Source organism: Neltuma alba, unplaced genomic scaffold (assembly GCF_004799145.2).
Source record: "Neltuma alba isolate B1F8T4 unplaced genomic scaffold, ASM479914v2 tig00010746_pilon, whole genome shotgun sequence".
NCBI lineage: Eukaryota > Viridiplantae > Streptophyta > Magnoliopsida > Fabales > Fabaceae > Neltuma > Neltuma alba.
This window is the reverse complement of record NW_021635573.1, coordinates 448,444-520,532: the sequence shown is the minus strand read 5'-3', so window position 1 is coordinate 520,532 and position 72,089 is coordinate 448,444. Positions and strand designations below refer to the sequence as shown.

At 32.2% G+C, this 72,089-nt stretch overlaps 1 protein-coding gene and 2 pseudogenes across 3 annotated transcripts; 2 read left to right on the top strand and 1 right to left on the bottom strand.

Moving 5' to 3' along the window:
* Positions 1–35,489: 35,489 nt before the first annotated feature.
* LOC114758763 (alpha-1,3-arabinosyltransferase XAT3-like) lies at positions 35,490–37,922 on the bottom strand (annotated as a pseudogene).
* Positions 35,725–61,027, top strand: LOC114758765 (uncharacterized). Of its 3 annotated transcripts, XM_028947852.1 has the most exons (9): positions 35,725–35,736; positions 49,212–49,217; positions 53,533–53,582; positions 56,362–56,413; positions 56,643–56,883; positions 57,192–57,989; positions 58,902–59,114; positions 59,727–59,903; positions 60,500–61,027. In XM_028947852.1, exons 4-8 carry the CDS (start codon positions 56,373–56,375, stop codon positions 59,859–59,861), a joined length of 1,428 nt encoding a protein of 475 aa, XP_028803685.1. In that variant the 5' UTR covers positions 35,725–35,736; positions 49,212–49,217; positions 53,533–53,582; positions 56,362–56,372; the 3' UTR covers positions 59,862–59,903; positions 60,500–61,027. The 3 variants fall into 3 exon arrangements, with proteins under 3 accessions (XP_028803685.1, XP_028803686.1, XP_028803684.1); XM_028947853.1 differs by lacking the exons at positions 35,725–35,736; positions 49,212–49,217; positions 53,533–53,582 and adding an exon at positions 53,261–53,421; XM_028947851.1 differs by lacking the exons at positions 35,725–35,736; positions 49,212–49,217 and having other exon boundaries at positions 53,261–53,582; positions 56,362–56,415; positions 56,645–56,883.
* On the top strand, positions 42,464–44,876 carry LOC114758744 (alpha-1,3-arabinosyltransferase XAT3-like; annotated as a pseudogene).
* Positions 61,028–72,089: the final 11,062 nt, after the last annotated feature.

Sequence of the window (72,089 nt, the reverse complement as noted above, 5' to 3'; positions counted from 1 at the left end):
TGCTTATTAGCACACAACCAAGTGAAGTTATAGATTCAGGATATCAAAGACTTGGCAGGAAGAGGCGCATAAGTTCTTCTGTTTTCCAGGATATTACTGATGTTCAAGCAAATCTATCAGCCCTGTTTGAAGGTAGAATATAGACACATACCAATCATTAATTAATTGTATCTATTACACTACTATAACTTATTCATAAAATGTTGAGCACATTTATTTATGGCTCACAAAAAAGCGAGTCAGGTTTGGAATGCTAAGTATTTTCTATCATGAATTGTAAGCCAAAAAAGCAAGAAGCTTTTTGCCTACCTGAAGGTTTTCGGGCATACTTGGAGTCTGCAGTGAAGTTAGGTTGCCACGCGTAGGTCCGATCACGGTGACGGAGTCGAATCTGGGAGACACAGCAAATGCACCGAGCGGGAAAATATTTTGAGGAACAGAGTTCAGAAGGAGTAGTCTGGAGAGGAGGAGAAAAACCGTAGTCCCTAACCAACTGATCGTGTATTCGGTTTTAGTTACTACATGTCCTTTTTTTAAAAAAAGAAAACTGCCTCCTCGTCTAATCGTTCCCGCTTTTAGACAAAAATACATGAAAAGGCAAAAATTACAATTAGATACCCATAATTTTTGCTATTCTCATCAGGACCCCAAATGATAATTGGGCTTGGGTCCAATCCACCAAGGGTGGACTGGCCCATTTTCTTACATCTCCCACTCACACTTGGTGGATTAGATGTCGCGGGTCTAGTCTCTTCACCTTCCCTCAATTTCATACTTAGTGCTTTGCCGTGACTGCGTGGGCATGACGTCTTTGCTTGGGTCCCTGTACTAGAAATCCCTTTTAAAGGATCGGCACAAGTCACCCTCTCCTTTGTGTAGCTTGAATTTTAAAATTATGCCTCAAATGTCCTAGATTTACTTATATACACTTTTTCATGGTAAATCTAATCCCTCTCGAGTCAATAGTTGGCTCAAATTACCTTTCTCTGATGTCTAGTATCCACACTTATGACCACAAAATGTCATAAGGGACATGTCACAGACACTAGCATAGGTGTGTATATCACAGTCAATCTTCCTTTCGCCCAAATATCACTTTGAAATGAATCAGTCGCTTTCTTAGCATACTACCTTAGATCGCATCAATCATGACCATATGACATATGCTAAAATAGCAGTCATTGAAACATATCTTCATGATATTGTCAAAGTCAAAGGACACCAATAGGAGGATAATTCCTCCCTGGGACTCACACAGCAATGAAGCAGGGATCTTTCACTTGCTTCCCTTTTGTGGTTCTCTCAGCACATATGGTATGAAACACATGCTACAGTGTTACTCTTTTACTATAAGAGCGTATGTCGATTTAGATTTATTATCAACACCGTACAGACTTAGGTCCAGACACACTCAGTATCTAAACCCAAATTCTTCCACTCTGCTCATTGTTATGACATCGACGTTGAAGAGTTTGTTGTCTGGCTACAGGTATTATGGAAGTGGGATTCCAAACTTCGATCCAGCTTTATCAACGTGGATCTCATCTTGACTTGCTACACTTTAGTCAAGGTGACATAAAGTTTGTGTTTCTTCTCTACCATATCAGCATTCATTGCTGCTTTACTGGTGAACACAAATGTCTCATCTTTGTTCACTCCACTTGAGTGTCAAAGGCGGTTGCCCATGTGAGAGAGCAAACCTTTTTAACCTGTACGACATACTAGACATTGTATACTTTCAGACAAACACATAAAGTGATAACGAAATATAATTTCATTAATGAAGCATTCATATTACACTTTATGTATGCCAAGGGCTTGTACATGTTCTTTAAAAACTCTTTCGCCTATTGGCTTTGTCAAAGGATCTGCTATCATACATTTGGTTGAAATGTATTGTACAGTAACAATCTTTTGTGCTATGTAATCTCTAACAAAATTATACTTGATGTCAATGTGCTTGGTTTTGCTGTGATACTTAGGATCTTTAGTATAGGCTATGGCTGTAGTATTGTCACAGTATATCATCACCGGATTGTTACTCTTGTTTCCAAATCCAAGGTGTTCTATAAATCTCTTCAGCCATAAAGCCTCTTGCACTGCTGCAGTGCAAGCCACAAACTCAGCTTCCATCGAATGCAAGGCAATGCACGTTTGCTTCTTGCTACTACTCCAACATATGGCGCCATTGTTGAGTAAGAAGGTATAACCTGAAGTTGACCTTCGTTCTTCTTCATCTCCGCCTACATCAGCATCGGAGTACCCAACAAGACGCAGGTCACCTCCTTCGTAGCATAGTGCATAATTGGAAGTGCCCTTTAAGTATCTCAAGATCCTGTTCACTGCTTTCCAATGCTTTTCACCGGGGTTAGATTGGAATCTGCTCACCGGTCCTACTGCATAACAGATGTCTGGTCTTGTACACATCATTGCGTACATCAAACTACCAATAGCACTGGCATATGGAACTCTTTCCATCTTCTTCTTATCAGATTCGGTTTTGGGACACATGTCAGAACTCAAAGCCACTCCAGTGGCAACGGGTGTACTCATGGGATTGCAGTCTTTCATGTTGAATCGCTCAAGAATCTTGTTGATATAATTCTCTTGTGAAAGAGAGAGGATTCGTTTTGAACGATTTCTTTGGATTTTAACTCCAAGTATGTATTCTGCTTCACCTATATCTTTCATCTTAAAATTCGATGAAAGCCATTCTTTAATAGCCACCACCGAATTTAGACTATTTCCGGCTAATAGTATATCGTCTACATATAAGGATAATATGACAAAATTACCCTCAAACCGCTTAATGTAGACGCAGTGGTCTTCCTCTATCATTTGGAAGTCATATGAGGTTATTGCTTTGTGAAACCTCAAATACCACTGTCTGGATGACTGTTTCAATCCATAAATAGACCTTTTGAGTTTACAAACTTTATTTTCTTTTCCTTTTTCAATGAAACCTAATGGTTGTTCCATATAGATTTCTTCATCCAGATCACCATTCAGAAATGTGGTTTTTACATCCATCTGATGTAATTCTAAATCTAAACTGTTTACTATTGCCAGAATAAGTCTAATAGAATTGAAACGCACAACAGGTGAGAATGTATCTTCATAATCTATTCCTTCCTGTTGTGTGTACCCCTTTGCCACTAATCGAGCCTTGTATTTGTCAATTGATCCATCCACTTTTCTTTTAATTTTGAGAACCCACTTGTTCCCAATGGCTTTGCGCCCTTTTGGAAGATCAACTAGCACCCAAACTTGGTTCTTTTTCATTGAGGCCATTTCTTCTTTCATAGCTTTCATCCATTCATCTTTCGCAGGACCTGATAAGGCTTCTCGTACAGAACGGGGCTCATCATCCCCTTCTGGAGTAACTAAGAGAGATTCGCCTTCTATTTGAAAGCGTCTTTTGGGAACACTTTCCCTGTTACTCCTTCTAGCGGGAGCTATTTGCTTTTCTTTCTTTCTTTGTTCAGGTCTTGGTGTTGACCTTTCTTAGCTCCCACTCAGATTGACACACCTAGACAATTCTGGTCTGTCAATTTGTTCTACACTGACTTGCTCCTGTGTCTCATAAAGAGATACAGTGCGGTCAACATCTCCTCTATTAGGAAATTCAGTCTCAATGAATGTGGCATCTCTTGATTCCATTTCAGTCACTGTTCCATCTTCGTTTTCACCTATGAAAACATATCCTTTAGATTATTCAGAGTACCTTATAAAGATACACTTCTTTCCTCTAGGACCCAATTTCCCATGCTTGTGGGAATCATCATGAACATATGCTGCTGACCCCTAGGGTCTTAAGACACTCAGATCCAGTTTGTGTTTTGTCCATAATTCATAGGGTGTGGAAGCGACTGATTTTGAGGGCACACGGTTAAGTATGAAGGTTGCCGTTAACAAAGCATCACCCCAATATGAAATTGGTAGGTTCGCTTGAGCCATCATAGACCTAACCATGTCTAGAAGAGTTCTATTCCTCCTCTCTGCCACTCCATTCTGTTGTGAAGTGCCAGGGATAGTCAGTTGTCTAATTATCCCTTTTTCCTCACAAAGCTGTTTGAATTGATCAGATAAATATTCACGACCTCGATCAGTACGTAATGCTTTAATTTTACTATCTATTTGATTCTCTACCTCATTTATGTATCGTCTAAAGCACTCAAGTGCTTCAGACTTATGCGAGATCAAATAGACATGACCATATCGTGAAAAATCGTCAATAAAGGTAATAAAATACCAAGCTCCATGTCTCGCCCTCACACTCATTGGACCACAGATATCAGAATGGATTAATTGCAATGGATTTTCAGCTCTTGTTCCCTTACCGAAAGGTTTTCTAGTTGCCTTACCAGCTAGACAATTTTCACATAAGGACATTTCCATGTTAGGGATTGTGCCCAACATTCCTTCTTTTGCTAGTTTAATCATTCTATTTTGATTAATATGTCCTAGTCTAGCATGCCAGATATTCATATCAGGATTGCTTGAAGAAATAGCAAAACAATCATGAGCATTAAAACCAAAAGCAAGATCCATAACAAAAAATTTCTGGAATATGAATGCTGAACCATAAAATTCAGAGTTGAAGGAAATTTCTGCAACTTTATCATGAAAATAAACATTAAACCCAAAGTCTACTAAGCAAATAACAGAAATTAAATTCCGTCGGATGTCGGGAGCATGAAGCACATCATGGAGTATCAAGGTCTTTCCACCACGCAAAGCAAGCTTGCAGGTGCCAATGCCTCGAACCTCGATTCTCGCATTGTTTCCAACGTAAAGCCACTTGCTTTGATACGGCAACTGACGGTATTCCACGAAGGATCCCCGATCCCTGCTTACGTGGTCTGTGGAGCCTGAGTCTATAATCCAAGAAGAAAAAACAGGTTCTGTTAGAAAAACAATACTAGAAACATATGAAACATGTGAATTCACATAATTCACTAATACCTTTTCGCTTTCAGCCTGTTTGGAACAGTCACGTGCGAAATGGCCCATTTTTGGCAGGCGAAGCATTTGACCTTCTTCAGGTCCAGCTTCTTCTTCCCACCTTTCTTTCCCTTCTTCTTGAATTGTTTCTTGCCCTTTTTAAATTGAGGACCGCCCTTCTTCCCTTTCTTTTGGGGCTTCTTGCCCTTTTTGAAATTGGGCTTAGATTGGGAAGTACCAGCATCCTCAGTCAAATAGGTCTGTCCAGAGCTCTTGTAAGCCTCTAGACGTTCATCTTCCAGCTCCAGATGCTTAGCTACATCATTAAAAGTGATGATGTTTTCATTGTGGGTTAGGTTGACTTTCATGTGCTCCCAACTTGCAAGGAGTGACCTGATGATAGCCTGCACTTGCTGTTCATCAGACAGATTATGTCCAGCTTCCTTCAGTTCCCGGATCATATTGGCCATCTCTCTCAGATGTTGCTTCATAGGATTGTTTGGCTTGAGCTTATAGGTATCGAACTTAATCGTCAACCTCCTAAGCTTGGTCGTAGAGACTCCGCCAAACTTATCCTTTAATGCTATCCACATGGCCTGTGCAATTTTATACAACTCAAACTCGTACATCAGGTCGTCAGCCATGGAGCTCAAAAGCGTGATTCTTGCTATGCTATTCTTCTTTTTCCAGGTTAGATATGCCTCTTGGTCTCTCCTGTGCTGGGCCGTGTTGCCAGCTTTAGGTTCAACCATAGCAGTGGTGAGAGGCTCTATCGCATCCTGTTCTTCTAGGATATACTGGACCTTTCGGTGCCAGATGTCCCAGTTGTCCCCGTTAAGCTTTTCTCCCTTGTTCAATTCAGCAATTATGTTCTTGGTTGCCATTCTTAGTTCTGTGACAAATCTATCCCACATTAATATATGTTCTCTTTAAAGAGAACCAAACCAAAGAACATTTCAGTTATATAGCACAATGAAGTATACAATGTAATGTGCCTATATTATCCTCGATCAATAAATAATGAAATTACTAGATCTATGATCAGGAGAATACGTTTGTACCTCCCATCACACAGATACTAGTAATTATCATTATATTCTATCAAGAATACTATATAAGCACTTTAAAAAATGTAACCTTTAGAAGTCTTATCTTCTAAAAGCTCCCACTTATAAAAGGCATACACATGATATTCACAAATAATCATACAACAATAATTCAAGTAATTTCATTAAATGAAATAACATACTTAGTCTGTTTACAATGCATGAAACCACAAACTTAAGACGAATACAAATATTACATCATTTGATATGAACATAAAGGTAATCAAGCATTGCTTTTCTTAGGCTTTTAAGTTTGCGCGTTTTGTTCATAAAGGAGGACACTAGCTCTATGGCCCAAATCCAGTAAGACTTTCTTATGGGTTTGCCTTTAGGTCCGCCTCTGACCCTTATTGCTCTTATGTACTCCATTATGACTCTAAGGTAGAATTCGGTATTCTTCTTATTGGTCATGTAATGGACGTAGCTAGCGAGCACACCATTGATTCCTTTTATATTTGTCAATTTTGCTGCATCTGTCTCAGCTATACTCATAGCTAATGTGGGGGTCAAAGGCTGGTTCACCTCTTCTCCCTCCTCAACTTCAATTTCATTGGGGAGATCCAGTGAATCTTTATAGACTAATCGAGGTGCAATTAGGAGGGGTTCAGTGGGGAACATAGTTTCTGACTCAGGTCCAGAATCCACTAACTCCTCTGGGTCTTCTTGAGGAACCTCTTCAGGGTCCTCCTCAGGATCCTCATCCTCAGGTTCATATTCTGGAATTCCATCACCTAAGAATGAATAGTCCAATGAACCATGATCAGTATTTTCAGTGCTACTAGAAGCCTCTTGCTCCATTTTCACCTAGAACAAAATAATATAAATTATTTTGAATATTCTGGAATTATTTCCACATGAAAATATCAGAAAATACACTGAAAATACTCACAAATAAACCCCTAATTGTCTCCAAAATTATCAAATTATATATCACAATGAAGATCTTGATTTTAGGGATTTTTAGAGACAAACCGCACCTCAAACGGACCTCACACGCGCCTACACGCGCCCCTAGAAGGAAAATTTTGAGAAAAATGAAAAAAAAATATGTATTCCCACTCGCCTTCTCGGCGTGTGTACGACATGCGCCACCATGAAGATTGCCAGCGGCGACACGCGCCGTTCCGGCGGCCTCTACGTGCCACCACCTGACAGGTGGTGGGCCCTACGTGTCCAGATGGCACGCCACGTGGCGGAACGCGCCACGTGGCAGTTTTGCCCCCTTTTTTTTTAAATTCGTTTTTTTTTTATAATTGGGCCGGATCATTTTCCAAGCCCAGATTCCTTCCCCGTTCTGTTTTTTTTTTGTTTTTTTTGGTGCTGGGCTGGACGTTGCAGTTTTTTTTTTTTTACAAAAGCAGGGGCCAAAACGACGACGTTTTGGCCCTGGACGTCACCTTTAACCTCCAGCCGGGTCGTCTTGACCCGGCTTCTACAACTGGGTCGGGTTCGACGGACCCGTCGGACCCGATTTCTTCTATTCTCCGTATTTTCATCGTCTGGTGTCTGTTTTTAGCGTACTATATATCATTTTCTTCGTTTTTTCGAGCTCTATGCAATGGGATAAATTTTGAAACCTAAAAACTTGATTTTAAGCAAACTCAAAAATGAGAACCGTACGGCCAAAAGAATATACAGTATAAAACGATCTTCACAGAGGCAAAGAAGCAACCCAGTATGTCTAAACATAAATATAAGACACAAAAACTATCATTCTGAAAGTAAAATGGAGGATTTGCATAATATATTGAAGCAAATCGCAAGTTACTCAGACCGAACAATCAGAAAAAAATACTGATATGAAAACGCAAGCCACAGAATCTATAGGAAATATCACACGCTCTGATACCAATGAAGGTTTTCGGGCATACCTGGAGTCTGTAGTAAAGTTAGGTTGCCACGCGTAGGTTCGATCACGGTGACGGAGTCAGATCTGGGAGACACAGCAAATGCACCGAGAGGGAAAATATTTTGAGGAACAGAGTTCAGAAGGAGTAGTCTGGAGAGGAGGAGAAAAACCGTAGTCCCTAACCAACTGATCGTGTATTCAGTTTTAGTTACTACATGTCCTTTTTAAAAAAAAGAAAACTGCCTCCTCGTCTAACCGTTCCCGCTTTTAGGCAAAAATACATGAAAAGGAAAAAATTACAGTTAGATACCCATAATTTTTGCTATTCTCATCAGGACCCCAAATGATAATTGGGCTTGGGTCCAATCCACCAAGGGTGGACTGACCCATTTTCTTACACTACCAAAGTGCTAGACAGAGAGGTATTCAGAGTATGGCTGAATCTGTAATGCCAAGACGGAGAAGTCGCAAGTCAGGTCACATTTACAGTTGTAATCCTTATAAAAATCTATAATTATTCTTCGTTAATAAAAACGTAATAACACATATATATTCGTTCGATGCATGCTGTATACTTTAACACACTAGGATATGCTGAAGTCAGTACAAACTCAGAAGCAGGAGAACCAAAGGCATATGTTAATGGTTTGGGAGATAATCTTCATGTGCAGGAACAAACATGTGAAAGTTTGGTTACCCTCACATCATGTAAGTACTTAAATCGATATATAATGGTTGTTGATTGGTAGTTTGAGCCATGACTTACCTGCCTCACATAAAATAGTTGTGAATGTTCTTTCTAAGTCACAATACCAGATATTACATATTAACGATTTCTACTTTCATTTAAATTTATTAGACTAGGTGACTCATCGCATATAAATATTGAAACAATACATGAATCAGTCAATATGAAAGACATAAATGCTGCAGCTTCTGAAGCAAATAAGCACATAATAAATTCAGGTCATTGTGCTATGATTACCTTATTTATGCAAGTCATTCCTAAGATGAGTTGAAGCTACCTATTAATATATGCCATATTAATAAATTAACTTATACCCTATGTTAACCTTTCTCACAATTCCTAATAAAGAAAGGTATAGGGAAATAGAGTTTTTTTCCGAACTCAATGAGTTTAACGACAACCGCATAGATGACCATAAGTATCCACCTACTAAAAGTAAAATACCCAATATAACTATTGGCATTCTTTCCTTGAATTAACGTTTAGTAAATTTTTTAGATTACCTAATATAATGAATTAATTCATGAAGTTATTGATAATTTTTATTTAATTTTGATCAGGCAATGTAGGAAAAATGGACCAATTATTTAGTAATGATGACCTTGCCGGAATATAATATGAAGGTATATGTATACTTTTGCTTACGAATTTTTTTAGTCATATTCAATATATTTATCTATCAGTATTTTTTCATTCATAAGGGACCTTGAGTAACTTTTATTTTCAAATGAGATATAGATGAAGGTGATCCAGTTTTCAGTGCAAATTCTGTGGGGCAACCTTTTGGTATAATGAACATGTAAAGAAAGATAAGAAGAAATGTATTGCTGACATATTCTCTATATGTTGCTTACAAGGAAAGGTTATGCTCCCTCTCATGAAAGATCCTCCACCAGTGTTTGAGCAATGTTCTTTGATAAGAGTTCACCCGAATTAAAGAACTTTCGTGCAAACATAAGGCAATACAATAACATGTTTTCATTCACTTCACTTGGAGGAAAGATTGATTATTCAAAGAACAACAGAGGAGATCTATATAGTTTGGTTATTCAGGGATGATTACCATAATATTGGTAGTTTATTACCCTTTGAAGGTTCATGACCAGTATACTCTCAATTAGAGGTGAGAATCAGGGCTAGCCCTTCAGGACAGGGGGCTTAAAAGGGCTAGCCCTCTAGGGCTGAAATTTCAAAAATACCTTAATTTGCTAGGCCCGGCCCTTAAGCTACAGGGCTCAAGGTCGGCCCGTGGGCTTTCAGCCCGTTTAAGAAAAAAAATGCTATTTTTTATATTTCTCATATTTTTTATTAAAAAAATATAAATAAACCAATGAAATTATTAATAAAAGACATAAATATGAATAAAATTAAGTCACAAATACAAAATATCATCATATATAAATATCCATCAACATCCAAGAACATCTAAAACATTTATTAACAAGATAACAACATCCAAAAGTTTTATCTATAGTGCAATTGTGCAATAAATAAACACTATCATTAATATTTTGAAACTTCATCATCATATTAATCAATTACTCTTCTTCATAAGTATGCTTTTCTTTTGTAATAGAAATATCAAGTTTATCATCCAAGGCCAGCCTTTTAAGCCCTCAGCCCTCCAAGGCTTATTTCCCATTTGAGGGGAAAAATTTCAAACTCAACCCTCATAATTTTAGGGCCTAAACGGGCCGGCCTGACGGGCTTGGCCTGTTTTCTCAGCTCTACTATCAGTTATAGATTTATGACACAAAAGATGAGGTTTCGAATAGGATTGTAGCTGTCAGATATGTGAATATGTTACTAATCATATTCTTACTTTTTATTTGATAATGTTATTGACTAATATATATTGGTGCCATATCTTCTATCCAACAAACACCAATCAGAGTGTAAGATTGACCCATCTACCAAATAAAGGTCTAACTAGATGAGACCAATCCTTTTGTTCAAATATATCAATGTGCATCTTCATTGATTTCGTCTACTGCACCAAATGCATTATTCAAATTGTGCTTGCTTAGCACAATACATCATGATGGAAGGAGTTTCAATGCTCCAACTGCATTAGAAGTAGCTGCATTAATTTTTGGTGACATTGATATAGATTTTGGTGTAAGGGATATCATTGTGGAAGAGAAATCAAGCAGACCTCAAAGAATTAATGAATTGCATGCAGTATACCTACCTCTACAATATCCTATCCTCTTTCCTTATGAAGAAGATGGTTATAGAGATGACATTGAACATAGAAAAGAGACATTGAGTGCCACAAAAACAAGAAAGTGTCTTAGCATGAGGGAGTTCTTTAGTTACAGATTAATGAATAGGATACAAGAGAAGTCTTTAATCCTCCATGCAACAAGATCATTGTAGCAATTTATTGTTGATGGATATACAATGATTAAGGCGCAGTGATTACTCTAGGTAAAAACTCATCAAAAGGAGCTCAGAGTTTACTTGTACCAAGGGTTATTGAATGCAGTTATAAATGATGAGAGAAATGCTACTTCCATTGGGAAAAGGATTATACTTCCATCCCCCTTCACAGGAGGTGCGAGGCATATGATTCGAAATTACCAAAATGTGATAGCTATATGTCAGTGGGTAGGATATCCAGATTTTTTTTAACATTCACCTATAATCCTACTTGGCCAGAAATCACAAGATTTTATAAGCATCATAAAGTAACTACTTCTGATTAGCCAGATATATTATGCAAAGTGTTTAAGTTAAAGTTGCAGTCATTGATTAGGACATTGAAAGAACAAAGAATATTTGGAACAATTCGTGCAGGTACCTATATGTTCTTTTTACCTTGATTATCATCATTTAAATATTATGTTGTTTTTCTTTCTTACATAACATGTTAATAGTGATGGTTATCTTGCTTGATCATTATTCCTTTATTTATCTTCACAGAGGTATATACTATAGAATTCTAAAAGAGAGGTCTTCCACATGCGCATATGTTACTATTTCTTGACAGTAGTGACAAAATTAAGGATCCTGAGATGATTGACAGATTCATCACAACAGAAACTCCAGACCAAAATCATTCATTGCTACTATTTGAGTTGGTCAAGAAGTTTGTGATACATAGGCCTTGTGGTACTAGCAATCTGAAGTCACCTTGTATGAAGGATAAGAAATGCAGTAAGTATTTCCCAAAGAAGTTTAACCAGCACATGAAACACCCTACCTTTAACCCCTCAGAGTACACATTCGTAAGTATTATGGTTCAAGCAGATCATGACACAAGCTCGCGGATTTAAAATTTCAACATAATTACTCGGGTTACTATTCATTGTTTATGTTTCAGATTATAAGCCCAACTTCAAAAATTCATAACTAATTCCATAAAAATCATATTGAGGCGTTATAAAATTCTACAGAAAGCTATTTTGATTCTCTTTAAGGAAAAAATATCCAATTAGACTTATCTTTATCCAATTCATACAGTTTAATCAATAAATATTACTGTTCATTTCGTAAAATCTGGAACTTCCAAGTTCTATGCCTCAAATTTAGAAATTTGTATCTCCTTGTGTACACATCCAATTGAGGTGATCTAGCTCTCATTTTAAATCTTGGGATGTGTACTATAACCCTGTCAAATCTTGTGGCTTAACTCCTTCGTTTGTTAGGTCAAACTAGAGCTACAAACTCACTGTTTTAGGACCTACGTTTTATCCCTTAACATCTCTTTAATTCTTTTTATTTCCTTGGCATACATAACATGGGCTTATTCTTTCCCATTTATGCTCATACACTTTCATTCATATCATAAGTATTATAATTAATTACATGGCATCATAGGCATCCATAACATAAATTACATAATAGGAAAATTACACATTGAATAATAATATCATTTATTAACATGAACAATTCTCCACTTTCTTCTCCTTGCTTCTCATGCCATTATTGCCCATTGATGATTGACCTAAATGGATGGTTAGGTAGGGGATGAGATTCAGGAGAATCTCAGTGACAAACAATGTAATATCCTAAATTTTATTTTAGGATTTAAAAATAAAAAAAAGGAAAAGAATAAAATAATAATATTTTATTATTATAATATAATAATATTTTAATATTCGAAAAAAAACACACCTCCTTTTCCACCGAATTCGGTGGAAAAGGAGGTAGCATTGAAAGACAAAGAAGAAATTTGTGAAGGGTCATTTATTGAGTGAAGAAAAATGAAAGAGGGTGGTTAGAAAGATGGAGAATAAAAAGAGAATGAGAGGAAAAGAAAGAAAGAAGGGGAGAGCGAGAGAAAGAGAGAAAGAGTGCGCGGGAGAACAAGCAGAGCTACGGTCTTTGTGAAGGAGAGGATAAGCTTTGGGGATAATTTAGGTACATAAAATTACTTCTTTTCATTAAACTTTCTTCATAAATATTTTCTATATATTTTGAACTTTCCAATGACAGTATTATTATAGTAATTAGATAAAATTTTGAAACTTATATATGGGATAAGTTTTGAGTTTTGATGAGTTTTAATCACAGTATTATAGATCTATTATAACAGATCATTTCTATCGGTTTAGATTTTCCTATTTGTTGGTTTTTAATATTTAAATTAATTTATTTAGTTGAAAAATTTGTTATTTATGAGATATATTATATTTGTACCGATCAAAATTATGTTAAATAATTTATTTGAGTTGTTTGGCATATTATTAAGATTTTAATCGATTTAGTTTTAGTTATTGGATGACTAGAGATTTTAAAATAATTATTTTAGGTAAAAGAGTTTATTATTTGTGAAGAAAAAGAAATATAATAGCTATACTAATAGAATTTTGAGTAGATTATTTATTTATAAATATTTGAGTTACTATTGAATCTTTGATGTTTTTATTTTGAGGTTTGAACTTTAAATAAAAATTTTTAGAATTTAAAATATGATAATTTTATATTTAAGAATTTTGGAGAATTCTTTTTATTAAAGTAAATAATTCAGAGGATGAAAATGAATATTTTAGCCTGTTAGAAAAATTTATAAGTTAGTTCTAAAATATCTAATTTTGGGTCATGAGAGTTGTGGGATTTTAGAATAAAAAAATATTATTAAATTGGAAATTTAACTATATATATAAGCTTAACTAAGTAGCTTATATTAATATGTGATTATATTAATTTGTGGTTATATTAATTGTGTAGATTAATTATTGAATTACTGGTTTGAGCACGGGGTTGACTTTGTGGTAATTCTTTTTATAGCCTTGGCTAAAGGTAACCCCTTTCTACTTGTTATGTATGCTGGTACGATGTTTGTGAGTGATTTTGAATGATATGATATTCTTGAAATGCCATTGGATTATAATTTGAGCAATGAAAGGCATTATTGTTGAAATTGCCTTGATATACTTTATGTTATTGGAAAAAGAAATAGTTATGAAATTATAAATTTATAAAAATTGTCATGTGGAACAAGAATTTATTGAGATTGAGGATTGATGTTGATTATTGGAATTTTGAAATCTCAATTTTGGTAAATGTGAAAGTTATTATGTTATTAGTAAATGACTATTCTCATGAGTATAAATACGAGAGGGGATGGTGAACGTTGATTGGTGGGAGATGTATTATAGGGAGAATAAGGGGGTGAATTTTGTACATATTATAGAGGTAATAAGGCAGGAGGATGCCAGATGTACACTGGTTGATCCTTTGGCCCTGTCATGTGTTGTAGGGAGTATGACACCCCGCTAGTAGACCAGAGGGGGAACCCATGGTCCGATCTTGTGCTTTGTGGATTTTCGCCTGTTCACATCACTTGATCGGTGAGCTTATGTTGAACTACCAGTCACATAGGACAGTACTAGCCCATGGGTTCAGTCAGAGGAAATAAGGTGGAATTGAGAGTGAGAGATTGTATTTTGATATATGTGTGTGTATATATATAACCATGTGACAATTGTGAATGTATGATTTTAATAACTGTTCCACTTGACACCTCTCAAGCACTTACTTGTATGCCTAATGAGTAGGATTGTTAGTTACTGAGGCTTTTGTCTCACCCCGTGGTTTAACATTGTCAGATAATAGCTCTAGGGCTGGTCCGTCAAGGAAGGCAGCGAAGACTTAGCTATCAAGTTTATCTTGTATAGCTCCTTTTTGTCATGTGATAAGTATTGTATATTGCCACATATAGCTCTCTTTGCATACTCTGATTTAATTGAGACTTATGGTCTTAGTTACTTTTGTTGCTGGGTTGCTTGGGTCTGTAAGTTGTGAACCCGCAATGACTTTTGAAAGTAGTTGATTACTGTTGGTTTGGACAAATTTTATTCAGAAAATATCATGTTATGAGCTTAGAAATGAATTGTGACGTGCTGGGCTTTGCAAAGCCCAAGGCCCAATTATTGTGAAATATTATTATTAATTACGGTTTTCATACAATTTGCTTAGTAAAACTCTTATAATCATGATAGACATTTTGAATAATTAGTTCAAGTCTTTTCTATCATGATTAACATTTTTGGCGAATCGAATTTCTTTTTATAATCATGGTAGCTTTTTTCAAATATTGTACTAAGATTCTTTTCTACCATGGTTAGTATTATTAAATTTAGAGTTTAAAAAGGTTAGTAACAGGTTGAAGATAACCGATGTTACAAACAATACCATATTAATCATGCTAGATGGATGCTAATGCACTACACGTAACTTGTTTATTCTCTTGTTAATTAGTGACATATTAGCATACTCAAAGCTAACTTCTTGATGCATGGCCATGGAGAAATAATCTACTCATCATAAATAGCAATTACAGCAGCTAAAACATGTCACATTAACATTCAAATAACATGTACACAGCAACACACAAGCAAACAACATCAAGCAATGACAATAGGTAAGTTCACTACCTTGCACCTAAGCTTTCCTCTTACTTTTCCTTTGACTCCCTTGACTTTCCAACCATGTGGGCATTCGGTTAACATCACCAAACATCTTCTTAGATGTTCCGAAGGTCCTAAACATAATCATAATGATCACACAATCTATTAGGACCAAGAGACTACATAATGTTCAAAACTAGCTCTCTTGAACCTCAACCCTTTCTCTTGGTTTTAGGGTTTTCTTTCTAACTTTTCTAACATAAATCTCATCATTCCCATTCTTAAGATCTATTTCTTGTCAATTAGGGCCACTTTAGATGGCCTTAGATTCAAGAAGATCAAATCTGAAAATTTTGCTTCGCAGGTACTGTTCACACAGAAATTCTAGAATTTTTGCTCAACTTTGAAAATTCATAATTAATTCTAGAAAAATCAAAACTAAGTGGCTCCAAGTCTCACTGAAAGCTCCTTAAGTTCTCTTTAAAGGAAAAACAGTTTCATGAACCAATTCTATTCTGAAAAGTACGATAATTGTACGGAATTCGTCACTCTTCCAAAGGTTAAACATTGTTTCCAGATTTCAAACCCTAATTTTGAAAAATCACCATAAATCGTACACATATCCAAATGAAGTGTTCTACCCATGGATCTAAAGCTGACAGAGTGTAATTTAATCATGACAAATTTCAGAATCAGATACAAAGAGTAACATATTCGAAATAGGCATCAAGTCAGATGCTATAACCATCACATACCTTGATCTTGAAGCTTGAATCTTGTTCCTTCTTCTTGGCCTTCATCCCCATGTTTTTCTCTCTAAATTTTGGCAGAGTTTTCCCTCTACAAATGGCTAACAAAATGCTCTTTCAAGGTGGGATATTTATAGCCAAAAATTTGACTTGAATGGACCAAAATGCCCTTGGTGGCTAATAGAAAGGGTAAGTGCAATTTTGGAACTTTAAGTTGACTTTTACATCATCATTGCATCATCTTATTGCATCATCCTTATCTCATTCTTCTAGAAGATGCCAAGTGTCACAAATGTGGTGGAGGAGAAGGGAGATTAAATCCTAGCTATTAGATCAAAACTTAATCCTTAAGTTTCCTCCGAATTTACTTGGTTCACGTTTCTCTGACTTTCTTTATGGCCTTCCAGAGCTCAAAAAATTCTTCTATCTACTCCATAAATTCCTTTTAATTCTAGAGAGTATTTATAAATTTTCTCAGGTCATAACACTTCCTTTAAGCCTTGCATAAAAATTCATTTACTAAAATGCCATTTTATCGGCATAATCGGCTTTTTATTTATTAAAGCCATTCCATTGGCCTTTTGGTTACGGGACCAATTTTATAAATTAGTAAAATATTTCAACTATTTAATCTCATTTTTGCATATGTTTTTGAGGTCTCTTACTATTTCAAATAATTACCTCGAACAATGTATTTTTTACCGGCCATAACCTTATAAATTCCATTTAAGCTACCTCAGGGGTACTTTCATCTTTTCTCTTCATAGAAGAGTCTTAGAATATTATTTTCCATTTTCTAGAATTTTCTTGGAATTCTCTGTATACTCTTCCATTTTTACCCCTATTGGTCATAACTTTCTAAACTTACGGTTTAGTCCCTGTTTGGACTTAACTTCATACAATCCTCTCTTTAAGGTTTCTAACTTAACCCCTAGCCTGTTTCAACTCTCTTTTCTCTTTTTGGGCCCTTAAGACTTTATTGGAGCCTCTAACCTTAATTATATTTGAGCTCTTGAAAACTTTTACTTTGCAATTTAGCCTATGAAACTGCTTTGATTTCCTTTCTCATCTTTGGAACCTCTGCTAATAGGGGTCTAGTAGCCTATCCAATTTAGACTATTTCTGGTACTTCTAGGCCCAAAATTTGGGATGTTATAGCACACAACCGTTGATGATGATGGCTATCCAACTTATAGGAGGAGGGATGACAAAAGGGTAATTGAAGTGACAGGTATATCTTTGAACAATCGATATGTTGTACCGTACAACCCCACACTTCCTCTCATGTTCCAAGCCCATATAGATGTGGAAAAGTGCAATCAATCTACCTCAATTAAATATCTATTCAAGTATATTAGCAAAGGCAATGACAGAGTTGTTGCTACAATCTTTGACAATAGTAATGGTAATCATGAGTACGTAATTGTTGATGAAATACAACAGTACTATAATTGTAGATACATATCTGTATGTGAAAGTTCTTGGTGGATTTTTGGGTTTGATATCTATTATCGTTATCCTTCAGTTGAGACATTAAGTTTTCATTTGCCTGACCAATAGTATGTGGTTTACTCAAACATTGAAGATGTTGAGGAGTTGTTAGATAAACCCAGAGTTTGTGAATCACAATTCTTAGCCTAGATGAAAATCAACAAGGTTGACACATTTGCTGCTTCATTAACATATACAGGGTTCTCTAATCACTTTGTTTATCAAAGGGGAAAACAGCAATGGAAGCGAAGAGAAAAGGGGTTTGCTATTGGTAGAATAACACGTGTCTCCATCATCTGGAGAGTTGTATTATCTATGTATCTTACTAACCAAAGTTAGAGGACCAACATCCTGTGCTGACATTAAAATAGTTGACGGTGTAGTTCACAAAACGTTCTGAAAGCATGCCTTGCTCTTGTTCTTCTTGATGATGATAATGAATATGTGTTAGTGATAAAAGAAGCATCTATCTGGGCAACTGGATCTTCATTGTGAAGATTGTTTGTTAGCATGTTACTATTCTCATGTCTTCAACGTCCTGATTGTGTATGGGCAGAAACTTCACAATTGCTTTCAGAAGATTTATTTCATATTCCTCGTATCAATCTAGCCTCTTCAAGTAAGTAACTTGATATGACTTTTTAAATATCAAATAGGTGTATTAGGATTATATATTGCTTCTTCACTTATGCTTGTAATTTTTTAGCTATGCATATTTTTGCATACAAAAAGGAGCAAGCAGCCCTCTGAGAAATTGACAATCTCCTTCACCAAAATGGGAGAAGCTTATTGGACTTTCCTTCGCTACCATTGCCCAACAAGTCTAATTCATTCAATACAGCAAACCATCTAATCCTTCAAGAGTTAAGCTATGATAGGATTGCTCTTTAAATACAAGCTATTCAATTGGTTGGTTCCTTGAACTCATATCAGAAGCATATATTTGATCAAGTTATGACTTTATTGGATAATCAGTTTGGTGGATTTTTCTTTGTCTATGGGTATAGGGGAACTAGTAAGACATTCTTGTGGAATGCATTGAGATCTTCATTATGTGCAAGAGGCAAAATTGTACTCACTATTGCTTCAAGTGGAATTGCAATAACATTACTACCCTTTGACGGGACAACTCATTCCAAGTTTGCCATTCCAATCTAAATAACTAAATCTTCTATTTGTGGCATTAAGCCAAATTAGGCATTAGCAAATTTAAATAAATGCGCAAAGTTAATCATATGGGATGAAGCTCCAATGGTCCAACGATATTGTATTGAAGCGTTTGATAGGACCTTAAAGGATATCATGCATTCTACAAAAGTATTCGGTGGAAAAAGTATCTTAATGGGTGGTGATTTCTGTCAATTACTTCCAGTTATACCTAAAGGAACAAGAGGTACTATTGTTGATGCATGTATCACATCTTCATGCCTATGGCAATATTGCATTATTTTCTGGTTGACTAAGAACATGCACTTGACAATAACTTCCTCTACTACTGACAGACAACGAGTCGAATGGTTTTCAAGATGGTTACTAGATGTTGATGATGGGAATTTAGGGGAAGTCGAATGGTTTTCAAGATGGTTACTAGATGTTGATGATGGGAATTTAGGGGAATCAAATGATGGCATTGTAGAAATAGATATCCCAAATGAATTATTGCTATTGAATCACGAATCCGCTTGATGCGATTATTAATTCAACTTACCCCGATTTGCTTCACAATTTACAGTCAAACCAGTACTTTAATGATAGAGTGATACTAGCACCAACTATTGATATGGTTGATCAAATTAACGATCGTATGTGTGCCATGTTACCAGGAGAGTCGCATGAGTTTTTTAGTTGTGATGCTGTTTGTAAGTCAACTGAAGATGGTGATAGCTTTGATAACTTGTACACAATAGAGTTCTTGAACATAATTAATAGCTCTGGTCTACCACCTCATAAGCTGACTTTGAAAGTAGGAGCCCCTATCATGTTGCTAAGGAATATTGATCAATCAGAAGGGCTTTGTAATGGAACAAGGCTCCGAATTTCTCAAGTTGGGAAATTAGTTATTGAAGCCATAACATTGAATGGTTCGAAACCAAACCAGAAAGTGTTAATTCATAGGATAGATATGAATCCCTTAGAAAGTCGATCGTATGCAAAGATGACAATTCCCTATCATTATATCATTTGCCATGACTATCAATAAGAGCCAAGGGCAATCATTACGTCATGTTGGATTGTATCTATGTAGGCCAATGTTTACACATGGCCAACTCTATGTTGCATTATCTAGGGTAAATTCAATAAAAAGTTTGAAGATTGTTGTGAACACAAATGAGAATGGAGGTGAGAAGAAGACTAAGAATATTGTGCACAAAGAGATATTCCAGAGTCTCAATACATAAAGACCATGGCATGTTATGTATTCATGGTTTGTAACTTGTGAAACGTGGACGTTTTTTAATGTGTATTAGTTACTATATTTTTATTTCATGCAACTTATAGAATGGAGTGGTTCGAGGGAGAGATATTGCATATGGGATATAATTTATTGTGATGCATGTCATACAAGTATACTTTTTTTGACAGCAATGCCAACCGTGCAACGCACGAGGAATATAAGCTAGTTGCGCATAATAAGGAGATTCACATAAAAGAGTAATTACCATGCTCATTATTAAAAAGAGCATTTTAGAGAAATAAAAACATATTTATTACAAATAAATAATTTAATTAAGTTTTTAATATATGCATATTAATTATCTAGATGTTATATTTAAAACTTTGAGGTACTATTAAATTTATTTTTCTACTATAAAAAAAATTATTTTTTCTCTTTGACAATTTGTTGGCCAATTAGCTGGAATAGTCAAAGGGATGGGTGAAAGAACATGTTTGTTATTTCACATCTGTCGAAAAGTGCAAGTTTTTTTATACATGTATGTGTCGAAAAGTACAAGTTATTCATGGAATTTACTGGTAAATAAGTTCATTACCAGAGACCTATTCGTAATTTTCCATTAAGCATGTTATCCTCATTGTATGATTTGTATCTGACACTTTTTATAACTTTTCTAAGAAAAAGATCTAAAAATAATTTTGAGTAAAACAGTATTGAGTTTTTAATTAATTATATTTTTATAAAATAATTAAGAAAATTATATAAATTTTTATTCAATTTCCAAATATATTCGTTTCTATATTGTATGTTTTTTAAATTGTTTTACACGTGTGAGTTGATGGTGAAGATGTTAATAAAAATATTAAAAACATCCTCAAGCGTTATTGCACATATTTTTATTGGAAAAAAAAAACGTAGGTATTTAAACTTATACACTTTAATGTATTTTTTTACCAATAAAATCAAAATACGTTTTTTTTTTAACACATATCATCTAACTAACTCTTATTATAAATATGTCTAACTTATTTTAAATGTAAAATCCACTTCTTTTTTAAAAGAAATACACTTGTTTTAATTTGATTAGAAACACATAGCCAAATTATGTATTTAAGCACTCAGACTCCTCCTGCTAATTTCAGTTAACATTGGTGAGATATTTGTAATTTATTATTATTTCAATAAAATATTTTAGTTAAATTTCTTTAAATAACATTAATTTATCATACACTATACATCATGATATAAACCATAAAAATTTAGAATATGAACTATTGTGTGCCCAATAACGTAGTATACCTTAGATCTGCTAAATTAAATTATTAAAAAAATTTGAGTAACAAATTATTTTTCAAAAAATTAAATAGCAAAATTTGAGTTATATAATAAAATATTTAGTCAGTTTAGATTTTCATTATAATTAAAGTTTAAGAGGGCATCAATCATAAGATATAAATAATATTTTAAATTGAAAACCAAAAGCATTTACGAACAACATAACGAACAAACATGACTTACTTTTTTTTTTTTTGTGGTTAACCGAACATAACTCTTTTTCATCTACACAACAATGCACCATTTATAATAGGCATAACCAAAGGCAAAGTTTTATTCTTGTGAGTGGGGTATCACTTAGTTTCTAAAACCACAATGAAATGTTGAAATCAAATATTGACGATATAATGCTTTAAATATTCACTGGACACCAAGTGCTCGGCCTGAATTTAGTGAAGTCAATTTTTAGTAGAGATAAATGGTTTGTCTCACTTAATCAGGACAGATTATTTATGTTCATACGAGATTAGCTTATGGTTTAGAACGTAAAATTCTTTAAAAAGAATTTAATTAAGTCTGCTTTGGAATATCATTTCACAATTGAAATATACCTCCCTTCAAAGAAAGATGTTATTATTCAAATTTGTGGTCGCATTTTTAATCGCATTCTGCTATTTGGGCTTTAAATGAACCAGTTATGTTGTCTTATATTACTATTTCATTTAGACTATAATTTGTTCTTAGTTTAAATTATCCTCTTGTAAATTTTTCATTGAACTTTAACTAAAAACTCAATCAATGAGATGAGCACCCAAACTCATTAAGGGCATTGGTACCACATTTAGTATTGTAACGAACATATTAGTGACCTGTATTTATATGTGCATAATAGTGCTAATTTAACCAGATATTTATTTTCTGGGTCTTATTTAGTTGGTGGATCCATTTGGGTTGGGTAACGAAGAAATCTTGGGTCAACTAATCAGCCCACTTACATCATGAATGGGCTTGAGAGCAGAACTTGAATCTCATCCCCTTTTGCTCATTAAATTTAAGAAAAATGACAAAAAAAATACTAATTGAATTTTAAAATAACAAATAGGTCATGTTTACCATTCTTATAATGGTTTTGACATGTCAAAATCTATCAAAATCATATATTTGTCATTTTGAAATTCAACAGGTTTTTTGTCGTTTTCTCAAAATTTAATGCAATTTTTTTAAAACACATGCATCTACACAAACATTTAAGTCTTAGACTCAAGTCTAGAATCCCATCCAAACATGACAGATCATGTTATCACTAGGACAATTTGCAATTGACAAAGTTAAACAAGGGGCTCCCTTCCCTTTGTCTCCCTTTCCTAATCTCCCCTCTACTAAGTTGATTAGCCAAGGTTGGAAGGGAGGTTTGGAGCAAGCCAATGCACTCCGGACACACTATAAAATTTTAAAAAAGTTTAAATCAATTAATCCAATATTAAATTGGGATTATATTGTAAAAATGTCCATAAAAATATCCAACAAGAAGCTAATAGTATGGTCCTCAACTAGAGTCGAGAAAATAGGCAAGCCCGTTTAGGTCCAAAAATTAAGAATTCGGGCTTAGAATTTTTTTCCTTTAAATGAGAAACAAGTTTAAAAGGAATGGTCCTGTAAGGCCAACGTCCCTGCAAGACTTGCCCGTTTATGTCTTTTTATAATTTTTCTTGCTTTTTTTAAAGTTTTTATATAATGTTAATATTATTAATTTTTTGCATTGCTAATGAATTTCAAATATTTAGTTGTTATTATCATTTTGAAATTAAATTTCATAAAATGATTTGATTTCAATTAAATTTTGAAAAAGGGGTTAATTTGGACTTTTGTAATGATTTGATTTATATTATATGTGTTGATATTTTTAAACTATATATATTTGATGAGACAGTATTTTTATACTTATATAACCTGTGATTCTATAATTTTTAGAAATTTATAAGTTTCAACAATAAGTTATGTCAAACCAAAATAAAATAATAGCTAAACTACAAAATTTAAAAGTGAAATTTCTATGAAGAAGAAAAACTTGATATTTTTTCTACTAAAAAAATATATACTCATAAAGAAGAGAAATTAATTTGATGAGTATTTGTCTATTGCACATTTGCACTGTTGGTGAATATTTCAGAAGTTCTTAGATATTGATGAATATTTAGATATGATGATATAAGACCAGTTTGTTTAAGCCCACAATCCTATAGGATTCCCAGCATTGTACTCAACTAAAATATTACACAATTTTACACATCAATCCAAAAAAATTGATGCCAAAATTCCCAATCTATAATGGGGGCCAGACGTCCGTTAAGTAAAGGTTAAGGGTCCCATACAAGGCACCAGATGTAAATGGGTTAAAGATAAAAAATACTAATATTAATAAAGTAGAATACTATGGTGCCATTTCACACACATCAAACCTTCAAAATGATGTAAAAATCAAGGAACAAAAAACCGGACCGGACACTAAACCAGTTGAAGTAGTGGTTCAAGAGTCAATGGGTCAGATCGGGGTCAAACCGGGATCAAACCGGTCACATTAAAATGATAAAATTTAATTAAAAATAACAAAGTATAGCAATATTAATAATCACTAATAACAAAATGTAAGGAAATACAACAATAATTTGATTGTAATTAAAACAAAATACAATAACATTAAGGATTTTGATCTTTATGATTTCTTAATAACTAAAATTAATAATTATTAATACCAAAATTATTATTAAAATTCATTTAAATATATAGTGATTGAAATATTAGGAGTTGAATAAGAAAAAATAAGATAAATAGCAAAATATCATTCAAACCGGTTCATTACCAGTTTATACCGGTTTTTGCCGGTTTGCACCAGTTTATCCCGGTTTGACTGGGTTGATGCCGGTTCATTTTATGACCGGTTCATTACTTTAACCGGACCGGACCACTGGCTGGTTCACCGGTTCACCGGTTGAACCGGCCAGTTCGGTCCGGTTTTTTTTTTCACTGGTAAAAATCCCCAATCGACAACAAAGAAATATGTTAGCAAACATTGACCGCCAATGTTACAAAGATTGAAATTGTATTTGACTCAAAGTGCAAACACGAAAATTTATATGATTAAATTTGTTATAGCTAGCAAAAACGATAGGATAGTTTGTTTTGTCACATTTCATAACCATATAAACGCATTTTGATTCAAAATATATCTAGAAGCTAATGGAATTCGACTCCCTCGCTTTCTAACCTCTTCTTTCTAGATTGACCTAATTGAAGGGTTTGACACCATAAAAAAAAAGTTAGGGGGCGAGTTTAGTGGAAAGAGAGAGGGGGTATGTTTCAACTAACTTGAGTAGCAAGAAAAAACAGAGAGATGAAAATTGGGCCGGTAGCTTCAATATAAGTTTTAAATTGAAGTGTGTTTATGTGACAGTATCACATGACAATAAAAGAAAGTTGGGTGGAATGTTTCTACCGTACATGACAAAATTGAGAACATATGTTTTGTAACATCCCAAATTTTAAACTTAAAAGTGCAAAAAATAACTTAAAATGGGCAGGATTCTTTTTAGCTAGAGTCTCAAAATTCTTGAAAGGATAGAAAGATTCTTAAAGACTAAATTGTAAAGTGAAAGTTTTCTAAGTGAAAATTTTCTGAGACCAAGGGACGAGGAAGATAGAGATTCTAATAGAGTCTTGGGGGCTGAGTATGAGAAATTGAGATAATTATGGGCCAAAAGTCATGTTAGCGACCTCAACGAGATGATTCTTAAAGTTAAATCCAAGTAGAAACCAAATTATAATTTTAAGAAGTTTTGAGCCGAAAAGGGCCATGATGGAAAATATGCTTGAGATTCCAAAAAAATGCAAAATGAGCGTTAAAGCCCATTTGAAGGTTAAAATAACCAAAATACCCCCAAGAATGAATTTAAGAAATTTATAAAAATTTTGCTAATTATAGGAACTTTGACTAATTAGAACAATTATTCAAATAATTCAATTATTTTAATTATATGGAGGCATCAAATAATCAAGCAAGAATAAAAAAAATTAGTTTGGTAATTATAGAAGATTATAAATTTGTTTCCGACCCTTGAAAGTAAAGAGGTTGGCTTTTAAAAATACTTAAAGCCAAATTTTTACTAAAAAAGGGATTATCCAAGGAAATTTTTGAAAGAGGTGTCTACAGGTTGAGCTTTGGTCTAAAAAAAATTAGACAATTTTCTTATAATAAAAGAGGATGAATTTATAGAACCAAAAAACATCATAAAGCATTTGGTCAAAAATAAGGTGGAATAAAATAAATTAATGTTTTTCTTCTAGACACACAAAACCCAAGGACACTTTTACCTACTTATCTTCATCATTTGAAGTCATATATAATAAAAAAGGAAGTGTAACAATATGGTAAGGATATGAGAACACATGTCAGTACTACCGAGGAAGTCAAAACCTAAAAAAGTACCGATACAGTGCAATATTTTAAGATTGATCGAGGAATAAACTAGGGTTTATTTTTGAATGAATTCTTCTTATTTTCTTTCCATTTTTGGTCCCATTTTTCATGAGGGGATAGCATTGAAATTTTAGCATTTGTTAAGACATAATTGAAAAGGAATTATCTTCTAGATAAAACCACATGGGAGCATGGAAATGAAGACACATGGCTATGGTAATTTATTCTAACTTCAACGGCAAAATAAAGTTTTTAAACTTACATGGAGGCTCAAAAAATGGCACATAGCTATTGTAATAAGTGCGAGATTGATGGCAAAGTATGAAGGGTTAACTTGAGAGACATTATGAATACCCCTCCCCCAAAATTTACACGGAGATTTCAGCCAAAATGAAGAAGAGAGGAGGATGAAATTTTGAACTAAGAAGAAGAACGAAAAGAGGAAAAAAACCAAGACCAAGCTTCAAGATAAGGTAAAGTTAGGAATTTTGATATTGTTTATGTTATCCTTTGTATTGTTGAGCTTGGCTATGGTTTTATTGAATTTTGGAAGCATTAAACTCTAAGATGAGATGCTGTCTAATATTGATCAAGTTATCGAAAGGATTAATTGAAGTTAGATTAGTGATTAAGAAAAAGAAAAGAGTAGAAATCAAATAGTTTTGTGATGAAATTGGAAAGAATCCAACTTCCCCTTGACATTGTATAATTTTTTACCATAGGTAGGGTTTGCGTTAGGGTTAGAATTTGATGATTTTGATACTTCCAATGTGTTTAAAATGAAAATATGTAGGGTACAACTGAGAAAGTAAGTTTGGAAGTATTGGAACTAAAAATAGAATTTTCACCCTAAAACCCTATAGCACTGTTTGGTATGAAGGACTAGGAGCTTGGGCTTGGCATTAGATAAGGGATTGAGTCATTTTGTATCATTTGGTACATGGGATAGATGATAACCTAGGCTTCCACAATACTACCTCTCCCCCCCATATTGTTTTTGCAATCCTAGGATTGAAAATTGTAGAGACCAAAATATCCCTATTTATTATAATTTTTGTACAAGACTAGCCCTCTTATTTTTGACCTAGCTTCTCATTGTGAAATTTTCATTGCCTTTCTTGTTCTCCATTGCTCCTCTACTCTCATCATTGGTAGCTGTTGCTCCCACCATCAAGAAAGTCGCATCAAAGGTAATTTGTCTTGTCATACCCTCCTACGTTGTTCGTTATTTCCCATTTAGGCCTACATATTCATCTTTTCTCCCACTTGCTTTGTTATTCCTCATCTGATTGTGCAATGCGTGTGCTTTAATAATTTCTCACCCTGCCTCCCTTTAATTTCCTTCTTCATTTGACTTTCATATTCATTAACTCAATTTTGTCCTTAACCTCATATGGATTGATTAGATGTTGTATTTTACCAATATATTATTGCTTTACCTTTTTGGCTAAGAGAATTGGTTTTTCATTAAAGATTTCTTTCTTTCTTTCTTTTGAGAAAGTGTCAATATATAGTTTTAAAGGGTATCATGGAATTAAAAACTAAAACAAAGGTTATATTGAACGATGTAGTGTTATACAGATTGCCCTTGTGTTTTGAAAATTTTTATTAAACATACATATTTTATTTTACTTCAGTGTAATTTAAATTACACATATATTACTTCAAGTTAATTAATAGTGTTTTGATCAAAATAATTTAAATAACACTGAACTATGGTTCTAAATAACGAAGAAGGCAAATCCAAAAGAAATTTTGTTGAAGTTGATTCTACTAAATTAGTAGCATATATAAGTTCCAATTTAACAAAATTTTGTTATATTTCTATATGATTGGTTACACAGTTATGGTACTACCTGAAGAAAGGAGAGTACAATTATGTTTGTTGTTTTGGTGGCTGAGCATGGCTGAAGCAATATATGGGTTTTTTTATTTGTGTGTGTATGATAGTTGTGCTAATGAGGCGACGAATCAAACATGTACCTTACAAAATGGATTTTGTTGCTAAGAGAGCTTATATAAAAAGATTGGTGTATAGTAGTGACGTAGCATGTTACAACCTACTTAGAATGCATAGGTCAACATTTGATAAGCCATATTCTATGTTAACGGATGTGGGTGATCTTAAGCCTAGTAAGAATATGCTTATAGATGAGCAAGTTGCCATATTCTTGCACATATTAGCACATCATGTAAAGAATAGAATAATACAGTATAACTTCTGTAGATCTAGAGAAACCATTAGTAAGCATTTCAACTCCATGCTTAATGGAATGATGAAACTTGGACATGTGTTGTTCAAGAAAGCAGAGCATGTGGCAAAAGACTCCAATGATGATAAGTGGAAGTGGTTCAAGGTAGGTACACATATTTTGTATGTATTATTAATTTTTAACATATGTGGAAAACTTTTAATATCTTTTTTCCTCTTTACAACATTGTTTAAGGGCATTGGATGGAACACATATTAAGTTGACAGTTTCTTCTTTAGACAAGGCAAGATACTAAAATAGGAAAGGAGATATAACCACAAACGTGTTGGGTGTTTGCTCACAAGATGGATACTTCATATATCTTTTAGTTGGTTGGGAAGGGTCTGCAACGGATGGAAGGGTTCTTCATAATACAATTAGTAGGAGGAATGGATTAAGAGTTCCACAAGGTTACTATTACTTGGTTGATGCTGGATATGCCAATTGTGAGGGATTTCTTGCACCATATAGAAGACAAAGATACAACTTGAGTGAATGGAGCAAGGGGCGATATCCTAGAAATGCACAAAAGTGCTTTAATATGAGACACTCTTTTGCACGAAATGTCATTGAGAGGTGTTTTGGCATTTTAAAGTTAAGGTGGGTTATTTTAAGAAGCCCATCCTTTTATCCTATTTAAACATATAACCAAATAATAATTGCTTGCTACCTCCTACACAACTTAATTCATCAAGATGATGTAGATCCACTTGAAAATGAAGTAGATGAAATCGAAGTTGATGTGGACAAGATGTATAATCCCTCAATTCAACACATGGACACATCTGATGAGTAGGCTACCTTTAGGAATAATCTTGCTAATGAAATGTTTACTGCTTTTACTTATAATAGGACGTCTAGATTAAAGAGTTGTTTACTTTGAAAATTGTTAACACTATAAGATATTATTTCTATTATTTATGGTATAACTGTTTTTTTTTATGTTTACTTTATGTCAAGTTCTAACATATATTTTACTCTAGTTCATCAAACATGTCTGACAAGTCTGGAAAATTAGATAAGCACATGTGGACACCCAAGAAGGATCAATTATTAATCCATTCCATACTAGCAATACATGAGAAGGGTGAACTTATGAGTGATAATGGTCTTAAGCCTAGTATCATAAATAAATTGAAGGATATGCTTCACAATCTAATACCTGGATGTCGTATTCAAGCACAGCCTCATATCCAATCTAAGATTAAAAAGTTGAAAACTCACTATGGTGTAGTGACTGACCTACTTAATTTATCTAGTTTCGGTTTGGACTCAGACAAAAAAATGTATGACAACACCCAGAACAGTTTAGGATAAATATATAAAGGTAAATTTTTTTATAATTGTATATGTGTCTATGTATTGTTTTAATTAATGATATTTTATTAGAGTTGATGCCATCTTTATATCATTTGCTTATAGGTAAATAAAAATGCTGCTAAATTTAGGCATACACCTTTCTTTTACTTTGAGGAGCTCAATATTATCTATGATAAGGATAGGGCAACTGGAGATGAGTCTCAACAATTTGATGATGTTGTTGAAGAGCTCAATAATCAAAGTGGTTTGGATGACCACAATGATCTTAACATGAATATATCCCATGAGAACAATTCGCCCCAAGAGAACATTCCACCTGAGCACAATTCAGATCCAACTGAGCACACTCAATTTGATATAAGTGTTAGGTCAAAAAGCGAAATCAAAATAGTGCTAATCGTGATGACTTTCTACTCCAAGGCATTAAGAAGATTGCTCATACATTTTCTGATGGCTTAAGGGAGGCAAGTGAGAGATTAGCAATACACATGAACAGGATTGGACTATCTAAACGTAAGAAGCGTTTAAAAGACATGAAGGATTCTCTTTATGATGATCTTATGCAAATTGAAGAACTGTCACATCAAGAGCATCTTTCAGCTTATGTCAAAATAATTTCTGACGAGAGCATATTAGTTGGATTTTACTCCACACCTTAAAGGGGAAAAAGCAGATGTAATCTGCTTAATGATATCTTAGACATCTGTTATTTGAATTTTAAATGTTAGATACTTTTATTGCTCATTCTTTAGGTATTTATTATTTAATTTTTTAATATTAGATTTTTCTCCAATTGTTTAGTCATTAGGTCTATTTTTTACTATTAGCTATTTTATTTTTGGGTACATGGGCAAGATTGTTGCCTCCAAACTCTATTTTTGTGGCATTTTCTTTTCAATAAAGTGAGTAAGAGATTTAATATCACTATATCCATCAAATATGACAAGTTAAAAATAAGCATACTATAATATATAAGTTTGTATACTTAGTTTTTTTTTCATTTTTTTACTAATATAAAAATTTTAACATAATGATATAATAAAAAGTGTGGAACTAATTGAAGGAATGGAGCGCTCTCTCTTCGTCAAATTTCAGGAAAAAGAAGACACTCCACCGCATCCAGACGATAAATGAATAAGTTTGCCCTTGAAATTTAATGAGTGACTAGTAATTCCAGGCTTTAAATTGAGTATTAGATCACCTAAAGTGAATGTGTGTGTTAAAAGATATGATTTTTTAAAGCTAAGGCAGAAAAGTTGTAACATACTATTTGATCTAATAAATAGTACAACTTCATGTATTTTTTTGTATTAAATGAGCAAGTAAATTTTTGTAGAGAATTAAAAGAGTTTTAAATGAAGACTTGAATCACCTCAATATAATTTTTCTATAACTAGTTATGAATTTTTAAAATTAGATCAAAAATCTGAAATTACTAAATGAATAGTAAATCAAGAATTAAAATCCAAGATTTTAATATATGGGCTTAATTCATGATTTGCTTGAATTGTAATGCTTCTAAATACGTACTCAAATGGGTGAAATGACAAATGTTTCATGTCTCCGTTAAGTCAAATAAAATTCCAGTCTTACACTTATGGTTAATCTTAGCCAATGTGTGCTTATATATTGGGTTAGGGATTTTTGCACTATATCTAAGGGTTGATAGCTAAAATCGCACCATAGTGTAGTGTTTTTGGGTACATTTGCTCTTAATCCATTCAGACTTAACGTAGCATATATAATCCGTGCAGGATAGAGTATTTAATCACACGCCTTTCCTTTGGAGTTTCATTTCAAAATTGAGAAATCTTCCTCTTCAAAGAAAGATGCTGTTATTCCAATTTGTCATCTCGTTTTTAATCACCTTCAGCCGCCAGCTGGGCATTAAATGAATCGATTTTGTTATTTGCTACTACTATTTCTTTTAGACTATAATCTATACTTAGTTTGAATTACCCTTTTGTAAATTTTTGAAAGCGACCTTTCTTGATTGCCTACTTGAAAGGTTTGACTCCATAAAAGAGAGAGTTAGGGGGTGTAGCACCTCTTTTATTACCCTATTATACATCAATTTGAACTATTATAATGCATTTCCAAATGTTTCTGAGTGAAAAGTTTCAGTTTCAAAAGTTCACATTTTATTCTGTCCATATACTGTTCATCCGAATTTGGGCTAACTTTGGAAATTCATAACTCATTTTAGAGAAATCAAAACAGGATGGTTCTAATTTTCACGTGAAGCTTGCTAAGAGTTCTATGAAAAAAAAATTCATTAGACTCAATTCCATTCAGGATAGCACCAGAAAATTCAACAAAGTACACTATTCATATGGTCAATTTTTGAATATCCAGGATTTTAGCCCAACTTTGGAAGGACATAACTCTTAGCACAAAACTCCAAATTTGATGGTTTATCACTTGATTTAAAAGCTAAAAATGAGATATATTTGCTTGCACAATCTCAGGTCCAAATTCCATCATTTGCTTATTATTTTATATATCACAAAATTAGCCTCTTTTAGGGTATTATTATCCCCTTATCCCATTCTTCTTGAATTTCTTTCCCTTTTTTTTTCTCCTTCCACATCCTTTTGACATTGCACCATTCAATATTTCAACACTTGGGCATGTCATGCAAAGATAATTTACAACATATTATCATCCACAATTCATTACAACTCAACATAAAGTGTGTTAGCAATTTACATAACATTCGAAAATGATAGAATATTCACAAAGCCCTTTCATCCTAGCACCAATTCCTTGTCTTGATCCATGGATGAGCCACTTCCTATTTAAGACATAATTTAACATAGGAGGAATGAGATTTCATAGAAATCACAGTAGCATTTAAATTACCATTATCATGCAAATCAAGCAAGTTACAATGTGATATGTTATAGAACTTCAAGACATCATCAAATCACATAAAATCATACTTAGTCTCATGCTAGGACAGGAACATCAACACTTCCACATTTAACATAATTCAATGCATTTGGCAAAAGCACAAACCAAGGTTAACCAATCAACCAAAATCATAACACAAGTTCCTCAATCCAAACAACAACAAATCATATTAAACAAGCAAGATAAATAATCAAATTATAATTCAAAGGTACCTTTTATCACTTGATTAACTTGGTCTTCTCAAGGGACAATTATCCTTCTTAATTTCTCCTCACAAGGCCTATTAAATCAAACATAAAAATCGGTCACATTAATAGCTAAACCACTTAAACATAACACTTTATCTTTAATTTAACAATTTCTTCCTTTTCCTTGGATTTTTAACAAAATAATTCCTCCTTTAGAATCAATAATCTCATGACTCATTCTCACACAATTTTTCATGAGGAACCCAAATATGAAATCAGATATTTAAAAATCAAACTCCTTCCCCATGAAATCACGTTGGCCGAATATGGGGTATATACTTCCAAAAATTCTATTTTTGATTCCAATGATTTTAAACACTTCCCAATAGTATACCCCTACACAAAAACACATTTTAAACCCATTGAAATCATTGAATCAATGAAAAATAAACTCCTCTAGCAAGAACACCCCTTGGCCCAAATATACTTATAGGACCCTAGGTGGATTTTCTTCCAAAAATCAATCCATAAACCATTTAATCATGCTTATTCCACTTGGTATTTAAGGTTTCCATCCTTCCCTAAACATCACATGATCCACCAAAATTTTGACAATATTTTCCTTAATTTTTCAAGCCAAAAACTCTTACTAACCAAGCTTGAAACTTAGGAATAGGGATGCTTAAACATACCTTAATGTTCTCTTGATAAAAACTAAGTGATTCCTTGCCCAAATACCTCAAGATTTTTGCTTGACTAGAGATGGAACCAAAGTGACAGAACCTCGCCTTGTTTTTCTATTTTTCTAATATTTTTTTATATTTTAGGAAGGGGTATTTATAGAAAATTATAATTAGCCTCTCCCCCTCTCTTGTTGACCAAAAATGGGACACCTCAATGGGGGTATGTGGCAGCCATTTAGAACAAAATAAATCAGATTAATCAAGTGGAAATTCTAGACTTTTCTAAGCATTTATCCCTTAATTTTGTATTTATTTTAATTAATTCTGTGGAGTAGGCAGCAAGCAACGAAATTGGGCCCTCATTGGGCTCAATGTGGGCCCCAAAATGGGCTTGGGCTGGCCCCAAAAGATGGCCCACATCCCAAATCAAAATCCCAAACCAATTTGAAACTTTATCGGTTACTATTCACTAGTAATATTCTATAATTTTTTCAAATCCTCAAAAATTAATTTCTCTCCATGATAATTCACCTTTTAATATAAGAACATGATCTAAAAATTTTCTGAATTTTTCTCCACCTCTAGGTATTTATTTTGAATCTTCTCCGATTAGGCTTTTATCGATGTCACTACAGGAAAAAAAATTCTCTAAAATTAATTCCTAAGCTTTCAAGGCTTAAAACCAATTTTATAAATTCAAATATATTTATCTAATTTATCCATCTTTTTTCCAAATTTATTGAAGCCTATAACTAATTAAAATAATTATTTTTCTCCTATTTTTAAATATTTTCCCGAAAAACCTCTATTTACGAAAAATTCCGTAACAATTTATTTTCACAATAATTCCACCTTTCAGGCCTCAATTGAGGTTCCAAAACCTTTACCTTACACTTTTCCCATTTTTTGGAAATTTTCTAGAATTTTTATCAAATTTTCCCGTTTTGCCCTTTCGAGATCCACCAGTATGAAAATGCCAGCCAGGACCTCATCAGAGTTTTACCTCAAAAGTTGTTTTGTCTCCCTATCTAGTTTCTACATTGACCCTCATCCTAATTTTTAATTTTCTATATCCAGATAAAATTTCTCAAGATGTGACAGGAGGCGAATTTGGTAACTGGAGAGTGAGAGTGGGTAGGTTTGAACTAACTTGAGCAGCAAAGAACAGAGAGAGTCGGGCAGCGTCAAGATAGTTTTCAAGTTGAAGTGTGTTTCTGTCACACTAGTAATGTGTGACAAAATAAAAGGTGGTGCCTAAGTTTTTTTGCCATTCAAGAGAAAAGTGAACACATTTTTCCGCTTTTTTCAATCTTTCTAACTCCTAGGGTACATTTGGTATAAGGGGAAGGAAGTGGAGAGAAAATTTTATTGAACTCAATCTAAAAAATTGAATAAGTTTGGTTAAAAATTTTAATTAATTTTTACCACTCTTTTATCTTACAATTTCTTTTTATCAAAATTTTATAAACCCATTTTTTAAATTTTTTTAAATCAAGCTCATTAAAATTTTTCCTTCCCTCTCCTCCCTTCCAATTCCCTCATACCAAACATAGGGTTAATATCCATATTACCCAGTGTGCTCCTATATTAGGCTGGGAATTTTTGCACTGTCTTAATATTGATAGCTGAAATTACATCATAGTGTAGTATGTTTGGGTATTACTCCCTCCGTTCTTTATTATAAGAGACAAATAACCAAATTACGTTGATCAAAAAAACAGTTAAAATTAGTTGAGGACAATTAATGTGTAAAAAGTATAAAGTTTTTTCCAACAATACCCCCATTAATAAGGAGAGAGAGTATGAGAAAGAACAATTAAATTATTAAAAGAAAGAGAAGTGAGAGGGAAAGAGAGTATGAGTTGGAGACAAAATAAATAGGGGTAAAATAGGAAATCAATACAAAAAAAATAGAGACAACTTTTAAGTGTCTCTTATATATGGGAACATGCCATAAGCATCAAATGTCTCTTATAATAAGGAACGGAGGGAGTAGTATGTTTGGGTATTTTTGCCCTTAATTCATCTACATGTAGCGGAGCATATGAGACCCACAACCCTTATTTAACAATCGTATCGTTATGGATTGAAAATTTTTGCATCGCTTTTTGGGAATAATGAGCAAACTTGCACCATACTTGGATTTAGAATGCCAACAACTCTTTACATAATATACATTCATATTTTATGGGTATTTTTGCACATTAGGCCATTAAATTAATGAATTAATAATGAACAAATTAAATCAAATAATACAACAAATATATCATCTTCTTGTTTTGGTACCATGTTTAATGTGATTGACAAAAATACCTATCTCATAATGTCACCACTGAATTTAGAAGCACAATATCTCCTATAATAATATACTAAAATAAAAATACACTTTTAATTAAACTAGCGATCAAATACCATCTCCTTCTTTGTGCATGAACATCTTGGCCTTTTTATATCCTTCTTGTATATACTCCCTAAACCTATCCAAATCTAATGTTACATTTTGGTCCAACAGATATATGTTCATTAACTCTGGTGGCCAGCCACCTTTTTGTAAAGCAGTGGGATCTCTTACCATCAAACTGTCCTTCCCATATTTTTTGGCCAAGCTACTCTCTTCCGGCTTGATCTTGTACTCCATGTACTCTAACTTTATCCCCTTTGCTACCCTCCCAAAGAATGTCTGTGCCACCCATTCAAGCCCGATTGGAACTATTTGCATCAATATTGATCCGGGCTTGAGGAACACCGAGTGTGTAAGTGCAGCGCCATGAATGCCGATCATAGCATGGCTTGAACTAACAAGTGCATAGGACTCACGTAACGATGTGTTCTTGTTAGGCTCAAAAAGAACCACATCAAAACCTACTTTTTTCATGATCCGTATTGCTTCTCTTTTGTTTAGCATCGCTCGTGTGATGGCACCTTTTCGGCTCGCGAACAAGAGTCGTGGTCGGGTAGTCGAACTCTTCAGTGACAAGGTTTGGCTGTGGTGGTGGCTTTCGAAGGCTTCACAGAAGACATCACGAAAATGCATGTATGTTTTTGAGTTTGGTATCAAAGTTGGGTTTATTTCCATGAAACCATGTGAAATGAGGCCTACATGAGCCGAAGGGAAACAATGTGTTATGTTCTCATTTTTAAGGGTAATAATTGGCTGCTTCGTGAATACTTTCAATATATCTGCGTACCTGGGGCCCACCAATCAGGACCCTCCGTTATCACAATCACAAAATCTTCACCGTTGGGAAAAACTGTATTAACGGTGATGAACAAAGGGACAAATCCATCATTAAAAGCATGCCAAAAGTTTTTCATGTACCCAGCGATAGAGAACACCAAGGCTGGCACATTGTGTTGGACCTGGCATGGTGGGCTTATTGGACCTGAGATGATAGTGATATTCTTGACTCTGGGCATCAAGAACTGATCAAATTTTCTTGGGCTGGGCTTGATCTTCTCGAAGATATTGGGCCTATTGGATCTCTCAGAGCCCATGACAAAGAAAGTAGAGGTAGTGGGGTCCAAAACGGTGGGCCCATTAATGCTGCAGAAATCATAACAGTGCGCAGTGCGATCGCATTTAATTTGGGAGGCAATCGGAGGGCGTGAGGACGGCCATAGAAGTGGGTCCGGCTTCATTTCACCGCGTGCCTCTTCTGATTACACAATTGAAAAAGAAAATTATATAAAATAAAATTAAGTATATTTGGCCCCAAAAAAAAAATACGAATTGTAACTTGAAATCCTTACATAGTTGAATAATACTTTAAGAAATATTCTTACCTTGAAAACCATATGAAAATAATTAGAAAAAATTAATCTTTTTGTCCTTATAATTTTGATTCAATTATAATTCATTCCTTAAATTTTAATTTAATACAACTCAATTTTTATAGTTTTGACTCGATTGCCACTCAATATTTGAACTTTGACTTGTTATGACTTAGTTCTTATAATTTAATCTTTTAAAATATTAGTCCCAATATTTCAGAAAATAAAATTATACATTTTATGAAACTTAAGGACTAAAATTATAAATAGTTAAAAATATGTAGACTAATTTACAGTAACTTAAATTTAAGTATTAAGTTTAGTTTCAACTAATTCAAAACTATAGTAGTTAACATGTACCAAGTTAAATTTTAAGAACTAAATTAAAATTGAGTCAAAATTATTAATTTATTTATTTTATTATTATTATTATTTGGTCGCAGTAGAAATATTTGTCCTCTGTTTCGGGCACTGCCCGTCCTCCTATTATTCTCTTCTGAAAATCTCATTCTCAGAAGAAAACTCTGTTCACATTATCAAACCCTAAAGAACTAAGAAATACATATTGAAATCCAAGATCTCTGCGGATAATCAAACCGTCAAATTGTGCAACTAAAACTAATGTTGATGAGAGATGGGAGAGAAAACAAAAGAAGGCATAGATACATATACATACCTGGGGAAGACTGGTTTGTTGGAGTAGTTTCAGAATGATTAGGCGAAAGTGATAATCTGAGAATGAGATGATCGCCCGAAGAAGAAGAAGAAGAAGAAGAAGAGAAGAGGGAGATCAATGGAGGAGAGAGCTTGATCTGTGCAATAATGAGAAGTGAAAAGGACAAGAAGCCCACCATTCTTAGTTTCCAAGCTGATGAGCCTCTCATCATCTTCTTCATTTCTCCTCCCATAGCTCTCTCAAACCACAACACAAACACAACAACGCTAATATATACCAGTGACTGTGTCTAAGAGTGTATAAATTTGAACTAAATGCACCCAAAAACAAAAAACAAAAAGGTACAGGTTTCTTCTAATTAATTACATTCTCTTGTGGCTATACCTAATTATATGAGATGTGAGCCCACATATAATCCCTTTTTATCATTTTCTTTTAATTTTTCAAAAGTAATTTAAGATGCACACTCAATGATGTCTTTTTTAAAAAAAAATTTTATCATTATTTACCTAACGAAAAGAACTCATATGTCATATTTATGAAGGGTTGAACTCAAAACTTTCATTCAAAAATTCTTTTTAAAAAAAATAGCTTGTTAGCAACATTGCCTCATAAGGGCACTAGCCAAATGTATTCTCCACATATATACTTTGTGAATTGAGAAAAATTGTTGGCATTGATTTTTGTTTTACGTGATAATTCGATATAAATAGTACTATTATGTAAAATTTTAATACTGTTGAATTAAATTAGATAGCTTCTTCTAAAAATTTTTTTTTGTAATAAAAAAATATTCAAAAGGGGTTGTCTCATCAAAAATAATAGACTTGGTTTTCATAAGACCTTATCTTCGTTGTTTCCAAGTCAACTGTCAACTATTTATGTATACGAATGAGTTTTGCTTCCCTCTTTCAAATTCCCTCAGAAAAGCAACAAACAGGGATGTTAAGCCTAACTACATTTAATGGATTGGAATTGTTAGCCTACCGCCACTCTTTTTCATAGTATAATTTTATTTACTTCAAACTCTCAGTCACAATTATTTGGTAAATATAATTTTTGGCCAAATTTGTGGAATATAATTAGAATAAAGGGATTAAATGATAATTTTGTGCTTGGATTGATTGATTAAAATAAGTAAATAATATATATACAAGGATTTATGGATATATTTAACATTCCTGTCTGCGGAGAAGGGAATGGTATTAATGTTAATATATTATTTTGCTTGCTAGATATTCTCTAAGTCAAATGAAAAATGATGCCTTTTGTTTTCTTGGCCTTTTGTTCAAAACAAAATGAGTGGCATGTTCATTGCCTCTAAACATGGCAATAATTGACGGTTGTGACATTTTTTAAGAAGGAAGAAGTGTGACGCATTTGAAATCCCAATAAAGTGATGATGCTGCTGTCTACACATGAATGGCGCCAAATTTATTGTTGATTGTGATGTGAACATAACTTTGAAAGCTCATCTTTATAGAGGCACATGGCCCTAAAAATTGGTAGAATAAAATTGATACAATAAGTATGTATTTTTAAATTTTTAATATGCAATAAAATTTATTAATTTTGATTATATTATAAAATTTTATAATTTTAATTTTTTATTGCATAATGAAACTTATTTATTTAGATTTTTTAAAAATAGCTAGAAAACGTATTAGATAAATATTTTTTAACATATAATATAAATTGTCTAAGTTTAAGAGACTATACAAATCATTTAAATTTTGAAATAAAAATTATGTTAAAAAAATTTATAACATATTTAGTTTATTATATATTTATTTAAAGAATTAATCAAATTTTTGTTCAGATTTTTTACGTTTACATTAAATTAATTAATTAATTTCATCTCAATATGATAAAAAAAATTAAACAAATAAATATTTATAAAAATAAAATTAAGGAAAATTTTTTAAATCTGTTTAAACTTTGCACTTAAAATTTAGGAATTTAGTATTATGAAGAGTAAATTAATAAAAAATATTTTAATATAAATTCTAATTGAAAAAATTATTTTTATAATATTTTTAATAAATTTAACAGTTTAGACTTAAATGTATTTTTAAAATAAAAAAAGTCGGTAAAATATAAAATAGGTGAGGGTATTTTACTATTTTACTCTTAAGAACGATTCTTAAAAATAAAGTGAGCAGTATAAAAGGTCACGGTTTTGCCGCAAATGCCGCGCGATCTCCGCGGTCATGCATCTTTTCTTTTTGACCAATTTTTGTCATCGTCTTATTGCTTTTCAAAAAGATGTTGAAGTACATTCGCCGATCTATTTTGACAATAATCAGTAGGAAGATTTTTTTTTGGGTATTTTTTTGCCTGTCAGATTTATATTTTAATAATTTTATTTGGTAGAATTATATGTGGTTTATATATCAGTATTCTATCTACTTATAAATTAACACATTGAGTATTTGAATATTATTTAAAGTAATATCCAATACCCTTATGTTATTTTCTAATGGCATCTAACACTTTAATCTTATTATGTATCTAACACTTCCTGATATTATTGTCCAATTACATCTAACACACTAATTTATTTATAGTTTAAGGTACTGGATGTACTATAATTAAAATTAGGAATCTTGGATGCAACAAGAAAACAACAATCAAGGTGTTAAATACTATTGTACTCTACTTTTCCGGGTCATATATAGATTTTTTTGTACATTTTAATTAAATTAAATTATGTTATTTTAATCATGAATAAGTTAATCCTAATTTAATCATAATTATGTCAGCTCATTGATACATAATCAATATCCTAACCGGTTTAGTGACCAATCTGATTTTTATCATTTATCGCATTTTTAGAGATAATACTTCCTAATATGTATCCTAATTCGCAAATCTTTTACCGAATCCTTTCACATTAAACAACTCTCACTACCATTACCATGGTAAAATTTCTCACGGCATTGATTATGTAAAAAAAATTTCGTGAGGGAAACACTAATTTCTTGTAATGAAAAAATAATGAAAGTTTTCAATTGCCAGCTTTGTGGTAAAGGGCAAAAAAAGAAAATAATTAATAATAAGATGTGAGATTCTGGATTTTGTTAGGTTTAGGAATTACTTGTGAAGATTTGCTACCGTTATTTATATTTTTTTTTCCTTTTAATGCTTTTTTTATTTTGAAGGACATCATTAATTTTTTTTATATTCACCGTCGCAACAAAATATTTGAATGAGGTAAGTCGTTGCAATAATATTAATTAATTGACTAGTTAGGCTTCAAATCTCTATTAATTCATTATTTTGAGCAAAGTTTGAAAGAAAGAAGCAAAACTATCATAAATAAGCAGTTGATTGCCTAACAACAAAGCTAGGGCCCTGCGCTGTGAAAAGAGTTTCAAAGGCTGTGTACCACCAAAAAAATACCCTCTTTGTTTTTTGTCATCAGAAAAAAATATTCCTCAATCCAAAATATAAAAATTACTTAATTAATTGAGATAAACTAAAAAAAGTTTGTTAATTTAATTAATACTTCACTGTAATTAAAAACACAAGTGTTCGAATAGCTCTTATGTCTGAAGTGAATACATACTTTTTAAATTAAAGACCAAAACAAAAAATTAGATAAAATTTTTGGATGTAAACTTAGAGTATTCTCAAATTACTTTGTATTTGAGATTAATCTCTTCTAGCCGGAAGTATTAATGTTAAAGTCCTCCTAATAAGTACGTTTCTCGTCATTCAAGCTTGTGTTCTCTTTTTTACAAGGTGTAAATATGTGATAAATATACTACTACTTCTGGTCCTAATTATAAGACCTCATTTGTCTATAAACGAAATCTTATAATTAGAACAGGGGTAGTATTTTTAAAAAAACATGCTTATTTAATTAGTGATATTCTTAAGAAGTTGATAGAAGCTTAACAAGATGTTACCTTCCTTATTTTAAGCTTCATTTCCTCCACTGTAAAATTTAAAAACTTTTTAATTTATCCTTGTTTGATATATGCACTTTCCAACTAATGTCTAAATAGCAATTTACATATTAATAAATGAAGAACAACATAGTATATTTACCTTAAAAATTTAATAATATGACTTATAAATAGTAAAAAAAATTCTTCTTTTTGTGCCTTATGAATTGGATTAGAGGAGTAGCATCAAGATTAGATTTGAGTTGGAAACAAAACGAAACCCACATCTAGGAACGAGAAAATGAGCTTTTACAAAGCTAATAAAAGTTTTTCTAGTTTTTACTCAAAAAGAAAATTTATCTAATTGATAAGAAGTTGTCTTATAACTTACAAGATCAACAGATCAAATCTTATGCTAATGTGACAGTTTTGTTAGTAAACAATCTACATGTACTTTTGTAAATATTTTTTGGGTTTGGAGACATAATCTAATCTTAGCCGTCATTAAAGACTCAACTCACCTAAATTTTAACTCCTCCCCCCCCCCCCAAAAGAAAAGAAAAAGGTACTACGACCAACCTCTGCTGTAAGGGATATCAATAAATTTTATATTAAGATGTGGTGTCAAATTCAATTGCATATTTGTTTATACTTTTTTTTTTATTTGAATGCATGAATAAAAAGAAATCAATTTAAATTTTTTGGAGTAGTGAATTGATTAATTACTTCGAATGATAATATAAATGATTATTAAGTTGTATCATTTACATAGATAAGTTTGGTTCTCTGCTTTTCCCTTCATATACCTATATACGATCTCTTCGGCTTCTTTTACAGACACTTCACACACACAGAGAGGGAGGCTTGAAGGCTTTGGTGAATTGAAATGAACAATCGGCAGATGAGGGGTTTCAACTTCAAGCTTCCGAGCTTACCAATGGTGGCTCTCTTATTCTTTGCCATTTTCGTTACTGCCCAGATCCAGCTCTCTGCAATCTTCTCTCTCATATTTTCTTCTTCTTCGTCGTCGTCATCTTCTGATATTCCTTTCACATCATCACTTTCTAATCACTCTGCAACTTCAACAGACCAGCCTCCCCTAGGTACTATACCTTCATTTTCCATCTCCATATCCTTCATTATACTATTTCTCTCACATCATCATTATTTTCCCAGTTTAGAAAAGGATTTTTAACTGGTTTTGATATCCATTTTGATGTTCTAGTGCATGTGAATATATGTTTAATTGAGCAGGAAAAATTTGATTATATATCTTGCGATCTGGGATATGAATTTGTGTCTCTTTAAGTTTTTCAAGAGGTTCCATAAAATTTCAATTTGTGTGGGTGACTTTCTTAGTTAGTAATAGCTGCAAAAGAAAAAAGAGCAAATTTATATAGAAACTTTTTTATTATTATTTTTATGTAATATTTGTATATATAATAATTTTTAATTTGAAAAATTACTCATTACTCCAAAGTGCACAAGGATCCAAATCCTTGAGTAAGAGTCTGTTTGGGTGCTCCAAAACCGTGGTTTCAGAAGCACTTTTCCGCAAAACGAGATAACCTCATCCACATATTTACTTCGTAATCCGTAAAAGCACTTCTGAAACCATGGTTTGGTTTTTATCCAAACACTCCCTAAGTGCAGTTTTTCTTGACTGTGTACATCTTCGTCTATATTCAAATTTTCGTTTTATACATAATAGAAAATAAATTACAGATAGATGAAGAAGAGTTTTTCAATAAATTTTAGGTACCTCTGCAAAATAAATTTTGTCATCGGAATTTTTTCAGCAATTTTTTCGTTTTAATTTTTATTATTTTTATATTAAAATATAAATGTTTTTATTTTAAAAATATTTTCCTATTCTTCGCTTTATTCCATTTTATGTATTATATGGAACATAATTCCCCATCATATACTTCCTTGGTCAAATCTTGAAATTTTCAATTGCGCGCATCATTTAAATGGATTAATTTTTCTATTTTATCTTGTGTTAAAATTGTCATGAAAAACTAAAATTTTATATATTATTAACAATATTTATGATATTGATGATTATTTTTCCATCTGTATAATTAGAAAAGGCACGTGGCGAAATCAGCTGCGACCGCACCTCCATCCGTTACGATCTCTGCAACATTAGAGGTCCCACCGTTGTGGACCCCACTACAGCCGCATTCTATATTATGGGCCCTACAGGATCTAACAAGCCCAAAATTGTGGAGAAGATTAAGCCGTACCCAAGAAAATTTGATGATGATATAATGCCCGAAATCAAGGAGGTCACTCTGATCTCAGGCCCAAAAGGCCCAAAATGCGAGGCCTATCATAACGCGCCGGCCTTGGTATTCTCTGCCACCGGGTACACCGGAAACTTCTTCCATGATTTCAATGATGGATTCATCCCTTTGTTCATTACCGTCAACACTATTTTCCCTAACCATCAAGATTTTGTGATAGTTCTATCTGAGGGCTCTAATTGGTGGCACATCAAGTACATAGATCTGTTAAATATATTTAGCAAGCACCCAGTTATTTTCTAAATAACGAAACCAAAACCCATTGTTTCCCTTCCGCCCATATAGGTCTCATTTCACATGGTTTCATGACCATAAACAACACGTTGTTACCAAACTCAAAGACATACTTACATTTTCATGATGCCATACATAAAGCATATGGCAACCACCATAACCAAATTTTATCACCAAAGGATTTAACTTTTCGACCACAACTTGTGTTGGTGAGCCGAAAAGGTGCCATTGGTCGAGTAATATTGAACCAAGAAGAAGTAATCCGAGACATGGAAGAAGTAGGTTTTGATGTCATTGTTTTTGAGCCTACAGAGAACACATCACTACATGAGTCTTACGCACTCGTCAGCTCGTGCCATGCTATGATCGGCGTTCATGGTGCCGCGCTCATGCACTCATTATTCCTCCGGCCGGGATCGGTATTTATGCAAATTGTTCCGATAGGGGTTGAATGGGCGGCAAAAACATTTTTTGGGAGGGTTGGAAAAGGGTTAAAGTTGGAGTACATGGAGTATCACATTGAAGTGGAAGAGAGTAGCTTAGTGGGAAAATATGGAAAGGATAGTGTAATGCTAAGAAATCCAAGTGCTTTACAAAAGGGTGGGTGGCCAATAGAGCTAATGGATATATATTTGAAAGAGCAAAATGTGAAGTTAGATTTGGTTAAGTTTAGAGGGTATTTGGAGGATGCCTATAAAAGGGCTTACAAGTTCATGCACAGAGAAAATTGGACTTTCATGAAAACCCTATAAAGAGGGCCATGTAATATTTGAGAATATGTGACCTGAATATTCCTAAAATTAAATGACATTTTTCATTTTTTAATATAATTGTTCTTTTAATAATAAATAATAAAAAATTACATTTTGAAAATATAAATATAATGTTGAGAGGTTCTTGTCCCTCTATCTTATACTTAATGAAAATTAAATAACAATATCTTATGGTTATTATTCATTTTAATCATTAGGCTACAGGAGCCATAGGTAAACTATTTTTTTTAATTGAGAACATTACAAAAAAAAATCAAATTATTTAAAAAGTGGTTCTTAAAGACTTTATGGCTACTTTAATTGAAAAAGATATGGGTGCAAATTTTGAAATATATTGATTATTAATAAATTTTGTAATATAAAATACAATTATGCTCGATCTTTATAAGTTGCAAATAAATTTCACGATAATAGGTTTGAACTATATACCTTGAATCAAAAGCAAGTTTAAAATAACAATATTATTAGGAAAATGCCATATAAAGATAAAATAAATCTGTCCCTGGGTAAAAATATTTTTTTAAAAATGAGTAACTATATAGAATAAAAGTGAATTACACAACTAAAGTTGTTTTATTAAGAGATTTAGGAGAATGAGGAATGAATAAAACATCAGTTTAGTATATAAAAAATGCTATGTTGTTATAATAAAAATCCATCACTATTTTAAAAAACTTTAATTTTCGTTTGGAAAAAAAAATTAATCTACATATCCCTATAATTTGTAATCAACTCCCTATATTTTTTTTAGGGAAAATGACAGTAAAATACCATGTGAATTTCAAAAAGATAAATAAGACACCTGAATAAGCAAAATGACAAAGAAGGCATCAGGTACCAATTTGGAATTTTGATTTTTGGCCTAAAAACCGAATTGCCCTTATTATGTTTGAAAACTGAGGAGATAGAGAAAGGTAGAAACCGCCTCCTCCCGGCGAAAGCAATCCCCCCACTCGGGGAAAGAGAAACTGCCCTCACTTGGCGAAACCAATCCACCTACTCAGTGAAACTAATCCTTCCCCTCAGCGAAACCAAATCCCACTACTCGATGAAACCAATCCCTCCACTCAATGAAACCGAACCCCCCCATTTGACGAAACTAAATCCAAGCTCCTCCAGTCACCGAAAAAGATTCTTCAATTTGCAAGGGGATTTGTATGTAAGGGGATTTGCAAACTATTTTCAGGAAATGTAAAGCTGGCTGATTTTCAAGTATTGTTAAATCATTTGCCCAGAATGTTACTACACGTATAACGAGATTTATAACTCGCGAAGTGAATTTGACCACTTCTTCGAGGGGTTTGACAACCTGTTTTGAGGGGCAAGACAACTTTTCTCTACAAAAATATAATTCCATGCTGAATTTGACAAAACACATAGTAGGAGTTACAACTTTCACAGTGAGTGTTACTACCTTTTCAATGGGATTTGTAACCTTTTGTGAGGGGCTAGCCAATGTTTCTGTCAAAAACAAAACAATTCCACATTGAATTTTACAAAACGCATAATGGGAATAACAACTTTCATAGTGAGATTTACTACTTCTTCAATGGGTTTTGCAACCTTTTGTGAGGGGGTGGGCAACTTTTCTGTCAAAAACAAAACAATTCCATGCTAAATTTTACAAAACACATAATGAGAATAACAACTTTCACAGTGAGATTTACTACTTTTTTGATGGGTTTTGCAACCTTTTGTGAGGGGCTGGGCAACGTTTCTGTCAAAAACAAAACAATTCCACACTGAATTTTACAAAATACATATTGGGAATAACAACTTTCATAATGATATTTACTACTTCTTCAATGGGCTTTGCAACCTTTTGTGAAGGGCGGGGTAAATTCTCTATAAAAAACAATACAATTTCACGCTAAATTTTACAAAACGCATAGTGGTATATTTATAACTTTCATAGTGAGAGTTACTACTTTGTGTAATGTAATGCACCATTCACGAAACAATATTTGCCAAAAACCAGTAGCCATATAACTGCAGATACATTACATATATTCAAATGACTGCACCTGAAGTACATCAAAGTAAACATTGAACCATTAACTTTCATACTAACTACATGTGTAATGGAATGTACCATTCACGTAATAGTATTTACCAAAAACCAGTAATCATATGACAGTAGATACATTACATATATTCAAATAACTGCACTCTACTCTTGCGACGGTTACCAATTTCACCGACAGCACTTTACTCCTGCAACGGCGGCAATGTGATTTCAAAGAACCTTTTTCGGTGACTGGAGGAGCTTGGATTTAGTTTCGCCGAGTGGGAGGATTAGTTTCTCCGAGTAAGAGAATTCGGTTTCACTAGCTGAGTGGAGGGATTGGTTTTGCCGAGTGGGGGGATTTGGTTTCACCAAGTGGGGGGATTGCTTTTGCCGGGAGGAGGTGATTTCTCCCTTTCTCCATCTCCTCAGTTTTCAAACATAATAAGGGCTATTCGGTCATTAGGCCAAAAATCAAAATTCCATATTGATACCCAATGCCTTATTTGTCATTTTGCTTATTCAGGTGCCTGATTTGTCTTTTTGAAATTCACATGGTAGTTTACTGTCATTTTCCCTTTTTTTTTAATCAAGTCCTTATTATTTCATCTCACTTTAATTATGAATGTTCCTAAAGTTTTTTTTCCCACTCTTTTCTTGAATTAAAAAGACAAACATTAGTGCTTGAGGTTATAAGCAGGGTTAAAACCTGTGACCTCTCATTTACAAAAGAGTATCAATGCCATCAAGCTACAAGACCTCCCCCCCCCCAAAAAAAAATCAGATCCTTCTACTTTAACATGATTTTTTAGTCAAATTTTGTAGTTTAAGGTGATTGATATAAAAATATATATGTAAATATGTATAAACCTGATTAAAAATCAGGTGAAACTACAGTAACTTAATAAAAAGAATTAAATACTATAAGAACTAATTAAAATCAAGTATAAATGGCTTATTAAAAATTAATTGAAACTATATGGACCTATATGTTGATTAATTTTTCCGTTTATTTAGATACCAACTTGTTTGTAAAAGAGACATTGTCCCCTACTATCGAAAAAAGAAATTAGTGATGGATTTTTCATTATTGTTTGTTTCGCCCAAAAAGATCTTATTTTATTAATTGATAAAGAAGAGATTACACACACACCGGTGGCTAAAGCCGAAAGAAACCACTAAGGAAAGAAAAAGCCTATAATTACAAGCTAACAAACAAAAAAAACCTTACACGGTCCAAAAAATAAAATAAAAATACAAACAGTCCGTCAACATTATCCAATGCCATTCATTTCTCTCAGTAAAATCATACCAAGCAACCTGAGCGGAATTATGCACACTAGAAATATCAGCAAGAAAGATATCACATATAGAAAATGGTGCTTTAGTGAGCCATCCCTCACCACACATCCCCTTCACATCAAAAGCTGCCAGAAAATTTGCAGTCCTGGTGCCTTAACCCACTAAAAAATGTTTAAGTAGAAACTACGTGATAGTCTTAAAAATGTAGTATATGAAACACATTTTTGAATTGCCGTTTCAAGAATCAAGTGTGCCTGGAACTTTGTGAAACGCAAGCAAAGCCTATTTGGAGATTGAAGGTTGTTTGGGTAGGCTCTTAACCCAATCAAATTGAAGGTTGTTTGGGTAGGCTTTTAACCCAATCAACTTTTAGAGGAAATGTTCATTAATGTGCATTGCTGGGAAGCTGTGCTTTTGGTGTTTGTAACATCAAGAGAGAGGGGATAAAGATGAAAAAGAAAGATAGGGGTGTTTAAATAGGTCCTATCTTGGTCTAATAATTTGATGTTTTTTCTAAGATGAAAAAAATTAAATAATAAAATTTAATTAATTTAATTTATTATTTTTCTAAAATTTATTAACTTGTATACATATTCTCAATATAAGACCCTAAAAAACTAATTTAAATAGATTAAAAAAGCAAAATAAATTACTTAATATTATATATTGCGTGATATTTTTAAAATAGTTATGTGTATCATTAGATTACATATTAGTTTATAAGTCAAGCAAATTGAATTTGAAGCAAAATGATAAATATAAATACTTTAAAGTAATTTATTTAATTTCATTATTCTTCCTAAATTAGTTAACTGAGTCTTGTATTAAGAACTAGAGGTAGTATATTATAAAACTCATGTCTTTTTTTGTCATTTTATATCTAAATTTACTTTTTCATTATCCATCCAAAAAAGTTTTAATTTATCAAACTGATTTTTATAAAAGTCAATTTAAACATAAATCATATTACACTAACTAACTTTTATCATAATTTATGTTTGTAAAAGTCAGGTAAAATAAAAATCAATTTTGCCACAGCCAATCCAAACACATCCGAAATAACTATATAAAAAGAGTTTTATCTTAACTTATGTAAAAACACTTCTCAAAAGTGCTTTTTAGATCTACCAAACACCTCCCAAGAAAAACACAAGCATTTGCTAAAATTTTCAAATTTAGCACTCTAATTAGATCCGTACATTATAGTCACATGTTTCTTGTTTGGAAGAATTACGACGAAGTCCCGTATAAGGAAAAAAATTACAAAACAAGTCCTAAGATTATTTTCTATTCTAAAATTTGTCATTATATGCTGCTCAGGTATGGAATTTAACTGTAATTCTTCCTTCTTATTTGCCCCCAAACAAGAAGTTGCACAGTTCTTCACAGTCACCTCTACAGTAAGCCACGAACCCCAAGTCTAGAAACTGTTAAAAAAAAACACCGTTTAAGAGCCATACGCCAGGCCATAAACGAAATTTTCCTTCCCAAACCGCCAATCATTTTCCTGGAAATATTTCTGCAAATTATTCCTCCACCAATAGCATTCAAGGTATTACCTTCAACTGATAATATAAGAGTAAATAAGTAATTTGAAGATATTAAAAATTAGTTAAATTGATTATTTATACAAATGTATATTAATTTCTGTAAACTATCATTTTCTATCGTGTGTTGGATAATTAAAATTATCTTTTGGTGCAAACTCTTTATAATTAATAAAGATATTTTAATAATTATCTTTTGGTGCAAACTCTTTATAATTAATAAAGATATTTTAAAAAAAGATGAAAGGTGAAACACGTTGAGATTTTATATTTAAGACTAAATTTAATTTTTAACTAGATTTTATGTTAAAGACTAATAAATGACTCATCCAAGGTAATTTTAACTCTCCCCTTTGCAGGTGGGAACCGTTGCAGCAACCTCTCGCTTTTTTAGCGGCAATAACTCAGAACTGCATCCCTTTACTTGGCTTCAAAGCAAGCCATCTGTATTTCTTCGCCATTAAAAATCTAATCACACCTCTTTTTCTAAATGTTCCAACATAAAACGGCAACCATTGCTTTACCCCATTTTCGTCAAACCTATTATTATTCCCAAGAATCTACATATACCAATTTATAATATTTTAATTCAATTCTTTTTGAGGATGTTTCTGTGTATGTCTATTATTTCTGAATGGATTTAAATATTACCTTAAAAGCTAAAATATATTTTTTATCTTTTAACTTTGCACAAAATTTTAATTTAGTCCTTTAACTTTTAAAAATATACTTTTAGTCCTTTAACCTTACAACTGTTCACAAAAAATAATAATGTTGAGATCTTAATTGTTGATAAAATATTTTTAAATGTGAACGTATTAAGTTTAATTGTTAAAACAACTATAATTGATATAAAAAAATCATCATCTAAAACTAACAATTTTACTGTTAAATAATTAAAAATATGTCTTTTAAAATTAAAAGGCTAAACAGAAAATGTATATTTTAATTTAACTTAAATAATTTAAAACCTGACATCTTTCTTTTTTTTATCCACTTTGACCTTTTCTTCCCCCTTTTTTTTTTGGTTTTTTCGCACCTTTTCTTCAAACCCCCCCCCCCCCAAAAAAAGAACGGCGTTAAACCCACGCTCCCCTCTCCTGGCTTTTTACTACAGTGAGAGGGGATGGAAAGGGAAAGACGTATTTATTATGATAACTTAGACCACATGGAAGCCTACCCTAACCTTTTTTTTTTTTTTAAATACAGAAACCTATCCTTACTCCTCGTCCACGTATTTTTATTCCTACATAAAAGTATTATTATAATTTTATATAAAAGTATATAAATAAATTCAAATAGTTTGTGAACTATTTAGCGAAAAAAATGGGAAAAAACTATTCTGTAATAATAGTTTATGGTTGTGAACTATGTAAATCAAATTTTATAGTTTAAATTTATTCATATATTTTTATATAAAAATTATAATAATATTTTATAAATGTTTAATTCGTACTATTAAATTTTAAAAAAGGGTAGAAGAGATAAAAGAATTCAATTTTTTTTTCATGACTCACATGTTTATTATACTTTTTAGGGTTAAGATACATTTAACACTCTGAACTATTTTTGAAGGTGCACCTAACATCTAACTATTTAAAAATACAATTTTACCCCTAAAATCAGTAAGTTACTGTTTTTGGATGTAAAATCGGGGAACCCACTCCTCTGCTTTTTTTTTGGATAAAAAGATTAATTTTATAAAATGAAAGGAGTGATACTCCCCGTCCTAAATATAGGTTTAAAATTCATTTTATAATCTAATTTATATTACAAAATGAGTCTTATATTTATGATTAGAGGAGTACTGCTAAGTTAGGTATTGAAGATGTTAGAGAATGAGGAACTAATAACATCATTTTTGTGAAAAAAGTAATTAAAAAAAGACTGTAATAGCGTGTTGATATCCTTTTTCAGGATACCATTAGGATGAGAGCAACGGAGTTGATCATTGAGTAAATTCTTCTTGTAAGAGACAACATTAATGTAATTTAGGATGCATAGAAAAACTGGTACCACTTTAATAATTCAACACAACACAAGTTTTACAGAGGAGTTGCAAAAAAGAAGAGGATCAGAAGATTGTCGTTTCACTAACTTAAATGTTTGGGTTTCATCATGGCCAAGGAAAACAATAACAACATAGGAGGTATGCCTTCGAATTTTAAACTTTCTTAAGAAGATTGCCTAGTTCTGTGCAGAGTTAAGAATGCTGCGAATACCACAAACAAAAATTTTATGACTTTAATATAATAAATATAACATGATCTCTTCAATATATTATATATAAATTTATAAATTATATAAAATTAGTTTGAAAAAATGATAAGTATGAGGAATAAGATGGACTGAGATATGATTTATAATAATCAAATTCAATATCTGACTAATTTTTATATTAAAATCAGAACTTGTAGATATTCTATATTTAATGACTTGCTGGATAAATAATATTAATGATATGACATAATGAAATATTTATTGATATTTAGAAAAATATCTCACTAACTCCTCCGCCTTTAATATTCATTGAGGTGAGAGAAAGACAGGCGTATATTTTATGCATGCGTGGACCGGGTAATATAAATACTCATAACATCCAAACAAAATTTGTTTTACATATTTTTTATAAATTCTAATTGAAAAGTTATTTTTAACATTTTAATATATCATATCATTAATATTTTTATTAAATATAATTATATTCTTTAGTTATATTTGTCTACCAAGTCATTAAAAATATATAATTTTTTATTTTTAATATAAGAGTTAATTATATGTTGAATTTGATTGTTCTAAATATAATATCTCAATCCATTTTATCTCTTATATTTATTATTTTTTAAAAATAATTTATATAATTTATAAATTTATATATAATCTAATATTATATGAGAATATTTTAAAGAGATCATGTTATATTTATTATAATTAAGTGATTTATATAATTCTTTTAATCCACCCAAATTAATTAAATAACTATAATATTAAATACTGGAGGGAGCATTAAATAAAAATAAAATTGAAAAATAATTAAATTGAAAAATTCCTTGTGAATCCTGGACACACGACACAATCTCAATTAACATGAATAAATTTAGAGAAAAAATTAATCTAAGATAAATTTAATTTCTAAATATAAAAGTTAACTAAAAATTTAATTTAATTCTAAGTATAAGATTTTATTTTACTTTATTTTTAATATTTGTCTATTTTGTCTTCAAATAATTTTTATGGTAATTGTTCAGAAGTTTTTATCAAGGTAACTTTAATAGACGTGATTGATGGAATAATTTTTTTAAAAAAACATACATTTATGATAAATAATTAACTTATTTAATTTTTAAATATATAAAAATTAATTATTTAGCCTTTTTTAGTTATTTAGAGGAGTTATTTTTCTTTTTTGTAGTGATTGATTGGACAGGATGGAGGGAATATATGTATACATACAGAGAGAGAGAGAGAGAGAGACTGACAAACGTACCAAACAATAATAATTTCCGTTTAAACATCAACGGCAACTGACTGACAGCCCCCAATTCCCCTTCTCCTTTCTTCTCACAGCCCTACGTCTACGTGCCCCCGTCTCCTGGAACCTCGACGGCTTTCATATCTCCCTCGATTCTCTCCTTGCTTTCCTCTCAGTCTCGCTTCGTCGATCTGCTTGGTATTCTATTCCATCTCTTTTCAGTCCTCGCTCTATCTCTCTTTCTCTCTCTGTTTTCTTGCCCCAAAAATTATATGCTTAGTCTCTCCACCTTCACCTGAATTGGATTTGGAAGGTGTCTAGATTCTGTCAGGAGTAATCTCTGGAGTTTCATCTTAAAGGTAATTTGAGCTTCATGATGCTTTCACTTGTTTTCTTAATGATTTTACTGCCAGAATTCATCCATCTATTTCTCCCTGACAGGATAGATATAAAACTGTATATGTTTCCTGCTCTGTTGTATGAGTGAAAAATCCAATTCTGTTTCTGGCTCTGTTTTGGACACAGGTCTCTCTGTTTTGTGTTTGTTGTTTGTTTAATTCTCTTATGAACCTCGTGTAAAAATACAGTCTTCAAAACTATCACATAACTAGATTATGATTCCACACTCTTTTGGTCCTATTATTCTTTTCACATAAAAAAGGATGCATACTGATCAGAAGTTGGTTAATACTCTGTTTTTTTTTTTAAGAGACATTTAATCGAGTCAGGTTTGATTAAAAAAAATTGGTTAAAATTTGTTAGAAAAATCAACATGTGGTATAAAAAAAAAAAGTCAACATGTAAAACCTGTGACTTTCATTTTTTTCTCAAAAATACCTTTATTTGTGGGGGAGAGATGGTATAAGAGAGAGGATGAGGAAATTGCTAGATTAAAGAGGATTGTGGAAGGGAGAGAATGTGAGTGAAAGAGGGAATGATGCTTCGAGGTCGTGTGATAATAAATATATTGATATTAAATAAATAATTAAATGGGGACAAAACGGTGAATTAACAAAGAAAACATCCTCTAAATATCTCTTATACATAGGAAAAAATATACGTCGTGGTTGTTTCATATAACAAGGAATGGAGGGAGTAGATTTTTAGTGCCGGTTTGGAAAAACATTGGGAAGCTGAAAATCTTGGTCTCAAAGTCCAAGCCACATTTTGTCGAGAGTGGTTACTAAAATAGCACAATTTCCAAAACCAAGATTGGGAAGTTTAAAACCAATCAGTGCATTTTTTCCCAAACCATGCTAAAACTATTGCTAGGAAAGAAGCACATTTACCTGTTTTTGGCTAGCTCGGTTTCGGCAAACCTTAGTTTTGCCTAAAACCAAGTTTGCAGCGTCGATTCTACCCCAAATCATAATTTTAGCAAATGCAGAACCAAGCAGATCCTTAGTAGTTTAGGTGATGCATCAACCAACTAGATTAAGTGGGTAAATTTCTTATGCTATGTGTATTTTCAGGTGTTTCAGTTGTAGCTAAAGGTGGAGGAGATGATTTTATGGCCATTGAGGGATGTGAAACGGCTCCTTTATTACTGATTTGTCTTATGGATCGTGTTTCTTTTAATTTTATTTTTCTTTTGCGATGCAATATTTATATTTTGATTTTGATTTTGTTTTTTCTGGGGCTATGATATTTCATTCTTCTAATAGCTTCATGAGATATATGATATTTACATATGCTTTATACCCGTATACAGATTTGGATATGCTGTATCACTGATAATTTTGATTAACCCTTATGCTTTCGAGCATTGAGTCATGTGATGAAAAGCTATGCAGCTACGTAATTTTCCTTATTGGTGCATTATTGATAAAAGTGTTTAAAATTGAGTGTTTAATTCATGTTTTGGAGTGATACCGTGGTTTCCTATCTCTTTCTATGCCTTATACCTGAAAACTGACAATTCAACACAGTGTTGGAATCAGAATTGACATTGAGATGCATGCCGCTTATGCTTAAGTATCTAAATGGTCTTGTGTTTGGGTTTTGTGGTGATGTGTGCTTGTTACACCTTTTGAATGTGAGTAATTGTCTTAAGATCATTGATTGTAAGCATTTCATGTAGTTGATGGTTTTACTGCATCTTAAGTACCATAAACTTCAGTTTCAATGGACTTCTCTATAAATTGCTAAGGGGGTGTTTGAATAGAAACCAAACCATGGTTTCAAAAGTGCTTTTACGATTTACGAAATAAATATGTGGAGGAATTTGCCTCGTTTTGCGGAAAAATGCTTCTGAAACCATGGTTTTCATATTGCCAAACACCCCCTAAATCAAATTTATCTTGCTTTTCTCCTAATTTCTTGGGTGTGTTGTATTTTTTAAATGGTTTTATGCTAATTTTATTGTTTATAACATACTTTAACTCAAACAAATGCCATAGTGACTGGTAGCTGTATCTAATACAGATGCATTTCGTTGTTCCTTTTTAGATTACCGGTGGAGGAGAGGTTTGTGGTATTATATATCTTTAAGTAATTGGAACCAATAATAAAGCTAGGAAAACTAGCATTTCTGAATTCAGACGGGCTCTATTAAGAGTAAAAGAGATGGTAGGATTTGCTTGTATGTTAATTGGCTGGAATAACGTAGAGATTCAATGTTCTAATTGATCTCTTGCAATCACCAGTCAAAAGGTACTGTAGTATAATTTTACTAGAATCTGAGATACAAAGATTCATTTATATTTTATTCTGAAAATATAATCAACTGGCTTAGTTCAGCTGCTGTTGTTTGATCTTTATAAAGTAAATGAACCTGTTAAGTAATGCTTTTTCTATGCATCTCAAGTCCCTAACCATTTATCATTGGTAAACATATTAAAATAGTGGAAACAAAGCAATCTTAATCTGTGGATACTGGATTGGCTAGGAGTAGGAGTTAGAAGAAAAATAAGACGAAATCTTCTGGTTCATAGTACTGGCACTTTCTAGTCAATACTGAATAAAAGGTCCCGCTCTATATCATTAACAGATATGTTAGTGAACTTAGATTTTCTTCACATCCTTGATGATTGTGGTTTGATGCAAAGGCTTTGAGTATCATTTTATTAATAACAACCATATGGAAGATATTGTGTATTTTAATGGAGGAAAGTCTCATGTTACTTCACTATTTTGCAGCATTTGATGAGATGCAAGCTGATTCGATTGTTGATGCAAATTGCCCTGATGAAGTATGTTTCAATTATTTACCTTGATCATTTAACTTCTGGAAACTTTAAATGTAGCAAGCATGGCCGTCTGCCAATATCAGTATTTTTAATTAACATTTGCCCCTTGTTTTGGCCGCAGGGTATGTGAACAGACAATGCTTATAGATACCTGCCTACAACTTGTATAATTATGTGAATCTTTTGGATAGTAGTGCATGTTATCTTCAAACACCATGCTTGTCCTTCCACAGGATGTGTTCAACCATCTGTTGACCTTGCAACAGAAATGCTGCCTTGCGATTCGCAGATCTCAATTTCTGATGATGTCCAAAATGGAACAACTGATGACGTCTCGACTGCAAAAAGCAGTCCAAAATCTCCTACTTCAGAAAACGTGAATGATCTGAAGTCAGGTGAAACAAATGACAACTTGACTGGTGAATCTCCCAAGTCCACGCCTGATACAAAAATGAAGAAAATAATAACGAAGGTGATCTGTTGTTTCACTTTGTGGGATATTTATTCTACCGCATCATTTGTAATAACTATTTACCAAATTACTGCAGTCATTATTGGCTTGCCTACCTCCCAGCTTATTAGTTCACATGATTTATGAAGGATGCAAATACTTTATCATAGCGTATTTAGTATTTTATTTGTCACTCTCCATTCATTCTTCCTATTTATATAGTAGAAACAATGTACATCAATTGCATTATACATAAACACCCCGGGGGGGGGGGGGCAAGGACTTCCTCTCAAACATTGGTGTTTTGATGTCAATATTTTATGCTGCAGGTGCCTCATTTGGAATTTAACTTCTCTGTAGTTGGCACGCCAAGGGTTCACAACCCCGTAGGAAAATCAACTTCAATGGCCAGGCAAAAACAACCTGTCTTACCCCCTACTAACTCCCGCCAAAATGGAAGGACACAGAGTATAGATGACAAACCCGTGGTAAGAGATAAATTAACCTGCAACCCAGGACATGAAAAGTCACGAGAACTAACTCATGGCCATTTATTAGCTAGCCAACAACGAAATGTACATCCCCCTACTGGCTGCCAGCCAACTAGGAGAGCACAGAGTAGACCCATGTCAAGAGACAAATTAAATTGGAATGCAAAGCTTGAAAAGTCACCAGAATTACCTAGTGCTCTTGCATTAGCTGACCAAAAACCTGTTATTCTCCCTCGTGATTCCCAGCTAACTAGGAGAGACCTGAGTATGAGTGACAAAACTATGTCAAAAGACAAATTAAGTTGGAGCAATGAACCTGAAATGTCAGCAGAACTAATTCGTGGTCCTAGGTGTTATGATAGGAACTTTCAATCAGAGCCATCATCTGCTAAGCAAACGTTTAGTTTTACAGTCTCTAGAGATAAATATAACCTTCCTGAATTTCGGACTCAATATGAAAATGCTAATTTCTATGTGATTAAATCTTTTAATGAAGATGATATCCACAAGTCCATTAAATATAATGTTTGGACAAGTACTTCATATGGAAATAAGAAGCTGAACGCAGCTTTCCTAGATGCTGAAGCTAAATCAAGTGAGACAGGAAAGAAGTGCCCAGTATTCCTCTTCTTCTCTGTAAGTTGAAATCCTTATCACTGAATTGTCTCTAATTTTATTTGTTTTGTTATAATCATGGTCTATCAAAATTTGTGGAATTACTGCTTTATTTTTATCTTGGGCAGCATATGATATCCAAATGTGTTGAAAGTGCTATATTGAACAGAAGCTGTTGTAGGTGTGCCCGGAAAGTTCATATTTTTCAATATGAAATCTCTGCTCTTGAATAGGATTCAAATAATCTTATCATGTTGGATGCTTATGTTATTGTGGGTGTTACTTGAAAATTAATTCATCATATACAGACAGTAAGGAAACTTCTATGATATGAATTATGGATCTTAATCTTTCTTAGGAATGTCTTTCTTTAAGTTCTCTCCTGGATTTTGCTTCCTTGAGAAAGAAGTAATAATCCACTCCCTTTAATGACTATGATCATTTAGGTAATGTTTTACTGTTAAATTTAAAAGTCACTAAATATGTGTTTCTATCTAAAGAGAACACTCAATGAAGTTATTGAGTTTGAACGGGATCTTTTTGTTAACAGTTTGTTCAAATATTTGATTTTTATAGAGCACAATATAGTCATGCGATCCATTTAGTCAACTCCACCTAGTAGGATAAAGCTTGCTGTTATGTTTCTTTCATGTTTTTATTTTCCTTTCATGGTACTTGTTACACAATACATTTTCTGAAAGTGTTGTCTTTAATTGTCTATGAAAAAAATGTCAAGTATAATCAGTTTACAAGAGACAAGCAGCCCTTGTGAAGAGACGTGGAAGTATGTCAATACACCTTTTAAGACGCATGTTCAACTTACCTGTATATATATTTTTTAAATCAGTGACTTGGTCTACTGCTTCTCTTTTTTATTGATCAGGTCTACCTTAGAAAATTTAACTGATGAAGTGTCATTAATTGTCAAATCAGGTCAATGGTAGTGGACAGTTCGTTGGAGTAGCTGAGATGATTGGACCAGTAGATTTCAACAAAGACATGAGGTTCTGGAAAGGGAAAAAATACTATGGTTTCTTCCCAATCAGGTGGCACATAATTAAGGACGTACCCAACACCCAGTTTCGGTACATTATACTTCCAAACAATGATAACCAGCCTGTGACTTACAGTAGGGATACACAAGAGGTAGCTTTTGCTTTTAATATTATTATAGTGCACATTTGAATGTTTTCATGGTGCATTCTGTCATTTTTGGACCAAAATATAAATTACTATATCACTCTCTTTCTGATGTTATGATTGCTTCCTACACACTGACCCACACACGTTTTATTTAGTGAGATGGGAACAGTTAAACATATTAGTTAGGAAAAGGGGAAACTTATGAGTTGAAAATATTTTAGTACATTAAACTGGTAATCATGGTGCCGAGGAATATTTGATATGGTAACTTCAGAATATTTTGAGAAACTGTAATGATAATATTGGTAGCAAAAGCAGAAGGCCTTTTCGAGATTAATTAAAAACATCTGCAATCAATTTTTTTCCAGTCACGTAGATAAAGCGGATTATGCTACGATGTAAGGATCTTCTAAGTTCTATCTTTTGTATATACTAGTATAAAGTAATTTCATTCAGATATTTTCCTTTGGATGCTGATAACTAGTTGAAGGATACTAAACTTCACTTTAGATGGAAGTTTGTGATGAATCAAAGGCAATTTTAGTTATGATGCTTCAGTATTTTGTTTGCATATGGCCTGAAAAACATATATTGCTTTCATTATATGAATTGTAGGTTGGACTAAAGCAAGGCATAGAAATGCTCAATATTTTCAAGAGGTACTTAGCAAAAACATCTTTGCTAGACGATTATGACTTCTATGCCAATCGAGATCCGAAGAAAGGTGTCTCCTGCTCAAAGCAATGTTAAGCACACGACTGTACAAAGGAATCATACTTCTACGACTACTAAGTGAGTTTTGTATACGAGATTTATGCCATGCAGAACAGTTTATCGTTTCTCAGAAAAGATACAATACTATGGTATGTGCAATTGAGCGGCATTACTAGCCAATATGTTTAGATCAAAACTTTTGTTATAATATTGTCAAATTGTTTGGTAATTTGGATGCCAAGGTATAAAATATGATGGTGTATAAGATTCTAATATTTGGTATGAAATTTGAAAAATTGTCATAGAAATGATACGAGTGTTATTGTTATCAATTTTAATGAAATTGAGGGTCAGGAATGTGGGGTCCTATAGGTTATTAAGTGATGTCGGCTATGAGATGCTTCTTAACTTTTTGTCCCTCTATACTTTTCAGCGTCTTGAATGACACCAAGCCTCTTCGCATACTACTACTTACCTGAGATCCCAATGTGAAGATGACATTACTTTAAATTCTCTTGGTGTTTGGATAATCCTAAATTTGTTGCAACATGCTGGAAGCCCACAGCAGTTTTTTAACTTTTATATCATCAATCTTGTTTATATGTGACTGACCCATGTTAAAATAATAGTATTCTAGCATCCATAGACTTCATGATCGTTCAATTTCTTTGCAGATGATTACAGAGAGAGCTAAGGTTAAATCAGGTGGCTTCAATCCAGATGCTAATGCATTTTTTCTCTGCATTTTACTGAGAATCTCTCTCTTAATCCCTGTGGTGAAGGAGATCTTCATAGGCCTAAACAAAATATAAAATTAAATTTAAAAAGAAACAAAGGAGGAGGAGGAGGAGGAAGAAGAAGAAGAAGACCTTCGATTTCTGCTCAGAAGGCATCTTAAGAATGTTGTAGATTAGTTTGTTTTATATGATCCTAGCGTTGCCCCCTCTTTTGCAGTCTTCTATATTTATGTTATCTTTTTACTTGTAAAAATAAGGTTGAATAGAATAATAAGTTCAAGTTCCGTGTGTTGAGTGGCATGATAAGTTATTAGGTTCAAGCTTCTCTTTTCTCAGGCAAAATTAGAATAAAAAAGTCAAATAGTGGGAAACAAATTCCTGTAAGTATGAATAAATGTTGCAAAAATATTTTTGGATTATATTGCTTATTTGTTTGAATTGTAGGATAGCATCTTTTGATTCCTATGACTGTCAAATTATCTTGGTCTTGGATAGGTGAACACCTAACTGATCAAATAATATAGTGCTATTGTTGATTTTGATTCTAGGATATGTGGTTGTTTGGTGACTAGTGAAAATTGATTCTGCTTCTTGAGGACATCCAAGTCCTTCTAAAATCTTCTGTTTTTTTACAGTATTAGAACTGTGAATGACTATGCTTTAGTGAAATCCCCCTCCCCTTTGAATGTTATAGGAACTATTGTGATGTAACATCCTTTTTGGTATATTGATCTTTTTATCAAAAACAAAAAATGAAAAGTGGTTTTTGTAATGTCTGAGACGAGGCTGATTTCTTTGTAAAAGGGGAATAATATGAGCATTTAGGTCTGCAAATAATGGATGAATTTGAACAAAACATATAATATCTGACCCTAGCAATCGAATATTCTGACCGCAAGGATTGATGTTGAATAGGTTTTGACTGTTTTCTCCTCTTGGAAGACTTTGTTGAAAGCTTCTGTCTTAGTCGTTTACAAGGTAAAACAAAACCTTGTGAAAGACACTGTTAGTGTTCTGAAAACCTTGAATCTGAATGTGGAAGTGATCTTCATGCTTGAAATCTCCAGAAACATACCGACAAGTAAAGCTACGTTGAAATCTGATGCTGAAATATGCAATGGCTATTTTAATTTGTCTCCTGAATTCATAAATGTTTTTCTCAAGATATTGTAATAACCATATACTCCTCCTGTCCTTAATATAAGACCTAATTATTGAGTTGATTTTGATCCTAAATATAAAATCTATTTATTGTATTTATCAATTTTTTGTAAATTATTCCTGTGGATCTCCTTTAACCATGATTAAGTAGAAGAGGGAGAGAGAATATTAAGGAAGATTATTATAGTGTTTTAGAAAAAAACATGTCATATTTGTTATAATTAACTAACTTACCTAATTTTCTTAATATAAACAAATTAGTTAAATAAATCTTATATTAAGAACTGGATAAGTATTAACTATTCTTATGATTATATCATGGAGTCATTTTTTCACACTATGTTTTTAACGGGGTTTTTGGAAGGGAGGGGTGGGAAGTTGCTCTCTACTCCCCACCAAAAATAGGGTTTTTTAGAAGGGAGATGAGGGATAAAATTTTGTATTTAAAAATTAATCTAAGTAAAATATTTTAATTTCTTTCTTGTCCTCTTGATTTTTCGATGCCCTAATTTGCTGTGTGCCCACACCCCAACAAACTGTTGTCACACAGTTGAAATCAATTGACTGTCACCTTGTGACCTTCATAATTGGTGTATATTTTTTGACTTCTCTTCTCATTTTCTAAGCTTAAGCTTCAAAGCTGGTTTGTATTCTTTTGCTTTCTCAATCCATCATCATGTTGATTGCTTATTGATGAGTGAATGTGTACGTGACAGTGTATTGTGTATTTATTCTCTTTTTTTATTTGTTTTATTTGGATTAGTGATTTTTGCGCCCTGTAGGAGAATGAAATAAATATAGGAAGCATGTCTGTTTTTGTTTTTGTCTTTTATGCCTATTCATAAATTAAACATTTTTAGGCTATATTATATAAAATTCTCCTGATTCAATTGATATAACGATTTTACATTTCAAAGTTTAACTCCCTTGATACATGAAGATTTCAAGATTTGCAGTCACCCATGAAATCAGCCAACGTTCACCGTTTAAAAAACACATCAATCAAGAAAATAATTTTAAAAAATACACATAAATTTTTAAAATAATATAAAAATGTCACAACCATTAAGTGAATCATTATTAACCATGTATCTAACAATCCCAACGCACATCGACAAGATCGTTTAATGGCCTCCTCTGTCACTGCACCTCAATGGTGTCAGAGTTGCTCTCTCATCCCATCCACCTCATCCACTATCCTTTTCTTTGGTTTCTTCAACATTATTGATTTTTCCTCAAAGCTAGCAACTTGTAGATTAGGGACACTATTGTTATACATTAGCCATGCACTAGAAGGAGATAAAAGATGAAGAGGAGGTCGCTCGCTCATCATCACGGAACTCAATGCATCCAAATCCTCGAATAAATATTATTGATGGCAAAGAAACCAAAGGAAAGGAGGAGGTAATGCGGGATTTTTACCAAAATGCTATGAACAGTGAAATAAAATACCAAAATGCTACAGCACGAAAAGATATTACTGAAATGCTACACTTGAAATTTATCACCAGAAAATGAATTTATAAACTTTATCTTGCCCAAAACGAGTTCTTCAATAAAGTGGGCAAATTTGCAAATTCATCTGGTAGAGATGAATTTGTAAAGTTCATCTTTGAGTGATGAACTTCAGAAAAAAGTACTTTTGTCCTTTTCTCTCCATTTCCATGCATATGAGCATCTTCTTCCTGTACGAATCTCTCATAACCACTTTTGTCTAAGTCAAAAAAGCAATTAAACTCTTTGCATGCGTCTGAAGCTAGGAAGAATATTAAGTCATCTCATCTCCCTTGCCCGTGAAGCTACAGTAGCGTCGTGGCTTACTATAAATTTTGCATCTCTTACACCCATGAATGCGTCTGAATCGTCCGAGCTTTACTTATACATTTTGCATCTCCTCTTATGCCAGTAGCCCATGAATGCGTTTGAGTCCTCCGCATGTTGAGCTTGTGTTCCCACTTCTATCTATTTCCTAAATATTGCATTATAATCATTAATTAAGTACAACTAGGAGAAGACAAAACTTTGAAAATAGAAAGACTCACAAATCATGGTTTCTCATGCATAGTTCACATAGGTTTAAATCTAGTGCTAAAAAAACTATTCATATTTATATATGTATTATAATTCTATTTTGATTCATTCCGTACCTTTTAATTAAATTTCTAATAGTTTTAAAAGTAATATCAAATCTATGTATTATAGATGCTTAAAAATTAAATTTTTTATGATATTCATTTTTATTAATGAAAAAAGTTTAACAAAATATTGCCACCTATTTTCTTATTAATAAAAATTTACCTTTATATTATATTTTATTCTCATTATTGTATCCAAAATATTTACTAAATAGGTAAAAATTATATTATTTTAAGAAAAAATTAGGGGGAAGGACCTAGAAAAATAATATTTATTGAGAAGGATCTTAAAAATTATAATTATTTATAAGGACCAAATACTAAAATATAAGTTTAAAAATATTAAAGTACCCTTAACTAAATCCCTACATTTTTTCTTATCATGCTTCCATTGAATAGATCTTTTTTATTATCTCCCTAATTTGTACTAAAAAAATTTATAATCTTTTTCTTATCAATATTTATAACAAAATTTATTGAAAACAAATCAAAATCATTTATTATTAAGCTAAAATATCTTACATATTTAAATACAATGAAATGAAATTATTCATCTACATGAACACCCTTAGCGAATAGTTAAATTTTATCGGTCTTTATTTTATTCCAATTGAAATTTTCTCTTTTTTTCAAACATCTCTTTCGTTACTTTTAATTTTATAAATTGTTTTACCCATATATATATATATTATAAATATGTTTAAATGTAAATAAACATATTTTACTTGATTTCATTAAATACAATTTAAATTTTTATAATTATTTTTCTTAACCTCAGTTTTTTAAAACAATAAATAATTAAATGAATAAAATTATTCAGATTTATTTTTATATCTAAAATTTTCATTTATTTTAATAATTTTTTAATTGTTAGTTACTTTAATACCCACCTATCAAGATCGAGTAAAACAAAAAAAATTATGAAAATTGATAGCAAATAAGGAATAATATGGGGAAAAAAGTTAAAGCTATGAATTTTTTTCTTATATATTTATTTCCAAAAAAATCATATACTTAAAAGATACTCCTCTAGTTTTATTTATAAGACAGAGAGAGTATAAATTTTGATCCTATATATAAAGCACTTGATATAATTTTTAATACAAACATACATAATTATCCTTATTAAATTATTTGCACAGTTGGTACATTTTCTTCACTCCTTTATCCAATGCTAAATGTCCTTCAATTTTGTCTTCTTCTTATGCTATTATTCCCGCATGTTCCACTTCTTCTATCTCTCTCTCTCTATTCATCTTTTCCACTCTCCCCTACTCATTCCTGTTCTTATTCACCTCTTCTACTCTCTTTTTTTTCCTATGCCATTAGTTCTTTTCATGCATAACAGATCTGACACTTGGAAAAAAAATACTTGATGAAAATATACATTTTTGTGCTTGATTAGTGTTACTTTTATAATCAAATTATGAGATGGTGGATGTGAAATTATTTCAACGGTTTTCTAATCTGTGTGAAATATACTAAAAATACCTTATAAATAAGACTAAATGGGTAATAGAGATCAAAACAAAATCTTGAGATCTTAAAACTATATAATAGAGGATTCTTACCGGCAAAATAAGAGGCACCTAAGAGTATAGATTTTTGAAATTGTTCAACCCACCACTTAGCACCTAGAGATTTAAAATAATAGTTTATCAAATAAAAAAAAAGAAGAAAATCAAATTAAATATTATAATGACAAAATAAAAAATACATAAGAGAAATAACATACCCTCAGGGCCTCAACAGTAGTAAAAGTATGTGTCGAATGTTTGCAAGTAAGAGTAGAGAAACAAGACAGCAAAAGAATGGAGGAGGCTGGAGCAACTAATAAAACGAGAGAGTAGGATGATGAGAGAGAAGAGAGAAGTCTGAATACATGAAGTGGGAACACAAGCTCAACATGCGGAGGACTCAGACGCATTCATGGGCTACTGGCATAAGAGGAGATGCAAAATGTATAAGTAAAGCTCGGACGATTCAGACGCATTCATGGGCGTAAGAGGAGATGCAAATATATAGCAAGCCACGACACTACTGTAGCTTCACGGGCAAGGGAGATGAGATGACTTAATATTCTTCCCAGCTTCAGACGCATGCAAAGAGTTCAATTGCTTTTTTAACTTAGACAAAAGTGGTTCAGAGAGATTTGTACGGGCAGAGGATGCTCATACGCATGGAAATGGGGAGAAAAGGACAAAAGTACTTTTTCTGAAATTCATCACTCAAAGATGAACTTTACAAATTCATCTCTACCAGATGAATTTGCAAATTTTCCCACTTTATTGAAGAACTCGTTCTGGGCAAGATGAAGTTTATAAATTCATCTCCTGGTGATGAATTTCAAGTGTAGCATTTCGGTAATATCTTTCCGTGCTGTAACATTTTAGTATTTTATTTCACTGTTCATAGCATTTTGGTAAAAATCCCAGGTAATGCAGTTATTACACCGTGCAAAAGATCCAGTGGCGGTGGACAAGGTTACGGGGAGCGAAAATGCTGTGCAACGCATGCGAGGATTGTTTGTTAAATACCAACTCCTGTGTTAATATAAGAATTTGTTTAATTTTTAATTTGATCCTAACTATAACATTATAATCTACTTTATCTCTCATATTTATTTATTTATTTTAAAAATAGTCATTGTATAAATAGTAGTCATAGCTAATACACATGATTAGTAAGGGTATTTTAAGAAAAACAATACCTAGTTATTACAAATAACTAATTTAACTAATTTTTTTAATATGCTCAAATTAGTCAATTAGTTCTTATATTAACAACCGGAGGTAGCATTTAATGTTAACTGACATAACATCAATGACATTTTTACATCATTTTAAAAATTTTGATTAATATATTTGTTGAACAATCAATGTTGATTAACTTAATAGTTGTAGCATTTTTGCACCACTTTGAAACATTCATGCATATTTTACACCCCAAAAAAAAAAATTTGTTGCTTAAGATACACACGGGAGGAACACCTCATGAGTAAATAGACTTGCACCTTCAACCTGCACATTATGCCGTTACTTCTATTGAATGAGTATTAATTAGGATAGTTTTCTTCTTTTCAGGCCTTGCTAATATGGCTTATGCTCTCTCTCTCTCTCTCTCTCTCGCTGATACAAGGGCAAGCAAAAGCTTGGAAAGGAAAACTACAAAAGTCTATATATGTGCGTATATAATATATATATATATATAGTCACTTTTCCTCCAAAAACAAAAACGAAAAGAAAAAGTATTCAACTCATCTCACATGTAGGCTTTTAGATTCATAAAATCAGTTCTCATTGTAATTGGAAATCTGGACATTGAGGTTGGGCCAGCCCATTTCAAGATATGGGCTTATACTCTTAATTTTTTTAATAAAAAATAATTATTCTATAGTATTATTTTTTTAATATGTTTTTTAATCTAATATTGATTTTAATTTTTCAATTTAATACACAGTTTTCAATTATTTTTTTAAAACCGGTCACTGGCGAGCGGGGGGACCACCTAAAATGGGGAAGCAAGTCGGCGATGGCAGGGCCATGCAACGATGAGGGTACAGAATAAGGGGGTAGGAGGGAGATGCAGCGGATCAGGGGCGGCAGAGTGCGTCATGGTAGATTGAGTGGGGCCCAATCTCAGTGGTCAAGGCATTGGATTCAGTTTGCATAAAATACTAAAAATAGAGTTGTCCTTTTGTTTCTTACCCCACAAGCTTACTTTATTACTTTTTTTAAAATTTATTTTTACATTAATCAATGTGCTAGACTGCCAGTACTATCTCTTTTTTGTTTTTTAAGAGCTAAAATGCCTTTATACTTCAAAATATTTTTTCAGGTAGTCATTAAATACCTTAAAATATTTAGTAGTATATTTAGCAACTTAAAATATTTTTTAAATACATTTAGTACTCCAAAATATATTATTTGTTTTGATGCTGGACGGTACTAGATGTATTTGAAAAAATATTTTGAGTTGCTGATACATGTTAACCCTTTTTCTAATACAATCAAATATGTTCCAATCTTTTTAGTATTATAATTATAGGTTATCAACATCTAGATTATGTTAAAAGTATTTAAATCACTTAATTAAATTTGTCAAAATACAAGGATCAGTATTTTCCACATTTTCCATTTTTTGACAAGATCTAATTTGGCCATTAGGTGAATAGTTCAATTCACATCTCCTCCAATTTCTCTCTTACAGATTTTTTAACCACAAATTTTAATGGGAGGTAGTTTTAAGGGGGAAAAATATTTATCAGTGATAATCCAAAATGATTTAAGAATTTATGCTTTGAGTTAAATAACGAATGCTTACTTCTGTCTAGATATAGAACCCTTTCTTGTAGATAAATAAAGAATCTTTTACCAAGTGTGATATAATATTTATTAATTACTATCAATTTTATTCTTATTCAATGTATGTAAAAGTAGGTGAAAAATAGAATATACCTATTATTTTACTTTTTAAATAATTTTTTAATTTACAAAATTCCATTAAAAATATCATGCATTTAGGATGGAAGTTAAAAAGCACAGATGGAGGATATTAAACGGTAATTGCCCTGTAATTTAATAGTATGGAAACTTATTTATGAGTGAAAAATTGTATACTCCATCTACTGTTAATGGATGCCTATCCAATTAAAATACCATGAGGATATATTATTATCATTATTATTTATTTTTTGAGTGAGTCAAATCACCTATTATTATTAGAGAAAATGGTTAAAAATGCTGTAAAATTTACAAAAATCAAAATTAAAAAATTTCACAAAAATATATTATTATTTATAATTTAATTATTGTCAAAACTTATTAAATATTGTAATGAATTTAGATATAAGATTTTTGTAATTTTCATAGTTTTTATCTATCATTTTTTTTTCCTTTTTGTTATTCAAAGTTTGTCCGTGACAAAGCCCATTATAGTCATGGTGTATAGATGTAGGTAGGCAAGTAGCTGTCAGATCCAAAATTCGTTGTCCCTTTATGACCATCTTACACAAAATTACCAACTTGTCCTTCTCAATTTATCTAATCATTTATTACTCCTCATACGTCATCAATATGTGACGTGAGGTTCCGTGCTACAGCGGTAATAATAATAGTAAGTTCCATTATTTATATGTAATAAATAATGTTATGCATTATTACAGTTTTAGGGGTATTTTGGTGAAAAGAACTCATGATTTTAAAAGTAATTTTATGTGATATGATAAGTACTCCTTCAGTTATTAATATAAAACCCAATTTTTAAGTTGATTTTAGTTCTAAACATAAGACTCATTTCTTATATTTATTAATTTTTTCTAAATTATCTCTATGGATACTCCCTTAACCATAATCAAGTAAAAGAGAGAGATGAGGTATTAAGAAAGATGATTATGGTGTTTTAGGAAAAATGTGTCACTTTTCATATAATTAATTAACTTACCTAACTTCCTTAATCTAATCAAATTAGTTAAATGGGTTTATATTAAAAATGGAGGAGTACTACTTCTAGTTTTTAATATAAGAACTGGTTAACTAATTTGAATAAATAAAAAAACTAGTTAAGTTAGTTATTTATAACAAATAGATGTTTATCTTTTCTAAAATATTATTACTAATCAAGTATATTGGTTAGAACTATCATTATTACAAGGACTATCTTAAAAAAAAAAAAGGTAAATATGAGAGATAAAGTAAATTTGAATGTTATATTTGAAATTAAAGTAAAAATCAAACAAACTCTTATATTAAATATGAGAGATAAAGTAAGTTTGAATGTTATATTTGAAATTAAAGTAAAAATCAAACAAACTCTTATATTAAAAATCAGAGATAACATGTGGAAAAAAATTTTGTTTTAACTTTTTATCGCACTAAACCTTTTTAAAAGAAACAATCACTTTGAACATGAATTTTTGTTTTTTTTTTGTTTTTATAAAAGTAACAAAATTTGAAAGGCGTTGAAGACAATTTCTCAAAACTGCCCCCTATTGCCAGTTTTATTTATTATTTAGGCATCGCACCAAGTTTGAAAAATAAAACATACTATCCAGATTGGGTGAAATGTTTAACTTGCTACAAATTTTGGCATTTTATTTGGTTACATGAAATTCCCATAAAATATTCGGTGATGTGAATACGACTCACTTTTTTTTTAAAAAAAAAAGTAATTTTCGTTAATTTATTTTTTGTTTCTCTAACAAGATAAAACGGTCTTGAGCAATCTAATAGATTAGGTAATGAAAACCAAGTTATTTGTACAAATTTAAATATTAAATAAATTACTCGCTCATGACTCAGTCTAAAAAACTATATGAATTATTTGTCCAAAATAAATTTGTTGTCTTTTTTTTTCTAGGTATGGCTATCATCTTATTAAAAATAATCATATTTGAGACATTATTAGTTGCTAAATATAAATATCTCTCTTAATAAGAATTTGAGTCTTGATTTATCAGATTATAAAAGACTAGCTTCCTCCTTCTGTTACTTAACTTCAGTTGATTTGACAATTTAATTTAATTATCACGATAAAATCGAAGATCAAGGTTAAAAATACAAAAGACGTAAGACAAGCCCAGAATTTAAATATTGGGCCGTAATCTTATTACACGCTGGAATGGGTCTCGTTCCCTATGTCCACTAGGCAAATATTTTATGGGCATATTGCGGTATAATTTTTTACCCAACCTTGCATGATCATTCCGTACCTTTTTTTTTTCCTATGAGAGGATTAAAATCCGCAAATGCTTAAATCATACTCACCCGCAATTTGAAAAATAATACAATCTTATGTTTTTAATATAAGATCTAGTTGACTAACTTAAAAATATTAAAAAGCTAAATAAATTATTTAATTGTATAGCACAAGTTACATTATCTCTCTAAAATACTTATATATATTATTAGATTATACTACCTCTGGTCTAATAAGATCTTATAATTAGGACCGGAAGTAGAGTGTTAATTTATAAATTAGTCAAATTAATTAGGAGAAAAACAATAAATATAAATGCTTTAACGTAATTTATTTAGTTTTTTTTAATCATCTTAAATTAGTCAGTTGGATCTTATATAAGAAAATAAATATAGTATTATAATTTAACATGGTTGTTTAGAAGTGCGCAAAAACCCAATAATCTAATTTAGTCTGATCTAGTTCGATCCAATCCAAATAAAGAATATGATAAAATTAGACCATATTGGACCAAACTAGTTGGATTAGGTTCTAGACCAAGTGGTTAGTCCACTTGGACTAGTCCAATCTTATCCAGGTGATTTTTTGAACAAATATTTTGCAATTTGGATTTTTTTTTTAATTATTGTTTAATATTGTTGGAGATTCTTGTGAATTTATGACTATATTTTAATATTTTGAGATAATTTTTATATAATTATAGGCTTTTTCATTGTTCTAATTGCATTTATTAGTTTGACATCTTGGTTCCCATAAAAAAAAAAATAAAAAAAAAGTAAGGTCTTGGACTGTCAGTAGATCAAGTCCAGTCTTACCTGACCTTAGGTTAATATTGGACTGAACTGGATCGCAGACTGCTAAACCCAACTCGGCTAAAAATTAGATTAGACTTCAGATTATGCTCTATTTTGGTCTGATCTGTCCACTATACAGCTCTAGTTTTAAACATGATACTAAAAACTCGTCGTTAAACAGTAGTTTAGGAATTAATAATTTAATCATAGTTAATAGACCCAATACAATCATGATTAACTACGATAACATAATTAAAATATGCAAAACATTCGTGTATGATCTTCAAACAAGTTGCTATTTTTTCAAATTTAAAACAATGTGGTTTGAAACTGAATAAAAAAAGGGAAAAAATATAAAATCAAACTCCATCAGCACATTGAAAACTCCTAACCAAAGTGGTTAAGGATTGATTTACCGCTTTACTGGGGTCACAAATCCCAGTTAGATTTTAATAACATGTTTTTGAATTCTGATGGATTTGTGATTTGAGAAAGTGATGAGGAAGTTCCGGAAGAAACTGGCAAGTCGAAAAAAATGGAAAGGAAGTGGTAAAAAAAGGACTGCTCCCCAAATGCCAAAACCGCAGGGCCTCTCTCTGACTGTGTCAACAACAATAATAATAGCGACTTTCTCGATAAAGCCACCCTTGAAAGCTTTTCCTTCGTAATTAGTGGGCCCGGCGGAGGGCAATGTCGTCATTTCAGAATCCGGACAGGTCAGATCGTTTCCGAAGCCCAAGA

Coding starts and splice junctions, on each gene's coding strand:
- LOC114758765 (XM_028947852.1), top strand. CDS start 56,373: ATGCAAGCTGATTCGATTGTTGATGCAAATTGCCCTGATGA. Junction 56,414..56,642: donor GATGCAAATTGCCCTGATGA/AGTATGTTTCAA, acceptor TTGTCCTTCCAC/AGGATGTGTTCAACCATCTG. Junction 57,990..58,901: donor CAGTATTCCTCTTCTTCTCT/GTAAGTTGAAAT, acceptor TTGTCAAATCAG/GTCAATGGTAGTGGACAGTT.